Raw genomic sequence first — 72,089 nt, 5'->3', positions numbered from 1 at the left:
TTACCGACATACTTGCATATGAGACGAGTACATATGGGGATGTTGTGTGGTGGTAAGTAGGCGCAGATAGGCATTCAGGTACATCCAAATGCATGTTTGTTTGTATATAATCGTTTGCTGCATGATGTTTCATGTACTGTGTAATCTGATGTACTTACGTGTAAAAAAAGCGTATCCGTAAATAAACTTGCGTCTGTGTTACACATGCAGGTAAATGCTTATGTGTGTGTGTGTGTGTGCTTAATCACAATTTCACCAGCCAACCACAGCGCAGCAGAAGTTCTTCAGGCAGGTGCTTCAAGTAATGATGACTGACGACGACAAGGCGGATATCATTGCCGCCATTTTATCGGCACTAACATTTTATTCTACAGTTTATGGCTGTGTGAAAACCACTTATAAAATGAAAAAAAAAAGACACGAAACGCTTATAATATAATTTTTATTTGTATGTATTTTAATTTTTTGTATTCTTTGCCAGAAGCATGAATGTGCCAAAATGAAAATGTTGGAAAATCGAGTTTCAAAGTTTATTGCTCCCTCAAAATTAGAAGAATTAGTTTCTAATGTAAAAATGTATCTACAGATTATACTCACACTATGCTCTTTCAACTGAGAAAAGTGCTCTGCTATTTTCCGGGATTTAGCACATTCATTTTTCTGGTACAACAAAAAATTTTAAAAACTGATCTAATTTTTTGTTAACACAGCTATACAAAAAAATTAAAAGTAGTCGGATCAGGTAATGCGACTCATGTTTTCAATACATTTAGATGCGCTGAATCCAAATACGCTATAAGAATTGACCCAAATGGTCATGGTATGTCCTTAACCTCAAAACACGTAAAAAAATCACTGCAGATTGATTTTTAAATAATGATAGGGCCAAGCCAAGACCTGCTAGGCCAATTCTGTTGGCGGATTGGGATTCGGAGCATCACAGTAGTTGGGAGGGTTTCGAGGAAACGGTTACTCACTTCCTCTGCGAGTGCCCAGCCCTCGCGAATTGTTGCCGGACTTAAGGGCGGTGTCGAACTGCCGCGTCAAGGACATCAGTAGGTATATTGTTTTAACCAAGTGGTTTGAGTAAAACAATATGCAGGATACATAAGCCTAAAAATGTAATTTTTTCCAGGAGAAAGTGGATCAAAATGGCGCCTAGAGCGCACAGCAACCAACCAACCAACTTGGGAAGACATCTGCGGCTGTGACTTATCGAAAGTTTGCATGTAAATGAAAAAAAGAAAAAATAAATAAACCCATTCAATTCAAATTCTTTCTTTTCTTTTCTTATTTTCATCAGAATCAGAATCTTCTGAAATCTTGGGTTCGGGTAAAACGTTGCCCTCTGCATTTTTATAATAAGAACGATATTCTTGGTAAAATCAGTTTTTCATACATTTTGTCTTTTAGTTTTGATCCGGCAAGAGGCAACGGCTTCGAATAAACCGGTTTACCTTCAATTAAACAACGACCTTTTCTCGGATATTCAGCCATTAAAAATTCTTCATCGGTATAATTTTTTTTGAGGAATACATTACAAAGCTCATCTTTTGTTTATCTCAACTAGCATATATATCGCATGGGCAATTTTATAACTCCCTGTGTAAAATAATTATAAATAAAAAAATCATCATACAATTGTATGTGAACCTCGAAAAGTTTTGGGGAGTTACGAGCTCCTCTAATAATTTGTGCCCAACCTTCAGGCACGTATACCGGAACATTCGAATATACGAATGTGTGCTGTCTTACTTTTTTTTTTCAAAAATTGTTGAGCCATATCAACGAATATGTCATACAAACAGGAAAATCATTACCTTGTTGCCAGCCAGAAACATGAATGTGCTAGGGAGTTGTGTGGGGAGTTGTTTAAATTTCTCCCAAATTATTAAATATGCTTTTTTTCTTTAAAAACGGCGGCCACCGTGGTGTGATGGTAGCGTGCTCCGCCTATCACACCGTATGTCCTGGGTTCAACTCCCGGGCAAAGCAACATCAAAATTTTAGAAATAAGATTTTTCAATTAGAAGAAAATTTTTCTAAGCGGGGTCGCCCCTTGGCAGTGTCAGGTAAGCGCTCCGATTGTATTTCTGCCATGAAAAGCTCTCAGTGAAAACTCATCTGCCTTGCAGATGCCGTTCGGAGTCGGCATAAAACATGTAGGTCCCGTCCGGCCAATTTGTAGGGAAAAATCAAGAGGAGCACGACGCAAATTGGAAGAGAAGCTCGGCCTTAGATCTCTTCGGAGGTTATCACGCCCTACATTTTTTTTTTTTATCTTTTAAAAATAATATTATTGCGAAAATACACTGATTATTATTTTTTCGTGTACGCTATCAGTTTTTCTGCTAGTCGTCCTTGCGAAGAACTTAACAATGGTTCTTCCATGGGACCGAAGACACACCAATTCCGTAATTAATACCATGTCTATAACATTCATATAACTTTGTACAAATCTCGATATTTCGTCACAGAAATCTAATTTCAAATCACCATAGGTCTACGATTCAATCACAAGAGGTTTGCTCAACAGACAAATTTTTTGACAATTGCAGCCATTTTGCTCCCAAATCGGACTGACATCCGTTAACTGTGTTGTTTCTTTGCGATTTTTCGAAAAATATTAGTAGTAGAAACAGGAAGCTTTTTGTTTTTTGTTTTGTTTTGTTTTGTTTTGGAACCAGCATCAACACTAGCAACAACATCAGCACTGAAATCCAGCGAAGAATCAATCTTGCCAATAAATGCTACTTTGGACTAGGTAGGCAATTGAAAAATAAAGTCCCCTCTCGGCGAACGAAAATCATACTCTACAAGTCCAATTGGCGCTGGTTGGCGGAGCGAAGGAGCGACTGGCGCGCCTTGTTGGACGGCCATAACCGTTTAGACGGTTAAGCGCCAATTTAGTAAGTAAGCACTTTGGTAAACTTATGAACATACGAAACCTATACCAATTCAAAATTCATCGTTCAACGTCAAAAAATCGAGTAGTAAATCGATTCACGTAAAAATGTAATTAGTAAGTTATAGAGATGTCATAACGAAAGGTACTCATTGAGGATGTTAACTTTTTCATTCCGTATGTTCGGAACATTCCTCTCCATTTAAGAATTTGAGGAATCGGTTTATATTTGAAGTATTATGTATACACTTATTTGATATTTTCGGACCTCGTGAGCTAGTATCAAACGAAGGTGTTCCGAATATTCTAAATTAACGGTTTATCCGGAATACTTCGATAAATACTTAACGGAAAAGAGCTTTCCGAAATTACAGAATAAAAAGGTGAATACTCCCTGTGTAGCGGGACTGCACAAAAGTTTAACTCTTCTGTCAAAGTCAAGGCCGGAATATAAAGTTCTAAGACAATAAGCATGTTTCTTTTATTTTGTTGGTCCGTTCATTGCGGCTGCTGAGTAGAGTATCACCCAACGTCGACTGCCTGTTCAAAATCGTCCTATCTCAAAATATTTTTCAAAAATTTTTCATTTCAGGATTTGTCACAAAAAAGCCCTAAATTATAATTAGATTGAAGAACGCCTTATATCAGAACGCTTTTCATTAACTCCCTCTTATGTCAAAATGCATTGAACTTATGCTCATATAAGGAGTTTTTGAAACAAATTTTGAGATAGTGAATTTTTGAATAAAATTCTAACGTATGGCATTCTTCAAACAAATTCTGAAAGAATAACCAAACCAACATAGATCTTTATCAATTCACAAAATATTTAGTAGAAAATAAATTATTTCCCCTAAAACATGTTGGCATTTACAAATTTATGATCGCTACTAATATACTACTAAAGGTACTTTTCTACTACAATTTTCACTGAAGGAGATTGAATTATTCCCCGTTTTCCTTACTTCGAAAAGCAACCCGCAAGATTTTTTAATTTGGGAGTGTCAAAGCTCTGTCATCATTGGAGAACAAATCTGTAGTGATTGAATCATGCCATAGGTCTAAGTTCTGACCTTTGTTTATATTTTTAAGAACAATTCTATAAAATCTTTCTTAGAGTTCCAGAACTTTATTGCGATTTTTAGCCGACCTTATACAGACACTTTGTTAGACTTAAGATCGCGAGCTCTAAAGCTGCACTTTCGGAATTTGGATTCAAAGTACAAAATGAATTTAAAAAGCGTTAAATTTTTTTTTTTTTTGGATTTTTCGAAAAAGTTTAAAACGCACTCACAAAGATATTGAAATAAAAACGAGACTTTTACACAGGGTAACTGACGCCAATCGGTAGCCCCAAAGTAGGCCAGGTTTTCCTCCACTTGCTTCTTCCAACTCAGTGAAGGTCTCCCCTTCCTCTGCTTGCAAACTGTGGTGTCCATTGAAATACTTTCCTGGCCCAAAGCCCCTCCGTCTATTCATATAACATGACCTAAACAGCGAAGACTTTGGCTTTTCATACGCTGCACTATCGTCATGTATGCGTAAATCTCATATAGCTCATAATTATACCTCCCTCTATACTCGCCGTCGGCATTACGGACAGGACCATAAATCTTTCGGCAATTTTTCTCTCGAACACTCCAAAAGCCATCCCATCTTTCCGAACTATACATCAGGACAGGTATGACGAGTGACTTGTAGTGCGTGATTTTTATTGGTCGAGAGAGGACTTTAATTTTCAATCACCTACTTAGTCCAAAATAGCCCTTGCTGGCAAGAGTTACTCTTCGTTTGATTTATAAGCTGATTTTGTCATTTGGTGATAGTGATAGTCATATTCAAAGGATCCTATATAACAAAAGTTAAATGGCGAGCCCATATTAAAATATAGCAATTGAAATACGGCGTAAAACATGATATCCATATTGCCATAATTGAATTCAGTTTTTTCTTTTTTCTATATTTTAGTTAGATTGCAACCTCTTAGAAACATCATATGCTGTCCCGTCTGTTGTGCTGCTATGAAAGGTGTAAGAATGTACTGTCTAAACAAACTTTCATTGAAATGTGTCAAGTCGTTTTCGAAATAACAGTAGATGTACCGAAAAATTATGTAACAGGAGTAGGGGGTTACAGTAAGTGGTAACCCCACGAATAAATAAATGTATCACTTCCTAAGAAACCTTTAGATCGATAGCAATATCGACATAGCTCTAACACAACCGCAGTAACAAAGCCTAATTGGAATTCAATATGCCTTGCACTCTTTTGGCTTTCGCCTCTGTTAATTCCTTTTTTTCTCCCCTTCTCTATCTTTATAGCTACCCTCTCAATGTTCGGCTTTTTGCCATTTTTACTTGCCCGTTCTATTTCTCTTCATCTTGCTTTCGGCCTTTTTTGCAGTGGAGGCACAAGTGCAAATAAACGCTGATGTTACTCAAATTTACACCGACGGAAGTAAGCTTGACACTGGTGAATGTGGATCAGCATTTGTAATTCGATACCCAAATATTCAATGGGAAAATTAGACGTTAAAACTTCACGAGAGTTGTAGAGTATTTAAAGCGGAGTCGCTAGCAATAGACAGGGGGCTAGAGTGGGTGGAACTGGCTTTAATCGCAACCCATGTTCACTTATACTCTGACAGTATGTCCTGTTTGGAAGCCATTAAAACCCGAAGCAAAGAGATGCCACTTATAGCTTCCATACATGAGCGTCTTCACCGACTCTCTGAACGTAGCATTATTGAGTTCTGCTGGATCAAGGTTTATGTTGGAATAAAAGGCAACGAGTTAGCCGATTATTATGCCAAACAAGCAGCAACAAACCCAGGAGAAATCCAAACACTGAGATTTTCCAATGAGCTATGCGAAACGTCAGAATCCGTTTAGAAACAGAAGCCTTGTGGCAAAGTGAAATGAAGAAGCAAGTTCAGGTAGTATAACCAAGGTACATTTTAAATCCCCGACGGAAGCAAAAACATATGCGAAAGTCTTTGGTATAACATTTGAGATTACCCAACTGCCCACGGGTCATGGCTACCATAAAGAATACTTGAAGCATTTCAAAATCATCGAAAGCGACAGTTGCCCTAAGATTAGGAGACGATACAAACGTTAAACCAACTGCTACAGGATTGTCCGCGATATGCTAGAAAAAGGCACCGGCATATCATATTGTACGAAGAAACCCAGGTACCTCCATTTAATCTTATGGCAATTAGCACCGATAAACATCTCGTGGAGTCATTGAAAAAACTAGTTTTTGATACTATTTGTACCTTAATAGGTTTCAAAAATATGCTTAATTACATTATAATATTTATCTAAAAAGAAAAAAAAAAATTACTATTCACGTTTAACATTGCATCCTGTATACATTCGCAGGCCTTATTATCATTCAAACTATAAACTTGTATGTAGAGCTTCCAATAATCGTCTTATTCAGTAGAAAAAAACTTTTGTTTTATGCGTAATTGTACTCAGATTTAAATATTGTTAAGATGTGAACATGATAATGAATTTCCCCAAAGCGTAGTTAATGCCTATGGACCAAAGGAAAAAACGTATTCCTCTTCCACTGCCCCTCATTTTCTTTTTAAGTTTAGGTTTAACGGATCTATCGGTGAGATCCTCACATAGACTGAAAGTGTTTATAGTGCTACCAAAAGTTTGCCCGACAACCAAATTGAAAGACCGACATCAAAAACCCGATAAAACAACACCATCCTCTTGGAAAATATCAGAAGATTTTTAGGACTGTACGCATCTTCAGTGGCTGATAGAAAGAGACGCAGGATGAGACCAAGATTGTATTTTGTAAATCATGTGATGGTATACTTACATCAGTTATTTCGAAGTCTATGCTTAAGATGTCACACTTGTCTTATCACATGGGTTACTTCTGGCATTCTTCCATTATAAGCTATTTCTGTGCAATTTTCGCCATCTGGTTTAGGCTTTCTAAATGACTTGGTCTTGTATAGATGGCATGAACAATTCGCTTTCAGCGTAAACTCCAGAGTAACATAACAAATAATTGAATGCAGAGTTTTTTTCCTTTATTCCACCTCATTTTCTATCGTTCCAACCTGTTTCGATTTACATTTCCTACTTATTAAAATTCATCATATTTTCACATGTTTCTAAGTTATCTCTTCCGCTTCTTTTCTCTGTAACCCCTAAACAATAGCGCACCACATACAATCACATAAACATTTATTTTACTAATTCCGTTACTTCAACTTATTTGTATATTTCCTACGTAACCATCAATATCACTTTTCACATGGTAATGAGCTTTTACAAATGCAAACAAATTACATGTAAACAATAAACATAAAACTGCTTCATCTTCTGCACATAATGCAGACTTAAACCGTTGAGCTTAGCATTTGTTTGGTAAACTCAATCGGACGCACGCACCTCGGATTGGTAACGCGCATGTGGAATTTTTGACGAAATAAACCGGAAAGGTTGAAGAATTCGTAATTTTAGTAACTTCTCTTCTCAGTGAGGGGAATAAGTGTGCATTATAAACAATCAATCATAATCTGTTGTGAGTGTTTTAGTACAAAAGAATAAATTTTAAATTTACGTTTTTAAGTAGCGACTTTAAGTGGAAAGTGAAAAATTAACTTTACATTTTTGGTAATCTATTCAAATTAAGATAAGCGGTATGCGACCTCAAAATAAATGCGAAGATTTAAAGCCCTTGAATTTGTTTTGTTGTAAAACGAGTGTGGAACGTATTGCCAGTATCAGCGTGGGAGGGGTTAGTACAGAGACTACTTCATGGCCGAACTTGTTTTTGCATTATCAAAAATTTGAAGGAGAGATGCAGAGTATGTAGATAGAGGAGGGTGATCTACCTTACAATAACCACATATATTATTTCTAAATGCTGTTTTTATGTACGGTTCCCTTTTTCCCTCTTATTTAGAATCCAAATCTATAAATAAAGTTTTGGTTGTAAAGATGGTGATTCGAGCTATTAGCGAGCTTTGGGCAAGTTTGGTCGTATTGCTTTTCTTTAGCTATATTTTATTAAAATAATTTGTTAAAAATAAACGATTGTGAGCACACAAAGAAATCTATTTGTACTATGGCACTATTGTGAAAATTTGCACTGCATTACCGACAGTTGCTATCATACGCCAGATGACAGCGCAAGATGTAAGTTTTAACAGCTGATTTCTGTTGATATTTGATAAGAGACTTTTATATTGGTTGCGCAAGATAGCACGGATCGGATAGGGAGTTTAAGTCTCGAATGTATAAAATAGCTAAAGCGAATCTAAATGGCAAAAACCAAATCAAAGCCATGAATAAATTTGCAATACCTGTCCCTTTGTACAGTTTTGGTATTATCAAATGGACAGCAACTGATATTCAATCGCTACAAAGAAGGATCACAACTATACTTACATCCTATAAATCCCATCATCCCAAATCATGCTGTGAAAGAATGGTAATGTCGAGAAGAGATGGAGGACGAGGGGTTGTTGATCTCCAAACACTACATGATAATCAAATAGAATCTCTTCGATGGTACTTCCAGCTAAAATCTGAACGATCTCGTCTGATAAAAAATAATAACTGAAGCGAATACAAACTTAACACCACTAAATCTGAAGGGAAGCTTTACCCGACACGGAGAAGAGAAAACTTTAAGGAAATAAAAGTGGTCAATAAAACCTATACATAGTCGGTTCTACAGATCCATTAACGCTGAAAATGTTGACAAATTGATGTCAAAGAAATGGTTATTGAATGGAAACTTGTTTGCAGGGACCGAGGCTTTTATGATTGCTATACAAGATCAAGTAATCTCAACAAGAAACTACATAAATACTGTAATAAATGATCACCTAGCCTAAAGTGAGCACACACGAAGGCACAACAACGTCGCAAAAATTCTCCACAAGAATGTGCTTAACAAATACAACATCCATGTAGGTGAAGTGTCCTACTACAGATACAACCCACAACCAGTTATGGAAAATGTAGACGTGAAGATCTACTATGACAGAGCAATATACTCAGACCACACGAGACTCCATAACCGCCCCATATCTCGATCCTCGATAAAAGAGAAAGTAGAGGGTTCTTCATTGATGTTGCAGTTCCGGCCACAAGATATATGACTCGTATATATGTATGCCGAAAAAAACAGTAGGTGTGCCGAGTTAGCCGTTGAAACAGAGAGGAACTGGAACCTTACAGAAATAAAAATTATGCCAGTGGTGATAAGCGCTGCAAACGTTCGAAAGGCTAAACTGTTGAATAAATAACTCCAATATTCAATAATGCAAAATGGTCTTTATTAGACTACTTACTTCACAACCAACAGCGTGCTTAAATCAAAAGTGATTACTGACGTAAAAGCTGAGTTTTTGCTGCTTTTATACTCTCCGTTGCTTCATTCGCTTATTTCTACTAAGGTCTAGTAATTTCGTGAACTTTATGCTTGGTTACCAGCCATCTACGCACATGTATATTTGTAGTTTATAGTCTCTCGCATAGCCATATGCGTGTGTATATGTGAGTACTACTTCGGCTGATGATTACATGTGTTTATGAGTTTCTCTCCGTTGCCTTGTATGTATGTGGGTAAATGATGATTAATGTGTTTATGTAGCTAGAGTGGCAGCTTGCTTTATAGTTGTTGTGCCTTTATTTAATAACCGCCTAGTGATGTGAGTATCACTTATTGATACTAATATTCGTCACAATATATATAAATATAAAAATTGTTAACTTAGTACATTTTGTTTTAGGTGAAGGCCTCCAAAGTGTATGATTTATACCCAATAAGGAGATACTCAAAAATTAATTCAACAATAATAATAATAATAATAATTTTGTACACACCGTTTGACCGATTTGGATGAAATATACATTAGCCTGTATAGGAAATGGAGCTCCTCAGGGCATAGAGAGTAATTTGGTACGTAGGGGCGTGACATTTGATACATATAGCAACATATGAAAACACAATTATCTCTGAGGAGGGCAATGATACCTGCCAGGCAGATGCCCAGCATCTATAGGGTATCAGAGCTGAAAAGTGGATGGAATTGAGAAGTGGGTGTGACATGCGCGGGTCCAGGGGGGAAGAGGGGGGGGGGACTTTTTTTGTATTGACTGTATTGAAGTATATAATACAAATCTACATAGTAGTTTCTTATCACACAACGGATTTTTACTCATTTTTAATTTTTCTTGCTTTTTTACTTTATTATTATATATATTTAAAAAAAAAAGTTCCCCCCCTAGAACGTAAAAAGGCAAGAAAAATTAAAAATTAGTAAAAATCCGTTGTGTGGTAAGAAACTACTATGTAGATTTGTATTATATACTTCATTACAGTCAATACGAAAACAAAGTTCCGGCGAGACATATGCTACAAAGTCAAATTTTCGTTTCACACATACTCATTACTTATGCAGCTATATCACTGTAATGTGATACCGATGCCTATAAGGTTGAATGTGATTCTATTAAATGGTTCCCGATACGGTCTGGCGAATACCTTAATGCTTCTTGTCAGCAGAACATACTGTATCTATATTCGGCAAAGGACCATCAACATCGATAACTCTCCCAAAACCCTTCGGCGAGTGCTTTTATTGCTACAACTACAATTCAAATGAGAGTTAGAATCATGACGCAAACACAGAAAAGATTCATTTAATTTAAAATTAGTTCTACATTGCCTCAAAATAAAAGATGCTGAGGGACGCTGAAGTTTGCTTCATTCAAAGGAATCGGACTTGAAATCAATTCATTCGTTGCAACAGCTGGAAGATTGATAAGCTTCAACCGACTTTGTAGAGTTAAATATAAAGGTCTGTTTGCATAGTTTTATCGCAATCTGTTCAGTAATGTTCGAAATTACCTTTTTTGAAAATTTATACCTCCTTTATATTAGATTCCCGATTTCCATAAAAAATTGGAGAACCTTGCAATCTGTTTTTGAATCACTTTCCCAAGAGGTAGAGCCTTGAAAATTTTAACACACAGTGTAACCCGATGACAATTTAGCATGAGGGAAAACTTTGCTCAGTGGTTCAGGAATCGTGAAAATACGAAACAAACGTTCGAACTTGGAAATTTTGCTTTCGAGTTTTAAGGAATTTCCCGTCAACTCAGAGTTCTGAAACTTTGAATGCATATTTGGGTTTTAGGTTGCATTATTTAGGATAAGAGAGTTTTCTAGATTAGGCAAGGAATGAGATATTTAGAAATATTAAGAAAGTCCATTTACAAAATGTGGAATCTTGCGACCGCTATTCGAGTAACTTCCCGTAAAGCTAGACTTTTGAAACTAAGAACGATGGCAAAGCAACAAGGGGGAAAAAAATTTCGCTAGGTGGTCCAGAGATCGTGAAAATTAGAAAAAATTCGTCTGGGCTTGGAAGTTTTGCTTTCGAGTTTTAAGGAACCCAGATACCTGCAATATTGAACAAAACTTCGGGTGTTTATTAGGTTGTAATATTAAGGATAAAAGAGCTTTTCAGATGATAGTTAGGGATCAAGATATTTGAGGTATTAAAAAGTTCATTTCGAATTCCGAAGTGTTTCGATCGATTTTTAAGTAACTACTCATTGGGCTAGAAACATGAAATCTTTCATATAGTTAAGTTCCACTTGACAATGCAACAAGAGGAGAAAATAAGAAGATGAAAAATATTTCAGTACTTCCTATATATACATAACAGGATCAAAAGAAGTGAAAAATGTTTCTTTCGTCGAGCATTTTTCCTTTCTAGTTCCATCACGAGCATTTGAAGAAAGTGTCTTTAGCATCATCTTCGTTCGCATCGCCGTAAAGGCACCTAGGATCTTCGGCCTCTTTTATTCCTTGCAGGTGTATTTTGAAAAACACATGTGCAGAGAGAATTTAAGTAACGCAGTTATTAAACTCATCAAAGCTTCTGGTGCTCCATGCTTCAACATCTGTATATTGTTTAGCTACTCATATGCCTCGTTGTTATTTTCCCATGATTCTTGCTGCATCGTGAACGTTTCTTCTCAACTCTCCTTGCTAAACACTTTCAAGCTCTCTTGATCTGTCTGCTTTTTTTCTTCCCATAAGCTTCTTGTTTCCAGTGTGATCCACCTACCGCACCAAAGCCTGGGTTCAAGTCCTAGGTATATCAAAATCGAAAATTTTAAAACAAGTTTTTTCAGTTAGAAAATAGTTTTTTTGAATGCGAACACTTCGAGTGTATAACTGCCATGGAAAGCTTTTCAGTGAAAACATATCTGCCTTGCAGATGCCGCTCGGAGTCGGCATAAAACATGTAGGTCATGTCCCGCCTATTTGTAGAACAAATTAAAAAGAAACGCTACGCAAATTGAGTGTGAAGCTCTGTCTAAATCTCTTCGGAAGCATATCATTATAAGTATTTATATTTCTCTTGTCCGCCATTTGGACTTCCCGATATCGAAACCCCATTAGTTATAAGTTTTATACATAAATATTTTTGCCGTAGTTCGCACGTACTATACTTTAAGAATATTTTGCTTCAGTAAAACTTTCAACGGTCTACCCTTTTCATTGGTGTACCTTGCCAACGCCAAATACAGAAAAGCAAACAAATTGCACGTAAAGCCATTACAGGGTATAACTTCATTAGAAACCCGCCTAGGCATTGTTAGAAAATGACACGTCAGCAGAAGCATGCATTTATTCAAGTTCAGACATAAAAATCATTCACACTCTTACACAATATGATCACAAACACAGGCACAAATATGTACAAATACTAAAAGAATAATATTTCACTGGCATTTTGAAAAACCTTAAACGCATAAGCGACGATTTTTATGCGCACAAAAGGAGCAAACTACTTTAGGAGCTAAATAAAAAAAAGGAGCTTCAAACAACGCCTGGCATTGTGCTTTAGACTGACTAATTTCGGTACGAACCAACGACTTAAGCAGCTTCTATGATTTAGGTTGGTTGGTGGTTCGGTGATATATGTAATCAGTGTATGTGTGTATTGTTGTTGCTTTAGATTCTTGGCTGCTGTCTGTGGCTTAATTCATAAGCTCAACAATGTTGCCGCAGCTGTGGCAATGGCCGTTAAAACTTGGCTTAAATTATTAGTATTATGACAAAGAAAGAGTTTGGGTATTGGTGAACGCGACAGAGTTGTGCGTAGCCGGTGTGGCGCGCCGTCGTAAAATCATAACGCGTATGCTTTGTTGTTATTTTATATTAGTTGATGCGTGTGTATATGCACATTCATAAGTATGTAATAGCCAGGGTTTGCAAATTACTGTTTTTTATCAAAATTGACGCATAAATAACATAAATATAGTTTAAAATAAAATAATTTAAAACAGATTTTAAGTAAACGGTTTTATTGAAAACAATACTTACATGAAGTAGTAATAATACTGTGATGAATATTAGCATCACTAAGCTGATACTAAACAGTCAGTCGTATGTACGTTAACAAATCAATCACCATTTACACATATACATACAAGGCAACGGAGAGATACTCACAAACATACGTAATCATCAGCCGAAGTAGCACTCTCATATACATACGCATATGGCTACAAACTACAAATATATATGTATGTATATAGCTGGTAACCAAGCATGAAGTTCGCGAAATTACTAGACCTTAGGAGAAATGGGTGAACGAGGAAACCGAGAGTATAAAAGCAGCGCAAGCTGCGGCATGACTAATCAGTTTTGATTTAAGCAGCCTATTGGTTGTTAAGTATAAGTGTTATTGTGAAGTACTCTCAAAATAGTCTAATAAAGACCATTTTGCATTATTGAATATTGGAGTTATTCATTCAACAGTTTAGCGATTCGAACGTTGGCAGAAGGTTTGGAATAAGCGGAGTTTCCCAAAATTCGTTACAATACGTTGGACAGCGTTGTAAGACCAACTGAACCTTAATCAGGTTATGCTACGCCTGACATTTTTAGAAATTTCACGCGCCCAACGGGTTTATTTAAATATTTGGCCAACGCCCTATATTGATCGGGAGTGTGATGACTAGTACCTAGGACCTACCTAATTATTTTCTAGCTTTTAGCATTATTATTACTTCATGTAAGTATTGTTTTCAATAAAACCGTTTAACTTAAAATTTTTTTAATTATTTTATTTTCAAGCTTTTAGTCTTTATTTTATTGCCTATTATTTCTCATTCTATTTAGTTCATTTAGTTACTCATTATTACACGGACTCCTTCCTGACAATTTGTAACAATCGAAGTCCTCAATACATAATCCTTCCAAAGATTTTACTCGACTCTGTGCCACGTATGCTTGTCCCTCCTCGAACTCCTAAATATTATGATGCACCTCTACCCGGACTGTATGTAACATTTTTCCCAAATATGAGCCAAATCGGACCACAAATACTATTTTTTGAAATATTAAGATCCATGCGCCACCTGTCGGAATTTTCTTTCTTATTATTGCATTGTCATCGGGTTCTGAACTATGTTCCAAGTTTCAAGCTTGTAGCTTATAGGGAAGTTACTTAAATTTCAATTTAAAAATTCGTTCACAACGGCCTGCCAAGTCAAGCTAAAAGAAAACCGTTTAAAAACTAAACAGCACGCCGTAGCACAGAGGCTTGTGTTTCCGCTATTTAGCACAACTCGTTTTGTAGCGATACTTGGATAATCATCGTTAGGTAAGCTTTTAGGTATAAACCCAAATAGTTCCGCTGAGCGCTTAAAGTCAACAACGGGCTACAAGTACCGCTACGTATGCCTGGATGTTGTGCGAAGCTAGCACGACATCCATATGTTCATAAGAAAAGAGCAAGTTTCCAGCCGAATTCCCCAGTCTTCACTGGCAGACACGTTAAGTTCGGCAGTGCCTGTCCGTAGCAAGTGATTAGCCTGACAGTTGTCAATTATATTCTTATGCCCTGACACACATATAGTTTTACTAAAAAGTGGTTAGATGCCCTTGCAACTGAGGTCAGTTGCAAAGATTACCGCGTTGATAGCCGTCCAACTATCTGAGTAAATATTAAATTCTCTACCAGTAACAGCGGGGAATGGCATTCCATTTACCACATTCTTTATAGCGGCCTTTACGCCTGGAAGACGTTGCAATGATCAGGCAGCCTAAATAGGACGGCAGAATACTCCACCCTCAACCTACATTCATTCTTGAAGAGGGTAACAAGACTTCCATCCCATATTAATTTCCCACGCCGTTCCTCCCATATTACCATATTTTTCCCACGATGTCAATGTAGGTATTCTACGAAAGGCCCCGCTTATTCCAACCATCGCCAATCGCTGCCTTACTTTCCAGCTTTTGACTTTGGAAGAAGTGTTTAGAACAGAATGGACCTGCCAACATACCTTGCACCCAATGTACCTAGCTTGTAACAGCCTCCAGTGTTTGCCAATTGCGGTATAAGACAACCGAAGCCTTTCTAGCCTGGTAGCTTTGACAGCTTGCTGCCTCACCCTGTCAGACAGCACTAGCGGTCTTGAGGAATCTTGTACTTCCGCGTTAAGAAAACGGGGTGCTTTTTACTAATCTGCATTATTCCGAAAACATAGTAGTGACGACACCCAAGTAACCCTCTTGTTATCAGTGTATTCTGAAATATACCTTTAACAAACATTGACAGGTCATTGGCTTCAGCCACCACTTGGCAGCTCCTATCATCAAGGTCCTGAAACAGGTCGTTCAGTAGCACATCCTTGCGGCGTCCCCTTCTCAACTTTCTGTAAGCCATCGCTGCCCTCATTTTGCGCTGCAGTTCTACCACTCAATTATCTGCTGATGAATTCTAACATATTCGATTATCACCCCAGTATTAAAAAGGCCCTTTGAATTTCCGCTGGTAAGAGATTGTTGACAACTCCTTCTACGTTAAGAGATGTAGACGGACCCCTTCCGGCCGAACAACCGATTACACGCAGTACATAGGGAACAAATGTTCTGTATTACACAGACTATAGATGAGTAAATGGATTCGATGAATCGAAATAAAAAGCTCAAGATTTAACTGTTATTTTCAGGATATAATAATTGTTTTCCCAGCGCAATAAAAACTCAAAATATAACTGTTCTTTTCTGGGGGAAATGGAAATTAAAAAATTTATATATTTCCAGCGAAAAATAAAATATTAAAACTAAGCAATTTTTATAAGAAAAATGTTATAACTGCTACGATCCCTGGTAATAATTTATGAGAATTCATGCAAAATATATGCATAATAGTTGGAACATATATATATGTAAATGTCGATATATATAAAAGTATATGGAGAACGAGTAGTGCATTTGGCCAGTAATGGGTGAGCTGCAATTGCTACCACCAACAAAAGTCGAAGGCAGTCAAGTTTTGCAACGGCAAAGGACATTATGGAAATTATGCCCGACGGCGATGAAGCCATTACTCAGTTCAACTGCAGTGGCTACGCCCAATCGATCAATGTTTGCGATACAAGCAACTGGTGGTGCTGCATCAATTGCCGCATCTCCGCGCCTGTTGCTGTTGGAGCCGCTTATGCTTACACATTCGCAACCATAATCACTTCCGCCCGCCATTGCAGCTACCATCATTCTAGCACAACTGATTTTTGTTGTTGTTTGGCAAGCATCTAGCTGGCAAGAAGAGAAGAGTTTAGACTAAAATCGATAGGTATTCGGAAAAAATAGTTTTGCAAATTGAAAATAAGTAACTGAACGCTTCCGCTGTGCTGCTGCCGCTTTGTATGTCTGCTGCGTTCACTGACACTGCCTGACTGAAGCAAATTCATTTCTATATGAGCAATAAGATGTGGGAGACCACCGCAGTTATGACACATTATTTATTTTGACAATATTGCAATAATTACTTTAGTATGAATTGTTGCATTGAATGCCGCACGCAGAGCAAACGCTATTTGCAACACACACCCAATTTCCATATGCGTAAGGCATGCTGCCCGCTCGGCTATTGCACCCAAGCGCATGCATACTAGGGTGGGTCGATTTGTATGGACGAAAGTTAACCGATATCGCGCCATCGATTTTGCGATAGGATTTGGGGTAGGAAAAAAAGTTACACGACGCATGCCCAAAAAATAATTTTCGTTTCTGCGAAATTTCATTTCTTTGACTTTTTTCGACTTTGATTTTTAAGGTTTTTTTCGTGACCTACTAAAAAATTTCATATGTATACCCTGTCCGACCCAAAAATGTCCGCTAAAAACGTTGTCGATAACAGTTTTTTGAAAAAAAAAATATTAGCGAACATTTTTGGGTCGGACAGGGTATACATGAAAATTTTACAATCAAATCAAAATTTATTTGGTAGGTCATGAAAAAAACATTAAAAATCAAAGTAAAAAAAATGTAATTTCGTAGGCTCGTAAATTATTTTTTTGGGTATGCGTAGTAAACTTTTTTTCCTGAGCCCAAATCCCATCGAAAAATTGATGGTGCGATATCAGTTAATAAATCGACCCAGTCTAATGCATACCGACCAGAATAAATAAATGTAAGGCGCTATTACTTCCGAGGAAGTTTTAGGCCGAGCTTCTCTTCCTATTTGTGTCGTGCTCCTTTTAATTTTTCCTACAAATTGGTGGGACGAGACCTAATTGTTTTATGTCGACTCCGAACGGCATCTGCAAGGTAGATAGATGAGTTTTCTCGGAGAGCTTTTCATGACAGAAATATGCTCGGAGTGCTTGCCAAACACTACCGAAAGACGAGCCGCCTTAGAAACAATGTCTTCAAATTGAAGAAACTGGTTTCAAAAATTTTGATATTGCCTTGACCGGTGCGTGAACCCAGGATCTTTGGTGTGCTAGGCAGAGCACGCTTTCATCACACCACGGCGGCCGCCGACTCGAATGCAAGTGTTTATACGGGTGTGTGTATGGTTGCGTATGTTTGAAGTATGAGCGTGCTGAAAGTACGATATAGATGATTGTGATCTTTAAAACCAAACTATTTTGCATTGCTTGGAGGGATTTGTCAGAGCAGCAGCAGCAGCTGGAGCACCAGCAATCAAAACAATGGCAGCTGCCGTTGCTGCCAATATTGCTGCTGCTACAGCAGTAAGGACAAATCATGGTGGTGCTGAAGAAGCAGCACAATTATTTACATACATATAAACTATATACGCACGCACGCCCATATAAGTAATTATTCACACAAACATACGTATTATATACATACATTGTAAAGGGTCTTTCAATTGTTGCTGATACATTTTTCAATTAAAACAAAGCTATGTACATCTAAATCGAAATCTAGTTTCGTGGTGGGAAAGAAATTGTGTAGCCAACTACTAGCCTTAAAGCCTGTGAGCCGTGATCCTCATCAAAACGAGGACATCCAACCTGCTGTAAATCTGCGCCTAAGCTCAGGGAGAGATAACGGACGATGTGGATTAGGACTCCTGCTATGATGAACTCAAAATTCGTCTACTCAAAAGTTGTCGCCGCCGCAATAACTTCGCTTTAAAACTTCACAACTTTGACTAGAAGCCACACGGTTGAAATTTGGGGTTAAGTTTTAAACTTTTTGGTCTTGGCTTGCAAACCTTGCAAAGTTTAAAACAATGAATTAAAACATTTTGGTTTAAATTTTAGTCCAGAAAACTATCATTTTTCAAAAATATAAACTAAAATCCTCTCATAGTTTATAATATAGACCAAAAATTAAAATATTGCTTTACGGAAAGAACTTTTTAGTTTAAATTTTAAACTTTTCATCGATAATTGTATTTTTCAAGTGTCTGGACTAAAATTAAAACCAAGTTATTATAGAAGTTGCTTAAAATCAGCGGTAAACTTTGCTGGGTTCAAAAAATCAACTACAATTTTTGACCGTGCACCGGAATAGGTTAACTGGCTTTGCCACGAGTCGAATCATAGTAATCTGAAAAAGTAATGTTGCAAGCCGATGGCGAAAAATTGCTACCCCAACTATATTATTACATAGATAGCTTTATACTGGAAGCGAGGAGAAATGTACGCATTTGTAAAGCAGGAAAACTGAACCACTTAGAGGATAAAGACCATAGAGCAGTAATCGCGTATTCCTTTATCCTGAAAACACTGTACGATTTATTTACCGGCTTATAAGGGAGCAGGCTGACTTCCGCCGGATGGACGCAGCTTAACGTGCATAGCGGAAAGGCGAATGGTTAAAAGCGCCCTTTATGAGGTGGCTGGAGTCATCTAGCAATCTCTGAACTGGAAGAAGTTCACAATAACAAGTGTGCTTCAATAACGATAAGACAGCATCTATCTGCAGGGTACTTATACGACATGGAACCCCAGGTTCTATAGTTGTATAGGTTGATTCAATGCTTAAGAGTGGAGTCGTCAACACAACTACAAATGTCGGCATGACACCCCTCAGGGAGGCCTCTCTAAACAATACTCGAAGTTAAGAAAATTCTGGAAACCTTTAAAGCCATGCAAGGGATTTCCAATTTTCAACCTCACCTACACGTGACAAATTCTGTTTATCTAACAGGCGAGACTCTGGTGACCCAAGGCTCCACACGGAAAGAAGGGGTTGCATAGCCTAGAAGGTTCAAATTGATTACATCAAATCGTTCTAGAAATGGTCGGGCTAATACTTTAATGGTGCAACTGTCAGATCGCCACTGGGAGTTCTCATGAGAAAACGCCTTTATGGCCATGTTTGGATAGAAAGAGAGCAAACTTCCATTTCAAACTTAAAAAATGTGCCGTCATCACAGGACATTTGCTATTGCCCCGATGGTTCGACGATCGAGCATACCAGCAAGATCCCACTGCAGAAGCTGTATGGGCAAGGAATAAAAGGAGTTAGAAGTCAGCCCAGATTTTTTAACACACGTATTTTTTGCAATGGTTTTTCCGAGATTAGGGCAGTGAGTCTTTCGTCTCTACTTAAGTGAAATATTTCGATATATAATTGCTCTTTAGCCAGACGCTTCACCAGGGTTTCATCGGAACTATATATTCTTCGACGTATTTCGTCATAACTATCGCTCATATTCATAGCCCCTCTATAAAAATTCATACGTATATAAGCATATCAACATACTGCAAATCTTGCGTACGTTCTTCTGTGCAGTATGTTTGTTTGTAAATAAGTTAGCGCTTCTACTTGTCCTCTAGCAAAAAAAAACCTATAGAAAGCAACCAGAACTAAGTTGAGTTAAGCACTGCCGCAGAACTGAAGAGCAATTTATGAATGACATTTACGGCGAAGATTTTATTTCACCAATATAAAATACAACAACGAGCCCAAGCTAGCTAAGTTGGCAAGCAAACAACCAATCACCAACAATAATAACAACAAATAACACTGATAGGGTGGTAGTGGTGGTGACTGGTGGTTAGTGCATTCATACAAAAAACAGGATTGACGACAACACTAAAAACTAAATTCAATTGTACATTGCACATAGAGTCATGCCATGCTGTGCCATACGATCCAATGCGATGCGGTCAAAGCAATGCGGCAGCCGCTTTAGATGGCAGATGAAAGCTCGAACATAACATACAATTCGACAGACAATAACTACAGCGAGCGCCACGCCTAGTTTTTACACTATCAGTCATAAAAAGGAGAAATTTATGCAAATAGCAGACGATACCAACCGTGCGAACATTGTATGTATTATGTAGTATTGTATTGGAAATGCGTAAAATTGTATGTTAGTAGATATGTGGAAACAGGGATTGCAAATAAATACATAACTGTAATTAGGCAAAATTTAAACCAGAAACAGTCATATTGAAGGGGCAAGCTTCCCTTATATGAAGTGGGCCAAATTTTCCTTATTTCATAGATTGTCCAAAAATGGATTAATTTTTGATATTTTGGGTGGTTTCAACTTCCCTCATTTTTGTGTTTTATTTTTATTTCTCTAGGCAATTAATGGATATTTTTCTAGCTTCATATTTCTGTCGGAAAATACTAGTTATTCGTAAGAGTTTTTAATTTCGCTCGCAAAATACCAGTTATTTTTATACCCAGCTGTACTTGTACACAGGGTATTATAACTTTGATTAGATAACGGTTGGTTGTACAGGTATAAAGGAATCGATATAGATATAGAATTTCATATATCAAAATCATCCGTATGGAAACAAACTGATTGAGTCATGTCCGTCTGTCCGTTAACACGATAACGTGAGTAAATATTGAGATATCTTCACCAAATTTAGTACACGAGCTTATCTGGACCCAGAATAGATTTTTATTAAAATGAGCGAAATCGGATGATAACCACGCCCACTTTTTATATATATAACATTTTGGAAAACACAAAAAACCTGACTATTTAGTAAGTAATACACCTAGAATGTTGAAATTTGACGTGTAAACTGATATTCAGACTCTTGATAAAAATTTGAAAAAAAAATTACAATGGGCATGGCACCGCCCACTTGTGGTAAAATCAATTTTAAAATATTATTAATCATAAATCAAAAATCGTTAAACTTATCGTAACAAAATTCGGCAGAGAGGTTGTCTTTACTATAAGGAATGCTTTGAAGGAAAATTAACGAAATCGGCTAAGGACCAAGCCCACTTTTATATAAAATATTTTCAAAAGGGTCGTGGACGAATAAAATTAGTTAAATCTTAGCGAAAAATAGCTTTATATTAATGGTATTTCATTTCCCAAGTGGATTTATAACAAAAAATGGGAAAAAATTCAAATCTTGAAAAATGGACGCGGCACTTCCCCTTTCTTACAATGCCTTTCCCAATGTTTCTGTAGCCATAACTCGACGAAAAATTTGGTGCACATGTATGCCTTTTAACAGGAAATATTTTCAGTAAAAATGGACTAAATCGGTTAAGTCGCCCTTTTTTATATAAAAGACATAAAAAGTAGTCACAAAATTATTCCCAAAATAATATCCAAGTCATCCTAAACTTGTTCAAATTCGGTCCTGAAATAGCTTCGAAATAATTCCGAAAAAATCCCTTAAATGTTTCTCTAACTCTGGCGAAATGGTTTCGAAATTCCAGACATTTTCCAAAATGTTCTTTTAATCGATTCTAAATGACCCCAACAACAGTTCTGAAATATTCTTAAAGTCATTCCGAAATATTTACGAAACAGTTCCGAAATAGTCTCCTAAATATTTCAAGAATATGCGTCACCTTTAAAATTTGATCAAAGTCCTCATGGACAAAGGTTGCGCTGAGCTCCATATGAGTCGACATGCATGCGCGTGATAAAAGAAAAAAACCGAGTAAAACAATAATTAAAAAACATTTTATAACAAAACTTACAACTGATACGATCCCTGCATAGAACGTGGCGATGTGGTGTGCGAAGTTACAAAAAACGGGAAAAAGCTTAGCAGATACTCGCACTTCTTACGTAAGATTTTCATGTAAATACATATTCAATAAATCTGCTAGTACGTTTGAATCGGTGCGTGCATTGCACCTCATTGTGATTTGCCGTGTTTGGCCGTCCTCCTGTATAGATGACTATGCGCTCCCAGTGCGTTGAAATTTTGGTGGCTAGGCACACATCGATATAATGTTTTAATGCATTTATCTTAACTAAAATGTAATCGGTGTAATTAGTTATCTCGGTATCTTGGATCGTTTTGAAAGTTGTCTCATGTATGTACTGACCCTAGTTTCCGACTGCTTGGATGGTCAAAATTGAAGACTCAAAATTGTTCCAATAAACATACTACATTAACTCATCTCAGCTCATTCAGAGATTCAACATCACAGTTTTCATGGAAGCGTCTCAAATGGCTTTTGGATTGGATTTTCACAATTGTGGAGGTTCGTAAATTGATACTGAATACGTACATATAATACCGGTTAAGGGGTAACCATATTTTTAGATAGCCAGGCTGCTCCTTGCGCTCTTCGGTCTACAGCGATAACATCAATTCTGGCTGATGAGTATAGAAGGGAGCATGAATCTGGCGATACGCCCTTTATTTGGATGCTGCAGCATCCGAATAAACAGGGAAATATCGCCTATTACATTTCATGAGAAAGAACTACCGCTAATCTGATTGTATAGAGAAATCAACCGTCGAAGCAAAGTTCAACGTAATCTACCTGCATACATAAGTATCACAGATGAAAAAAAAATCTGATCAAAATCTATAAATACAAACCAATTTGGATGTCGAATGTTTTACGAAAATTAAAAACAAAAAATTTGCCTTGTAATGTCAGTTATTGACTTGCTCTGACGTTGTGACAGATAAGTATAACATACATGAGTAGATATATAAGTGAATGAATTACCTGTATATAGTATATGTATGTATGTATATTTAACTACTAATATGTATGTATGTACAAGTAAGTGAATAAGTACCGTCGTAAGGTATACATAGGTTCGTCTTAATAGAAAATATTTAATCCTATTAAAATTTATTTTATGGGATTTAGAGCAAATATTCGTTGGCATTGCTCAATCACGGCACAAAAACCTAATCATCCGCAAACAAGGTGTGTCGAAAAGAAGCTTTTTCAGCCATACATATTACTGAAGTTAAGTCGATACAAAAATAACATAAGATTTTGTGCTGACATTTCACATTTGTTTGCCTAATAAATGTTATAAAATGGAGAGTATATTTGTGTGGTTAGCTGAGACAGGTAGAATTCAGTAATTTTAGTCGTGTGACATTTTTTGTGTGTTTGTTGATTTGATTTGTTTATTCTTTTGTGTTTACTTGTTGATTATTGTTGTTCCTTTTCATTATTATTATTTTTTTTGTTTTCTATGATTTCTTCTGAGTTTGGTTGATAGTGTTTTTTTATATCCGCTTTTGTTATAATTTGCTCCAAGTTCTCCCTTATATGCTTCTTGTGTAAGAGGTGGTATTTCAACCCTATGTACCAAGTCTCTTAATGTTGCATTTTTATGTTGTGGGTGGTTCGAGGTGCTATGTATTAATGTGTCGGCGGCCGTTGGTTTTCTATATATGTCGTAGTTAAATCTGTTGACTATATGATCAGTACTTTTCGTGAGGTCTAAATAGTTGATTCCTCCTGATATATCGTTTTTCATTGTAATCTTAATGTTCCTGTGCTGCTTGTTGAGGTACTACAGTATTAGCTCTTCATTATTCGAAGATTTAAGAAACAATGACGCACGAATTTTGTGTTATCAAACCGATTTGGTTGATTTCAATGCGCAGAAGATCAAAGTTTAAAGCATTTACACCTGTATTTCAAAAAAAAAAAAAAAAAAAGTTTCTACCAACAATCCGGCGGATGGCAGAAAGTCTCAAGACTGGAGCGGATTCCTGCAGGAACGATAATGGCAAAATGGTAACTAGCGTACAGAGCGTGCTTAAGTTGTGGATGGAACACTTCTTCACTTTGCTAGCTAGCGAGGAAGAAGACGAAACACGATACCCCAATCGCCCATGAAGGAAAACACGTCCCGGCAACCGACTATGACGAAGTGAGATCGGTAATATCCCACCTAAAAAATCACAAGGCACCAGGTAATGACGGAATACCCCCCCGAGCTTTGCAAATACGGCTGCGAAGAGTTTGTAAAGAGCATGCATCAGCTCTTATGCAAAATATGGTCGGATGACCGCATGCCTTCAGATTGGAATTTAAGTGTATCCTGCTTAATCCACAAGAAAGGCGATCCCGCAAACCGCGCCAACTACCACGGTATCAGCTTGCTTAATATCACGTATAATGTTTTATATAGCGTACCGTCCGAAATATTGAAGCCTATAGTCAACAAACTGATTGGACCTTATCAGTGCGGCATAAAACCTGGTAAATCTGCTATCGTCAAAATCTTCACGATGTGCCAAACCCAGGAGAAGACTCACAGCAGCATTCGACAGCGCTGCTATGTATGCTGCTATGTCTGAATTTAACATAATGCTGGAGAAGGTAATTCTAGCAGCAGAACTAAACTGTGATGGTACAATCTATTATAAGAGCGTACAATTACCGGCATATGCTGATGATATCCATTATTATTGGCCTAAACAGACACGCTCTGAGTTCTGTCTTCTCGGGACTATATAAGCAAGCAAGAGAAAATGGGTCCTGTGGTAAATGAGGACAAGGGCGAAGTACTTACTGTCATCCAAGAAAGAATCAGCGTATTGGCAGACACGTCACTGTTGACGGATATAAATTCGAGATTGTGAAAGATTTCGTCTATTTGGGAGTCAGCATGAACAGCAAAAACAATGTCATATTAGAAATCAAACCCAGAATAACTCTTGCGAAAGATGGTGTAGCGAATAAAAATTCAAAGACTACGCTGGCTAGGTCATGTTATGCGAATGGACGAAGACGCTCCGGTCAACAAAGTATTTCAGTCGACACCGCAGCTTAGAGGCAAAAGAAGCGAGAGACCTCCACTGAGTTGTGCGAAGCAGGTAGAGGAAGACTTGATCACCCTTGGTGCTCCCAGTTGCCGTCAGTTAATGCGAAACGGTGACAGCTGGCGTAACTTGTTCCGAAATGGCCAAAATTGCTTGGCCGGCTACAGGCCAATTAATGATGATGATGTAGAAAAAATATTAGTATATTGATACGTAAACAAATTCGGTGTTTGATGCACCCGAAAAAACAACTTATGGATCATCCCGAAATTATCCCAAAAACAATCCCAAAGTAACCGCAAAACTGTTTCAAAATTGAATCGAAACAGTTTAGAAATTATTCTTAAAATAATAATGAAGTGTACCTTGTGTCATCCCGAAATGTTAACGAAGTAGTCCCAAAATGGCCCAAGAATATACGATACAATTCCATCAAGGTCTGTCAATCCGTTACCTTATGTTTCCATTCTGGATTCACCCCTACCTTGAGCTAAAATGTTTACTCACCAAAAACTTCCGAGATACTCGCAACTTAAAATTTTGTGTCGATTTTTGCAACTTTTTCAAAACCAGTATAATGTATACCCGTATGTATGCACATACAAAGAAATAAATTGCTTTCCTTACAAAGTATCGAATTTGATACTTACTGACATTTCAATTCCACTGTAATATATAACTTATTAATGCCAGTAATATTACTTCTTACCTAACTTAAGCTATGCCGCTGTTACGTCATATAATGTGGGACCGAAACGGTTGTGATTTTTATAAGAAAGTTAAATAGTTAACAGTAAACTCGGTCAACTTAAACCTCGGCCCTTCGGTATTTCTTATGTTAATAGTTTTAATTTCAATAAATAACAAGTAAGGAAGGCTAAGTTCGGGTGTAACCGAACATTACATACTCAGCTGAGAGCTTTGGAGACAAAATAAGGGAAAATCATCATGTAGGAAAATTAACCTAGGGTAACCCTGGAATGTGTTTGTATGACATGGGTATCAAATGGAAGGTATTAAAGAGTATTTTAAAAGGGTTCCATAGTTCTATAGGTGGACGCCTTTTCGAGATATCGCGCTGAAGGTGGGCCAGGGGTGATTATATAATGTGTTTGTACTATATGGGTATCAAATAAAAGGTACTAATGAGGGGTTTAAAAGGAAGTGGTCCTTAGTAGTATATGTGAAGGCGTTTTCGAGATATCGACCAAAATGTGAAGCAGGGTGATCCAGAACGTTTTTATAATCAATAGAGTTTGCCTTTCATATAGATCAATATTATATTATATATATCTCACTTCAGAGCTATTATGGTACTATTTTGGGATATTTCGTGACTGATTTGGCCTGGACTTATTTATAATAAATTTCAGGATAATATCGGAACTTTTTTCAGAGTTATTTGTCCCATTTCGTGACCATTTCTATACAATTTCCACACTTTATCGAAATCGTTTCGCCACTATCTTTCGACCAATTCGAGTTTTTTTTTCGAGACTGTTTTCGATTTATTCTTAAGCATTTTTCGGCATTATTTAGAGTTTGTTTTCAGGATTATTTCGGAACCGTTTTTTTCTATTTGGAATTATTTCGGTATTGTTTCCTGTATTATTTTGGTACTATTTTGGGGACGCTTCCGGATCACTTCGAGGTTAGTTCGAGATTCTTGGAGGATTAACTGGGGTTACTGTGCCACAATGTCTGTGGATAACCTCAGAATTGTTTCTGGGATTATTTCGGAACCCTTTCGTGGTCATTCTGTATTTCAAATCATTTTGGCAGGATTTTCAAAGATGAAGATGAGTTTAAGATTATTTGGGGGACATTTCGGATTTATTTTGGAATAAATACAGGAATATTAAAGACTCATTTCCGGGCTCTTCTTAGAATCATTAAGACTATCTCCGGAATGTTTTGATATTGTTTTCGCGTGTTATTTTTTCGTTTAAAAAACATTCTAGAAATTCAAATTGATAAACTATTTAAGATTTGCACTTTCTGATATACGTTATTTTACAATAAAAGGATTCGGTTATATATCAAATAGTTTTGGATCGAATGAACATCATCATCATCAGAGCATCAGAACCACAACTTATAGCTTTATTTGTTTTATTATTGTCTAGCAAATCTCTAAGCAATCACAACTTTATGTGTCGCACAACCTCATGGTCAATTCGTTGATTTCAAGCATTTTACCTCCAATACTGGCACTTTTTATCGGCTCATGGTCGGATCGTTTTGGACGACGTCCGATTCTTTTTGTTTCATTAATTGGTGGGTAAAAATATTTGGAGTAATGCCTAATGTGTTTTCGATTTATAATACAGTAATCTTTTTCATTAGGTTTACTCACTGGCTATGTTATCAGCATGATTAAAAAAAAAAATAAATGTAAGGCGCGATAACCTCCGAAGAGATCTAAGGCCGAGCTTCTCTTCCAATTTGCGTCGTGCTCCTCTTGATTTTCCCTACAAATTGGCCTGACGGGACCTACATGTTTTATGCCGACTCCGAACGGCATCTGCAAAGCAGATGAGTTTTCACTGAGAGCTTTTCATGGCAGAAATACACCCGGAGTGCTTGCCAAACACTGCCGAGGGGCGACCCCGCTTAGAAAAATTTTCTTCTAATTGAAAAATCTTATTTCTAAAATTTTGATGTTGCTTTGCCGGGAGTTGAACCCAGAGCATACGGTGTGATAGGCGGAGCACGCTACCATCACACCACGGTGGCCGCAGCATGATTGTGTATTTAATATCCGCGAATACCCCCACTAACCCCTGGCTCTATGTTATAGCACAAATTCCGGCAGCGCTGACAGGGTCCTCATGCGCTTTCTCCATTGTTAGTTATTGTTATATAGTCGATGTTGCGCCACCAAATTTAAAGGGTTTAAAGTGAGTATAGTCAATTCTATTATTTAAGTTATTTCTTACTCATTCAATTAAAAGCATTTTCTTTGTAGAATGGTTCTGAATGAAGCTGCTATTGAGGTTGGTTCAGTCGCCGGTACACAGGCTGGTAGTGTTCTCCTTGCTAAAACTAGTATACAAGTTGTATTTGTAACTTCGGCAGTGGCTTTGTTTTTAGCAGTGATGTATATTGCAATTGTGAATGAGGAGAGTTTGAGCGTTGTTCACACAACATTGTCGGTAAGTGCCATTGTCGGTAAGTGCCAGGGATAACGAACACATTTAATCGCTGCTGGGGCAATTGCTATAAAACGTACTCTCAACATATTTTAAGCTTAACATAATTTTAATCTCAGGACCTGCAAATAACTAAAGCCAAGGAAATCACACATAATCATTCTGGGGACCATGCAACTAGGCATGTGCCGATTAGCAAACTCGTTAAGGCTAAACTTATTGCTTCCGGAAAAATATTTAAGGCACACCCTGTGTCTTAGAATGCCAACATTGTATATTCTTTAAGGTGAAGTGACTTAATAGTGACAGATACCAAAAAGCATGCGAACGAAGCGTTGGGCCATTGATATTCCAGAAGTCTTTCTACAGCTCTAACCAAAAAAGGAGATAAGCTCGCCAATGTATTGTAGTTGAGCCGAGAAAATATCGACCTATACCAGTGACCTAAATATTGGTTAGGCCCAATTTAGCTTCCTTTTCGGTAATTTCCCTCTCCAGCTGGATTGAGAGTGCCAGCCCACTGATTTCTGACCAAGGCAAGTTAATGTATGCTGAATAGTGTTCACCTTAAATGAAGTTCATAATGTCTGTGCTAGAATTAGTCAGAAAGATACGTTCGGCTGTTGAACACAATTATTTGATGTTGTAGATCAAGCAAGTGGCAGCAGATTTCGATGCATTCTCACTACCGAAAGTGACGAATTCAGATTAGTTTTATGAGATTAGTTAAATTTAAAATCTCTTCTACAAGTTTTCGTAATAATAAAGGCTCTGAAGTAATCAGTTATAACAGCGATGTCAAGTTCCTCTTCTCTATGTAATGAAGTCGAGATTGCTGTTATTTTTGTTGTAACGATAAAGGCCCTTCCCACAGGTCCTTTGCCGAATATAGGTCAGGCGCGTTCCGGTAACTAAAAGCATTAAAGAACTAGCTCGTAACCCGTATCGCGCATGATTTTTATATGACCACGTTGATCGTTCCAGGTTATTCCACGAACGTCCTACAGAGAATAATAAAGTGACTCTTGTTGCTCACTTGTGTCAGAGCACAAGGGGTATGGTCGGAATTTGCGTCGCCTCCGTTTTCGAGACTATTGGGCACTCTTTAAGGGATAATTTTTGGCGTATATCGGAACAGATCTTTCATAACTTTGCCACGGGGCTTTTCTGGGATAGCTTCAAGACTATTCCTACTGATTTTAGGACTCATCCGGGATTTTTTTCAAGCTTTAAGCTCTTAAAATTGTTTTGAAAACGGCCACAATGTGATAACAAAATAATCCCGAAATGGAGACCCTGCAAAATCACAAAGATTAATTGTTTGTCTATGTAATAAATTATGATTTCACCTCAAACCACCACCACTACTCAGTTCCGGAAAACCTCTTTTTCATCCAGCAATAATCCGCAACTTATCTCATTCTCTTTTCACAAAGGTCAAGTACCTCGGCGTCGAAATAGATAGCAATCACAACTGGGAACTTAATATTGAAATACACGTATAGAAGGTTCACATTATAGCATATGATGTGTAAATTTTATCCTCGAGCAACTACCACTTAACTTCTGCATACGTATATAGGCTCAGTCATTAGAGCAGTATAGTGGGATCGGTATCCTTACGGTATTAGATTAGAAATCTTCTCCTAAGAATTAACAGTCGCACTTTCAACCGGTCTCCAAAATACAAGGCAAACAACTAGTTTTAGGAGCAGAGCCACTATCAGGCGGTATGTTTCATTCGAAAGGGTCGTCATCTAAATGGAGAATAGCGAGGACTCGTATTGGGAATGGCTTTCCGCTGGACGCTTCTGCTTTCAGATTTACACGCTATATCGTCCATTGTATGATCCACGGGTTGAGAGATAGTGCACCTTAAAGGTGCATGGGTAGCTCACTATAATCACCTTATAATCAACGACTGGAGACAGGACTTAAAAGAAAGCCCCCTAAAGGCCCAATCAGAGTCAGCAGCCTTACCACTCAGCTAGCTGTTAGGCACCCTTTTCCGCTGGGAGTGTTATGGATGTGTTTGCTACGTTTTACGATTTATATTAACAATGCTTTCCTAATATATTCACAGTACAAGCTCGACCAGTTCTTCAGTATTAGCCATCTCCTTAATTTGTTTCGTACCTGCGTTGCAATGCGTGCCAATCACATCCGAAATTTTATGTGACTTTTCATGCTTGCTTCAATTTTAACAAGTTTTACCACAGGTAATTATGCAGATTTTGTCGTAGAACTACTGTAAAGAGAAATTTTAAGCACACAAGTTAACATTACAATAATCTTAAGTTGTCATAAGATTTTCAGTACGACTTCAACCTAGAGTTAAGCTTAGGTTGATCTTGTTAAACTCTAGTCTATTTTAATTGCAGTAAAGCTGTTGGCGCATCTCTACGTGGAGGAGAGAGTTATGAAATCCTCGACGGCACTTTAGGTATGTAGAAGAACGTGGGGTTTATCGCCCTCTCTGGGCGATTTTAAAGCGATTGTAAAACCAATCCTATACTATGGAGTTCTTGTTTGGTGTACAGTCACACAAAAACAACCCAGATGGCTGCACTGAATGCCATTCTGCACATTCCACCTGTAGACCTTGTGGCAAAGAGCATAAAGTTAACAACTGCTCGGCACCTCGGTGCAGCTTGAGCGCAGACCATACGACCATAGTAGTATAATGTATGAACTACAGGACGAACATACTACCTGATTCCCTATTTGCGCTTCGAGGAGGCTCTTAAGGCCACAATGGTTAGCGCAAGGGTGCTCAAATGGCGGACGGTGCGATACATGTGTATACAGATGTTTCCAAAGTAGTGGAAAGAGTAGGGTCTGCGGTATACTGTGCTGATCCGGAAATAAAAAAATCCTACAAGCTGGCAGATCAGGAAGTATTAGCCGTAACCAAAGCAGTAGAAACACTGGAAGAATATCTCAAACTGTAGCCTTGTTAACTTTTATATTGACAGCCAAACAGCAATTAAGGCAATAATCTCGCATAGCACAGCATCTAAAAGTGTGTTAGAGTGTAAGCAATCCCTGGAACGAATCGGGACTGGGAACAGCATACATCTATATCTGGGACACCCAGTGCAAATGGGAATAGATGGGAATGAAAAAGCGGATGAACTAGCAAAAAAGGGCGCATCCCTTGAAGCTTGCTCCGTAGACGTCCCAATTAGAATGGGCATGATTAAGAAAAGGCGAGAAATGCACATGGTCGACCAAGCGGGAAAGGCGCGGGTCCAAAGGCGGGGCTGTAAAGTATCGAAGGTTATGTGCAGGTCTTACAATCTTAGACTAACAAAATGTCTTCTATCATTAAAAAGAGAGGACTATACGTATGAGGACATGACGTGTATTCTGACTGGATACTGGATTCTAGCGTCACATGCGTTTAAATTAGGCTTGGTCAGTGATAGCAGATGTAGGAAGTGCAGAAGAAAACGATAGAGTACGTTTTGTGTCAGATCTAGAAGCAGCAAATGGCAAGGTCCTAGAAAGCTTTTAGCGTTTGTCAAGAGGACGGAGTTATTTTATAACATAGTTTGTTTTTATGGTTTTTCTTTTCTCTTTCTCTTTTATTTTGCGAGTCTCCATAGGGTAGTCTGAATTTCTACCCCCCTGCGACACGCCTTAGGCTTTTCCAATCATAACCAAATTTTGCACGTGATATCTGCGACCATAGTGCTATCTATTTCGGGTATTAGATAAAAAGAAAAATCACTTTTATTTTGCGAGTCTTCATAGGGTAGTCTGAACTTCAACCCCACTGCGACACCCCTTAGGCGTTTCCAATCGGGACCAGAAAATCTGATGATAAAATTTTCCCCATACGAATAAGGACCACCCTAATGTACATATATATATAATATGATAAGTATCTAAGCTGATAACGAAAACAAAGCCTATAGGCATAGCAATTGATAAGGAAACTAAATTACTACTTATTTTTTATTTTTCCATGTACAAGGTGGGTCTTTAATGTCTCTGCGCAGATGTGATTAGTAATCACTGATTGTTATCTATGTTAATTAAGTTTGTGGATTAGTGTAGACGTAAAAATTAGTGAAACCACCAGCAATAAGAACGTCATTCGGAAATGAATCATTTCGAAATAGGTAAATTAGTTTGCCTGTAAGATTAATCCGATCAGATATGTTTGTATGAATTTTTGAAGGCCCAAGTATTTCTGCAAATTGTTAAATCACAATGTACCTGGAGTACAGCACCGCATTTGACGTCTGCCATAGTAGTATATAAAATTAACTAGCTGATCAGACAGATGTTGTCTTGTCTCACTTTTTGAGCCGTCTTTTGTGCGTTGATGTTTTTAGCCCGGCATGGCTGACAGAAAAGGATAGGGAGTGAGAGAGGGAAATACAGAGGGAGAGAGAGAGGCAAAGGCAGATGCAGATAGCGCACGGGTCGAGGGTTTTATAAAAACAGTAAATGTGTTGTTTAACAGAGAGATAATGTTAATGTACTTTGGTTTTGAAATTTTTATAATTCATAGACGTTCAATATCTTGCTGCGAAGTTTCCAAACTGGATGGACTTTAAGTAACTGCTCACCTAAATTCGGTAATTGCGCTATTCCTTTATATTTTAAGCTGTGTAAAATAGCTTTTGTTAAAATATCAAAATCAAAATTCAACAACATTAAGTCTGTGTTTATGTAAAGCAAATTTTTTTAAAATTTTGTTATTTTATTTATATTTATAATAATTAAATTGCATGGTATTGAAATTGGTTCTAATAAAAAGTACATATTTCTATAGATATCCACGCCGACATCTGTAAATCTATCAGTTGTACAACTCACAAAACACTTTAGATTTAGATTGCTCTGTCAACGACGATGGAACGGTTTTCTAAAAAGTACCTGCTTATTGTGAGTCAACTCGAGTGCGAATGTATTTTCAGTTAGTGATGCAGATACCGTAGCACTACTTCTTATACCACGATGCCGCTGCAAGTAATCTCGCATTATTTTATTATTTCAAATTAGAGCTCGTGGCGCCTAAATTAAGGACGTAGAGCGGCTTTTTAAAATCATATTTAAAGGTTTACTTATAACAGCACTCATTTCAAGCTAGGCTTTGCACGCAAACATCAAACTCCGCCGCTCCTACTCTTGACCTTTACGTCAAGTTATGTAGATTTTTTCAAAACGATTTAGTTTGCTCACATGTATCTTCACAGTTATCTCAAACTAAAAAGAGCGCAGTAACTCACATAGTTGGAAACATAACAGGGCATATGACAGGGCTTTTTGGAAACAGGAAATCTATATACTGACCCTGACTCAAAGGTCTGGTTCACGAATGGATCTAAAGTTGAATAAGGAAAATCGGGAGCGGGCCGATCTTAAAGAAATCGATACCAATCGGATGCTAATCCATTATTTTTTGGGCAGAAATCTATGCAATTGATGTTTTCGGTAGAGAATGTCTACGAAGGGGCTTATCCTGGAGGAGTATTCTTATTATGTCAGATATCCATGCAGCCTGACATGCCTTGCAGTCTTACAAAATTACATCTTAGTAATTTAGTGGATGAATGCTTTGGAGTCCTAAATGATATTTGAACCAAAGACAAGATTTAATTTGAACGGCTTATCGAGCATCAAGAACATGAACCATAACTAACTACCAAACTCATTAATCTAAGCAGAGATGGCATATAAATTCTCATTAGGTACTATGATGGACCCTGTAGACTACGATATCACCTAAAAATAAAATAAAGGCAAGGCGCCATAACCTACGAAGAGATTTTAGGCCGAGCTTATCTGCCAAATTGCGTAGTGGTTCTTTTAGTTTTTCCTACACTCAAAAAAAAAAACGCCGTTCTAAAATCCAGCACCACCGGACTCATTTCAAGCTTTTCATGTTCTTACTTTTTTGTTCTTGAAAAACGAACGACCTGTTCTTAAAACAACAACCTTGTTCTTGAACTGACACCATTTTCTTGAAAAGAGAACGGCTGGTCTTAAAATATGAGCAAATGTTCTATTAATGAGAACGATGTTCTTAAATTAAGCCCAAGAAAAAAAACGGTACAATTCGTGTGCACTATAATGTTAAATACAACATTTAGCACAAGCTACCAAGCAGTTGTAGTGGCCCAGCGCCTATGATGTTGCGCTTGCTATTGTGTGGCGCGAGTTCGATCAGCGGCAAAATCTAAATTTTTTTAAAACAATTTTTTTATGTTCTATTTTTTTTAACTCTTATTTTTCGTTCAGTTCCATTCAAATATGCACAGGTAATTCTCAAACTTGTTATGAAATGTTTTAAGTATATATACAGATTACATCTTCAAATAATACATACATACATACATAATTTCTCAATAAGAGAAATGTATGAGAAAATGCTTATTATGTATTTTTTCTTAAACTTTTGAATTTTAGTAACAATTTTTTTGTTATAAATATTTTTTATTTATGACAAAAAAAATATTATTAATAAAAAATAAATAAATATATTTAAAAAAATACTTTCCCCTCCCACCAAAGATCAAGCACGAACCGTTCTTGAATTGAGACCGGAAAATTTTAAATCGACCCCAAATCGTTCTCGAAGCGTGAGAACGAAAAATCTTAAATCAAGCCCAAGAGATAGATCTTCACAGAGAAGCTTTTCATGGCAGAAATACAAACAGAATATTTGCTAAATCTCTGCCGACGGCCGACCCCGCTTAGAAAAACCTTTCTCCAATTGAAACACTTGTTTTTAAATTTTTTATGTTGTTTTACCCGCAACTTAAACCCAGGGTCTTCGGTGTGTTAGGCAGAGCACGCTACCACCACAGCACGGTGTCCGCCGATATCGATATCACCTAAGTAAGTTCAATCTTTGTGTAAACTGATGGATGGCAAGGCAGAGACTTAGCCATCTAGGTGTTGTAATTTTTAATCCCTTTCAGATGTGGATAAGCTGAAAAAGTAAAGAGAGATATATTAAGAGCCTCTACAAACAGTAATAGGATGAAAAATATCTAAATAAATGTCGCTGTGCATCGAGGCCTAATAATAATATCTATATATTAATTCTTTTGTTCTTTGTTTTTTCTTCCTTTATATTAGGTCGGTTGAATGTTTGTCCGATTTTCATACAAATCTTGCAATCGATTTTTCAGTAATTTCTCATTTAGCTACAAACGTGAAACTTTACACATAGGTTAGAACACCGTGACAATGCAACAAAAGGAAAAAATCCGTTAGATTGCGCACGGATCGATGTAATTAGATAAGAATTTGAAATTTTTCAAACCAGCTTTTAAGTAACTTCTCTATGAGCTAGAGACTTGAAATTTCAGACTTAATTCAGAGGTTGATGACAGCCGATGACACGATACAAAAAGATTCGCTAGGGGGCGCACGGGATGAGATATTTAGAAAAATCGTACGAAACGGAGGGAATTTTGGGATTGATTGTTGTGTAAGTTCTCATTGAGCTACAACTGTAAAATTTCACAGATAGGATAAACGCCGAGAAAATGTAAGAAAAGGAGAAAAAAATCCGTTAGATGGCGCACGGATCGAAATATTTAGACAAGAGTTTGGATATTTGGAGTTTTGAGATCGATTTTTAAGTAACTTCTCATTGAGCTACACGCATGAAACTTCACAGATAGGTTAAGACACCGTGACATAGGAACAAAAGGAGAAAATAAAAATTAAATAAAAAAATTTTAAGTGTACAAAAATCTACGAAAAATGTCTCCTTATATAAAGACATATTCTTGCAAAATTTTGATTTTTAAATTTTGACATAGAAATTGCAAAAATGTTTATGAGAATTAAAAATATAAAGGTGGAGCGCAATTGATTGACTAATATTATCTCCTTTCCTACCAACTTTCCAATCCAAGTAATGTGCGCTCCACTTTATGTTTTTACTTTTCATAAATATTTTTGCAATTTCTATGTCAAAACTTAACAATCATGTTTAAAATTTTTTTATTTTATTTTTATTTTGTCTCTCATCAGTAAAATTAAAAAAAAAAAGCTGGAAAGTATTGTTGGCGTTAATAATTTAGTGAAGCTTAGAAGGAATTAAATTAAACTTAATTTAAAAGAAGCTAATTGTAATTCGAAACTTTTTGCTCTAGAATTTATAAAAACCTTAAGTTTTAGTTTTAAACCTTTAAGTTTAACAACGAAAACCAAGCTCAACGTTCTATTGTTCTCAAATTGAGTTGGATTTCTGGATTCTTCAAGCGAGTTGTTCTTAAATTTTTCTGTAAGCTTTATACAACCCCTTATACATGTACTTATGTACATATATAAAAAAATACCAATTTCTAAATACAAAAAGCAATTATGACTCTTATCTGGCTTTGTACAAGCCCTCCGTTTTATAAATCCCGAGACTATGAGATTATTGACCATGTCAAAAATTATCATCTCTAAGAAACCAGGTGTGATAATTGTAATTATGTTTACCATGCTTAAATATGCCGGTCATATCTCATTGTATTTTTTGAAGAGAGAAAAATCAACTAACCCTTATTAGCTACTTGTATATTAACGGAAATGATAACTAAAGTATTATAGTCATGTTTCAGATGCGACGCTGACCGGTATTTACAACAAACTTAAATATTTACAAAAAAAAATTAATGATCTTATAAAAAATATATTTAAAAAAAATAGTTAGCTATAAAAAATGGGTCTCTCCCACGAAAATGCAACTCCAACACATGGAACGTATAAACCATCTCCTGTGGAAGGCGAGTCCAAAGAAAAAATGTTTCCAGTGAATGAAACGGAACCAACTACAGCCATCACAGATGCAAGTGCTAATGCATCTGCGGAAATAGAAGTAACAGTGAAAGGGGTGAAAGGCACAATTCTTGAACCAGCGGTATTTTTGGTGTTTTTCGCAACGTACTTTACCTGTAAGCTAATTTTTGTGTGTCTACTTTTTATTTTATTTTTTAAATTCCAATCATATTTTTAATTTTATTCATTAAAGCTGCCGTTTTACAAAATCAAGAACTCTATCAAGCTTGTGTCAGCGTTTTTAATTACAGCGAGGAAGCTTGTGAGCCGCTACTAGGTGTTAAACCAAAAAATGACGAAGCACAGGTGAGTATTTATTTTGCCGTGGTTTTTTAGTAGCATTAAATATTTCTTTTGGTATAACACAAATTGTTGTAACTTAACTATTGCGCCAAAAATCACATTTTGTAACTTATTTGGAGTTTATAGGATAAAATTTAAATTTTCCTTACCGTTTTACGTGTGTAAACAGTTTCGTGGCTTCTTCAGGAAAAACACACAAAACAACCAACCATTTTAAAACTTCTAAGTATTTTTGCTTTTTTTTTTTGTCTGATTTCATGTTTGTTCTCAAATTTGAACACAAAAATGGGGAATCTTGTAATTCATTTTTCAGTAACTTTCAATAATCCGAATACAATGAGCGATAAAACAAGTTTTTGCTAGGTGACGCAGGGTTCGTTATATTTGAAAAACTAATCCGAATCAAGAAATTTTGTGATCGAGTTTTAAATAACTTTCCTATAACCTAGAGACCAAAATCGAGTTTTGCGTAAATTCCAACATGAGGGAAAAACTTTCGGTACGTGGCGCACGGGTTGAGATAATTGAAATCTTGAGATCAGATAACCTAGGGAACTGAAACTTCGAACATAGCGCAGAACCCTATTACATTGTTAAATTCAGCTTAAACAAGTAAGGAAGGCTAAGTTCGGGTGTAACCGAACATTACATACTCAGTTGAGAGCTATGGAGACAAAATAAGGAAAATCACCAGGTAGGAAAATGAACCTAGGGTAACCCTGGAATGTGGTTGTATGACATGTGTATCAAATGGAAGGTATTAAATAGTATTTTAAGAGAGAGTAGGCCATAGTTCTATGGATGGACGCCATTTAGGGATATCGCCATAAAGGTGGACCAGGGCTGACTCTAGAATTTGTTTGTACGATATGGGTATCAAATGAAAGGTGTTACTGAGCATTTTAAGAGGGAGTGGGCATTAGGCCTATAGTTGGACGCCTTTTCGAGATGTCGCCATTAGGGTGGGCCAGGGGTGACTCTTGAATGTTTGTACGATATGGGTATCAAATGAAAGGTGGTAATGAGTATTTTAAAAGGGAATGGGCTTTAGTTCTATAGGTGAACGCCTTTTCGAGAAATCGCCATAAAGGTGGACCAGGGCTGACTCTAGAATTTGTTTGTACGATATGGCTATCAAATGAAAAGTGTTACTGAGCATTTTAAGAGGGAGCGGGCCTTAGGTCTATCGGTGGACGCCTTTTCGAGATATGGCCATTAAGGTGGGCCAGGGGTGACTCTAGAATGTGTTTGTACGATATGGGTATCAAATGAAAGGTGTTAATGAGTATTTTCAAAGGGAGTGATCCTTAGTTCCATAGGTGGACGCCGTTTCGAGATATCGCCATAAAGGTGGACCAGGGGTGACTCCAGAATGTGTTTGTACGATATGGGAATCAAATGAAAGGTGATACTGAGCATTTTAAGAGGGAGTGGGCATTAGGTCTATATTTGGACGCCTTTTCGAGATGTCGCCATTAGGGTGGGCCAGGGGTGACTCTAGAATGTGTTTGTACGATATGGGTATCAAATGAAAGGTGTTAATGAGTATTTTCAAAGTGAGTGATCCTTAGTTCCATAGGTGGACGCCGTTTCGAGATATCGCCATAAAGGTGGACCAGGGGTGACTCCAGAATGTGTTTGTACGATATGGGAATCAAATGAAAGGTGTTACTGAGCATTTTAAGAGGGAGTGGGCATTAGGTCTATAGTTGGACGCCTTTTCGAGATGTCGCCATTAGGGTGGGCCAGGGGTGACTCTAGAATGTTTGTACGATATGGGTATCAAACGAAAGGTGTTACTGAGCATTTTAAAAGGGAGTGGGCATTAGGTCTATAGGTGGACGCCTTTTCGAAATATCGCCATTAGGGTGGGCCAGGGGTGACTCTATAATGTGTTTTTACGATATGGGTATCAAATGAAAGGTGGTAATGAGTATTTTAAAAGGGAGTAATCCTTAGTTCTATAGGTGGAAGCCTTTTCGAGATATCGCCATAAAGGTGGACCAGGGGTGACTCTAGAATGTTTGTACGATATGGATATCAAACGAAAGGTGTTACTGAGCATTTTAAGAGGGAGTGGACATTAGGTCCTATGGGTGGACGCCTTTTCGAGATATCGCCATTAGGGTGGGCCAGGGGTGACTCTAGAATGTGTTTGTACGATATGGGTATCAAACGAAAGGTGTTACTGAGCATTTTAAGAGGGAGTGGGCATTAGGTCTATAGGTGGACGCCTTTTCGAGATATCGCCATTAGGGTGGGCCAGGGGTGACTCTAGAATGTTTGTACGATATGGGTATCAAACGAAAGGTGTTACTGAGCATTTTAAGAGGGAGTAGGCATTAGGTCTATAGGTGGATACCTTTTCGAGATATCGCCATTAGGGTGGGCCAGGGGTGACTCTAGAATGTTTGTACGATATGGGTATCAAACGAAAGGTGTTACTGAGCATTTTAAAGAGGGAGTGGGCACTAGGTCTATAGGTGGACGCCTTTTTGAGATATCGCCATTAGGGTGGGCCAGGGGTGACTCTAGAATGTTTGTACGATATGGGTAAATAACGAAAGGTGTTACTGAGCATTTTAAGAGGGAGTGGGCATTAGGTCTATAGGTGGACGCCTTTTCGAGATATCGCCATTAGGGTGGGCCAGGGGTAACTCTAGAATGTGTTTGTACGATATGGATATCAAATTAAAGGTATTAATGAGGGTTTTAAAAGCGAGTGGCCCTTAGATGTATATGTGAAGGCGTTTTCCCGATATCGACCAAAATGTGGACCAGGTGATCCAGAAAATCATCTGTCGGGTACTGCTAATTTATTTATATATGCAATACCACTAACAGTATTCCTGCCAAGATTCCAAACGCTGTTGATTTCGCCTTGTAGAACTTTTTCATTTTCTTCTACTTAATATGGTAGGTGTCACACCCATTTTACAAAGTTTTTTCCAAGGTTATATTTTGCGTCAATAAGCCAATCCAATTACCATGTTTCATCCCTTTTTTCGTATTTGGTATAGAATTATGGCATTTTTTTCATTTTTCGTAATTTTCGATATCGATAAATTGGGCGTGGTTATGGTCGGATTTCGGCCATTTTTTGTACCAAGATAAAGTGAGTTCAGATAAGTACGTGGACTAAGTTTAGTAAAGATATATCGGTTTTTGCTCAAGTTATTGTGTTAACGGCCGAGAGGAAGGCCAGACGGTGGACTGTGTATAAAAACTGGGCGTGGCTTCCACCGATTTCGCCCATTTTCACAGAAAACAATTGCCGTCATAGAATCTATGCCCCCACCAAATTTAAGAAGGATTGGTAAATTTTTGTTCGACTTATGGCAATAAAATTATTCTAGACAAACTAAATGAAAATGGGCGGAGCCACGCCCATTTTGAAATTTTCTTTTATTTTTGTATTTTGTTGCATCATATCATTACTGGAGTTGAATTTTGACTTAATTTACTTATATACAGTAAAGATATTAAATTTTTTGTTAAAATTTGAATTTAAAAAAATTTTTTTTTAAAAAGTGGGCGTGTTCTTCATACAATTTTGCTAATTTTTATTTAGCACATATATAGTAATAGTAGTAACGTTCCTGCCAAATTTCATCATTATATCTTCAACGACTGTCAAATTACAGCTTGCAAAACTTTTAAATTACCTTCTTGTAAAAGTGGGCGGTGCCACGCCCATTGTCCAAATCTTACTAATTTTCTATTCTGCGTCATAACGTCAACCCATCTACCAAGTTTCATCGCTTTATCCGCCTTTGGTAATGAATTATCGCATTTTTTCTGTTTTTCGAAATTTTCGATATCGAAAAAATGGGCGTGGTTATAGTCCGATATCGTTCATTTTAAATAGCGAACTGAGATGAGTGCCCAGGAATCTACATACCAAATTTCATCAAGATACCTCAAAATTTACTCAAGTTATCGTGTTAACGGGCAGACGGACGGACGGACGGACGGACGGACATGGCTCAATCAAATTTTTTTTCGATACTGATGATTTTGATATATGGAAGTCTATATCTATCTCGATTCCTTTATACCTGTACAACCAACCGTTATCCAATCAAAGTTAATATACTCTGTGAGCTCTGCTCAACTGAGTATAAAAATTGTTAGATGGTACAGGGATCGAGATATTTAGAAAATCCAATGAGCTAGATATTTTAAACCTGCAACTGAATTCCGAGCACCATGATAATGCGAATAAAGCAGAAAAAATTTAGAATCTGTAGAGATAATAAGAAAATTTATAGAAGATTTTAAACCTTGGGAACAATTTTTTAATAACTCCCCAGTGGGGCTTAGAACTTTGAACACAGTTTTATAGAGTTTTGTTAAAATGCAACAATAACAGACACAAATTTCCAAGATGAACCAGGGATCGAAATATTTGGTGACGTTTAGAAAGTCTATACAGATAATGTGAAATTTTACAATTGATTTTTAAGAAACTTCTTATTGAGCTTGAAAATGAAACCTTACACTTATTTCAGAAATAATTAGAACACTTATACGAGACTCTGAATCTTGTGATCTGTTTTAGGTTAAATTCCCGGTTACAAAGAGACGTGAATTTTAAATTTACTTCAAAGTTCAACGCCGGCTTTACATGAATGCAAAAAGTTTCGCTAGGTGTCGCACGGAGTCACTCGATGGCAATTCATTAAAAAGGGAGATAATCGCGATAGATGCCGTCCAGACAAAATATTTAGAAATTCCATATCAAACGGCGAAATTTTGCGAACAAATTTTAAGAAACCTTATACTATGTTCAAACAGAAAAATAAATTGAGGAAATTTCGATTTGAATTGAGTGCTGTTCATACAACTCGATTTAGCTTAAACAATAGTAATTTGATAGCTGGTTGGCTCATCTCTACAGCAAGAACATACCTTTGTTCAGACTGTCAAAATGAACACGCACATTATTAGGCGAATGAAATGGAATGAAAACATAAAACTTTGAAATTTTTGTGTGTTGTAAGAAAATGTGTTCAATGTTTTGGTTTCATTTTGAGTTTGCCATCTTCTTTTGACAATCCCTACTCCAGTGAAATGAAAGACATAAAATCAGCTGATGAGATGAGCCAACCACACAGTTAAGCCATGAGTAACTGACGTTAAAATATACTCAATAAACACACTTTACAATGTTGCATTTGCAGTTTGAAACAATTTATTACGTAATTTTTTTTAAATTGGAAATTTATTATTACAATTTATTATATGACAAATTGCGTAATAAATTGCCCAAATAGTATAAATTGATAATTTGGTGTGTGTTTGAACCTAGTATTATACTATGTACAAACACACACCAAATTGGCAATTTATACCATTTGGGAAATTTATTACGCAATTTATCATATAATAAATTGTAATAATATATTGCCAATTTAAAAAAATATTGCGTTATAAATTGTTTCAAACTGCAAATGCAACCTTGTAAAGTGTGTTTATTGAGTAGATTTAAACGTCAATTACGCATGGCTCAACTATGTGGTTGGCTCATCTCATCAGTGATTTGATTTTTTTCATTTCACTGGAGTAGGGATTGTCAAAAGAAGATGGCAACCCATAAAATGAAACCAAAACATTGAAAACATTTTCGTACAACACACAAAAATTTCAAAGCTTTAAGTTTTCATTCCATTCCATTCGCCTAATACCAAAACGCACGTTTTGAAAGTTTGATCAAAGGTACGATGTTGCTGTAGAGATAAGCAAACCAGCTATCAAATTACTATTGTGTAAGCTAAATTGAGTTGCATGAACACCACTCAATTTAAATCGAAATTTCCTCAATTTAGTTTTTGTTTGACCATAGTATTAATATTGATACAAAAACTTTAAACCTCACATAAAGTTCAGATGACCAAAACTATGCAGCAAAATTGGAAGTAATCCGATAGGCAGTGCGCGGACTGGAAAATAAAATTTTTTTTCTAAGCTTTGGAATCGTTCCATCAATTTTATAAATAAATAAAGTGAAACACAAGTAAGGAAGTCTAAGTTCGGGTGTAGCCGAACATTACAAACTCAGCTGAGAGCTCTGTGAGCTCTGCTCATCTAAGTATAATTATAGCCGCGCTGGTTTAGGAGGGTTTCGTAGATGGTTTATAAGTGGTTTTTAATTCCACATCACATACGTTTTGGAAATATCGACCAAATTGTAGACCAAGGGTGACGTTTTTTGGAACGATTATCCTTCATCCTTTGTCAAATAAGGGAAAATCACGATGAAGGAAAATGAATGGGTATCAAATGAAAGGTATTAAAGAGTATTTTACAAGGGAGTGGGTCTTAGTTCTATAGGACGCCTTTTTGAGATATCGCCATAAAGGTGGATCAGGGGTGACTCTAGAATGTGTTTGTACGATATGGGTATCAAATTAAAGGTATTAAAGAGGGCTTTAAAAGGGAATAGTTTTAGTTGTATATGTGAAGGCGTTTTCCAGCTATCGACCAAAATGTGGACCAGATTGACCAAGAACTTCATCTGTCGGGTACCGCTAATTTATTTTTGTAATACCAAGAACAGGAATCTGCCATGATTCCAAGGGTTTTTGATTTGGCCCTGCAGAACTTTTTTATTTTCTTCTACTTAATATGGTAGGTGTCACACCCATTTTACAAAGTTTTTTCTAAAGTTATATTTCGGGCCAAATGTTTCATCCATTTTTTCGTATTTGGTATAGAATTATGGATTTTTTTCATTTTTCGAAATTTTCGATATCGAAAAAATGGTTGGATTTCGCCCATTTTTAATACCAAGATAAAGTGAGTTCAGATAAGTACGTGAACTAAGTTTAGTAAAGATATATCGATTTTTGCTCAAGTTATCGGGTTAACGGCCAAGACGGTCGATTGTGTATAAAAACTGGGCGTCGCTTCAACCGATTTCGCTCATTTTAACAGAAAGCAGTTACCGGCGTAGAAGCTATGCCCTTACCAAATTTCACACAGATTGATAAATTTTTTTTCGACTTATGGCACTAAAAGTATTCCAGACAAATTATATGAAAAAGGGCGGACCCACGCCCATTTTGAAATTTTCTTTTATTTTTGTATTTTGTTGCACCATATCATTACTGTAGTTGAATGTTGGCATAGTTTACTTATATATTGTAAAGACATTCAATGTAAAGATATTCAATTTGTTATAATTTGACTTTTAAAATTTTTTTTTAAGTGTACGTGTTCACCTTTCGATTTTGCTAATTTTAATTTAGAACACATATAGTAATAGGAGTAACGTTCCTGCCAAATTTCATCATGATATCTTCGACGACTGCGAAATTACGGCTTCTTTTAAAAGTGGGCGGTGCCACGCCCATTGTCCAAAATTTTACTAATTTTGGTAATGAATTATCGCAATTTTTCGGTTTTTCGAAATTTTCGATATCGAAAAAGTGGGCGTGGTTATAGACCGATCTCGTTCATTTTAAATAGCGATCTGAGATGAGTGCCCAGGAACTTACATACCAAATTTCATTAAGATACCTCAAAATTTACTCAGGTTATCGTGTTTAGGAACAGACAGACGGACGAACGGACATGGTTAAATGAATTTCTTTTTTCGCCCAGATCACTTTGGTATATAGAAGTCGATATCTATCTCGATTAGTTTATGCCGTTACGGGGTACCGTTATGCGAAGAAAATTAATGTACTCTGTGAGTTCTGCTCAGCTTAGTATAAAAAATCAATTAAGCAAGAATTAACTTAGAAGAGATAGTGATGTTTCGATACTTTCGTTTTTATAAAATAAAATGTCTCCCTTAATTATTATACACATGACCCCAAAATGCAGACACAACGACTAATAAACAATAAAAATATTGGCTATTGTTTAGAGTTTTAATCGCTGGTAATAATTTGTTGATAAGAAAAGTGACTCAATAAGACATATGGGCCTTTATTTAAATTAAATTTACTAATTTATATACCATACACAGCACAGGAACGCGTTTTGGAATTGTATTTGTTTATTAAGTAGGATTTTCTTTCTTAATAAGAAATTTAGTTTGAATGTTAGTGTGTAGCCACAATTTTTTGCAAACTCGTCCGTTGTTTCCGCCGAGATAATCACAAACTTTCAATATTTAATTTAAATGTAATTTTAAATTAAAAATATTCTCTTAATACCAATTTTCAAGTACTTGTTTGGTATGAATTAATGACATACATATTTACATGCACAATTTAGCTGATAAGCATTAAATTATTTTCAAACGTTGGTGTGCACATTTTGACAATTTAGTTGTTGTCTTATATCGTACGTAGCACACGCCATGTCGCACAGCTGAAAAAAAAAATATTTCATCTCAAAAAATTTTTTTTTATTTAAGTAAAGTAGCTTTTTTGCATAAATGTAGCATTTTAAAAGCTAACTACATAGTATAAACAATATAAGAAAAATAATTGTAAATAAAAAAGTGTACCAACAACAACAAATAACATGCCACCACAACACAAAGATGAAGTTAGACAAATTTTATACTCGTCAGAAAATGATTTGAATGATGACAATTTATGTAATACAACCGTTTTAACCCCACCAGCGCCAACGTTACAAAAGCATTTATTTTATGGACGTACGACAATTATAGAACCAGCGCTCTTCTTAATACTCGTCTCTTTTATATCTGGCAGTGAGTTACTCTTTAATATGAACACGATAAACTTTTGAACCTACATAAAATATATATCATAAATAAATAATGAAATTATCAATTACAAAAAAGGTGCCGTTTTACAAAATCAGATTCTTTTTCAAACATGTACTGTCATATATAAGCATAACGACACTGAATGTCAACCAATGTTGGGCATTATTCCGGAGACAAAGCAGTCGAAAGTAAGTCAAATATGCTAATCCAATATATATTGAACTTATATCTGTAACGGCGATGTACTATTTAAGCATATTAAATTTTGCAGCCGACAAGTTTCATCATTTTTACAATATTTGTTTATTCATAGTGTAATTTATTCCTATATTCGAAATATTCGAAATAGAAAAACTAAGCGTTTGTTATCTGATTTCGACCAATTTAAGTCTAATATATTTTGAGTTCAGATAAGCTCGTGTACTTTATTTGGTGCGATATTTAATTTTTTGCTCAAGCTATTGTGTTACGGACGGACGGACCAAATTTCACCAAGATTGGTTGAAGACGAATTTTAGAAATCCTTCATTATTCTGCACCTTATGTTATAGCTCGAAATCAGTATAGCAAAATGTTCTTTATTGACAACACTTCTTTGGTGGTAGTACTTCACAATCAAATGACTCATGTACTTCACTCATAGCGTGTTAAAATCAAACTAACTCATTATTCCTCAGCTTGCGCTGCTTTTATACACTCAGTTTCCTCGTTCACCCATTTCTTCTTGGGCCTAAGTTTTTCGTGAATAGCCGTCTCTAACACTTGCTTGTTTATTTCTCGTTTCTGTATTACAAAGTGTGTCAGTTAACTACGTACAGTAATATCTGTGAGTAATGTCATATTCGCTCTTAGCTGATTGCATGTATGTGAAATATTCTCTTAGCTTTGCTATTTACATGTGCATAAGTAGGTTCCTGAGCACTCATCTCAGATCGCTATTTAAAATGAACGATATCGGACTATAACCACGCCCACTTTTTGATATCGAAAATTTCGAAAAACCGAAAAAGTGCGATAATTCATTACAAAAGACCGATAAAGCGACGAAACTTGGCAGATGAGTTGAACTTATGACGCAAAATAGAAAATTAGTAAAATTTTGGACAATGGGCGTGGCGCCGCCCACTTTTAACAGAAGGTAATTTAAAACTTTTGCAAGCTGTAATTTGGCAGTCGTTGAAGATATCATGATGAAATTTGGCAGGAACGTTACTCTTATTACTATATGTACGCTGAATAAAAATTAGCAAAATCGGAGAAGGACCACGCCCACTTTTAAAAAAAAATTTTTTTAAAGTAAAATTTTAACAAAAAATTTAATATCTTTACAGTATATAAGTAAATTATGTCAAGATTCAACTCCAGTAATGATATGGTGCAACAAAATACAAAAATAAAAGAAAATTTAAAAATGGGCGTGGCTCCGCATTTTTTCACTTAATTTGTCTAGGATACTTTTAACGCCATAAGTCGAACAAAAATTAACCAATCCTTTTGAAAATTGGTAGGGGCATATATTTTATGGCGTTAAATGTTTTCTGTGAAAATGGGCGAAATCGGGTGATGTCACGCCCAGTTTTTATACGCAGTCGTCCGTCTGTCCTTCCGCATGGCCGTTAACACGACATCTTGAGCAAAAATAGATATATCTTTACTAAACTTAGTTCACGTAACTATCTGAACTCACTTTATCTTGGTATGAAAAATGAACGAAATCCGACTATGACCACGCCCACTTTTTCGATATCGAAAATTACGAAAAATGAGAAAAATGCCATAATTCTATACCAAATACGAAAAAAGGGATGAAATATGGTAAGGTAATTGGATTGTTTTATTGACGCGAAATATATCTTTAGAAAAAACTTTATAAAATGGTTGCGAGACCTACCATATTAAGTAGAAGAAAATGAAAAAGTTCTGCAGGGCGAAATAAAAAACCCTTAAAATCTTGGCAGGTATTACATATATAAATAAATTAGCGGTATCCAACAGATGATGTTCTAGGTCACCCTGGTCCACATTTTGGTCGATATCTGGAAAACGCCTTCACATATACAACTACCACCACTCCCTTTTAAAACTCTCATTAATACCTTTAATTTGATACCCATATCGTACAAACTCATTCTAGAGTCACCCTGGTCCACCTTTATGGCGATATTTCGAAAAGGCGAACACCTATAGAACGAAGGCCCACTCCCTTTTAAAAATACTCATTAACACCTTTCATTTGATACCCATATCGTACAAACAAAGTCTAGAGTCACCCCTGGTCCAGAAAGGCCCACTCCCTCTTAAAATACTCATTAATTCCTTTCGTTTGATACCCATATTGCACAAACGAATTCTAGAGTCCCCCTGGCCCACCTTTATGGCGATATCTCGAAACGGCGTCCACCTATGGAACTAAGGATTACTCCCTTTTAAAATACTCATTAACACCTTTCATTTGATACCCATATCGTACAAACGCATTCTAGAGTCACACCTGGTCCATCTTTATGGCGATATCTCGAAAAGGCGTCCACCTATAGAACTAAGGCCCTCTCCCTCTTAAAATACTCATTAACTCCTTTCGTTTGATACCCATATTGCACAAACGAATTCTAGAGTCACCCCTGGTCCACCTTTATTGCGATACCTCGAAAATGCGTCCACCTATAGAACTAAGGCCCACTCCCTCTTAAAATACTCATTAACTCCTTTCGTTTGATACCCATAACGTACAAACAAAGTCTAGAGTCACCCCTGGTCCACCTATTGCGATACCTCGAAAATGCGTCCACCTATAGAACTAAGGCCCACTCCCTCTTAAAATACTCATTAACTCCTTTCATTTGATACCCATATTGCACAAACGAATTCTAGAGTCACCCCTGGTCCACCTTTATTGCGATACCTCGAAAATGCGTCCACCTATAGAACTAAGGCCCACTCCCTTTTAAAAATACTCATTAACACCTTTCATTTGATACCCATATCGTACAAACAAAGTCTAGAGTCACCCCTCGTCCACCTTTATTGCGATACCTCGAAAATGCGTCCACCTATAGAACTAAGGCCCACTCCCTCTTAAAATACTCATTAACTCCTTTCATTTGATACCCATATTGCACAAACGAATTCTAGAATCACCCTTGGCCCACCTTTATGGCGATATCTCGAGACGGCGTCCACCTATAGAACTATGGCCCACTCCCTTTTAAAATACTCATTAACACCTTTCGTTTGATGCCCATATTGTGCAAACAAATTCTAGGGTCACCCCAGGTCCACCTTTATGGCGATATCTAGAAACGGCGTCCACCTATGGAACTTTTCCTTTGATACCCATATCGTACAAACGCATTCTAGAGTCACCCCTGGTCCATCTTTACGGCGATATCTCGAAAAGGCGTCCATCTATAGAACTTAGGTCCACGCCCTTTTAAAATACTCATTAATACCTTTCATTTGATACCCGTATCGTACAAACGCATTCTAGAGTCAACCCTGATCCACCTTTATGGCTATATCCCTAAATGGCGTCCACCTATAGAACTATGGCTCACTCCCTCATAAAATACTCTTTAATGCCTTTCATTTGATACACATGTCATACAAACACATTCCAGGGTTTCCCTCGGTTCATTTTCCTACATGGTTATTTTCCCTTATGTTGTCACCATAGCTCTCAACTGAGTATGTAATGTTCGGTTACACCCGAACTTAACCTTCCTTACTTGTTTCGTTTTAAATTTTTTCTTCGAATATTTTGTTTTATTTTGACCAGCGGTCCTCATTTAGTGGCGCCACTTCACACGTATTATTATTATCTTTCATTTTTATTCGTCTTTAGTTGTCGTTGAAAAATATCGGATGAGGCTATTGTTTATTTGCGCATTTGCGAAAACATATTTACAAACGCTCATGCGCAGAATGTCTTCATGGTTTAATGTTAGCAATTGATTTTGTATTAATTTTTTTTTAGACTCAAGCAATAAAGTAGAATTTGTATGGCATATTTACGAATTACTTTTTGTGTGTTAACAAACATGCGTGCATACGTCCTACCTCATTGATTTTTCATCAACAACTAAACCACTACCAATAGTTAGTTTTACTCACACAGCCACAGCTTTGATTTTGGGGACCACTGGTTTTGACAGCAACAGCAAAGCAAGCAACCCTACATACCAAATTTCATCAAGATACCTCAAAATTTACTCAAGTTATCGTGTTAACGGACGGACGGACGGACGGACATGGCTCAATCAATTTTTTTTTCGATCCTGATTATTTTGATATATGGAAGTCTATATCTATCTCGATTCCTTTATATATGTACAACCAACCGTTATCCAATCAAACTTAATATACTCTGTGAGCTCTGCTCAACTGAGTATAAAAAAGTTGTTCACGATCCGTAGCTTTCATTTGCTATAGCAACAACACCAACACCAAATACACAAAATTCTGAATTCCCTTAATGTGTTTTAACTTGGAAATTATCAAATTATTTTCAAAAACGTTTGTACATGGAAGGCAATGGCTGCATTAAGCCACTCCTTGAATTAAGAACTCGTTAGAATTGTAGCTATACTTCCGTTAATGAATGTACGAAATTAGGAATTTATGTTTGTATATATATATATATATATATATTGTGGCGAATATTAGCAGTTCTATACATAACTATGCTGCTACTAAAGAAATGCACAACAACAATAAAGCAAGTAGCAACACCTATTTACACGAGCACATCAATCATAATTTACACACATACACAGAAGGCGACGAAGAATACTTCACGCACATCACCAGCAGCTTAAAGTAAAAAAATATCTCACATACACATATGCAGTCATCAGCTAAGAGTTTTTACTCACACGCATATAACTAAATAACCAAGCAGGAGATACCTACAACTGTTCTAAAAGGTGAAGCTTCTAGACCTTAGGATAAATAGTCGAACGAGGCAACAGAGAGTATAAAAGCAGCGCAAGCTGAGGAATAACCAATCAGTTTGGGTTTAAACATGCTATTAGTTTTAAAATATAATAGTGAAGTACTACTCCCAAGATAGTCTAAATAAAGACCATTTTGCAATATTGAATATTGGAGTTATTTATTCGACAGTTCAGCGATTCGAACGTTAGCAGAAGGTTTAAAATACGCGGCATTTCCCATTTATAATATTGAAATTATTCATTGAAATGAGCACTATCATTTAAGAAAGCCTAAGCAAACTATTTATAAAAAGCTTTTTTTACAATGTTTTATAAGTTTACATTTACAAGCTTTTTGGCAACGAGCTGTTTTGTTTATTTGACGTTTCTAAACAATTTGTAAACAAGAAATCAACGTTTTTTAAGCTTAGTGTTTATTTGAGAAAACTTTTTATCAACTAACATTACGTTTACGTTGGTTTTTGGGGGGAGTATTCGATAATGTTCCCACGTACTCGATACCTAAGATGGTACTTGTACGAGGTAGTTCACTACGAAAAATACTCGGTACAACACTAGTTTGAGCTTTAAGCAGTAAACATTCCACGCGTTAATTGTATGCTCAAAATTTGTGCACCACTTTCCTTATACACACATACTACTACATAAAATGTTGCATTTGTATTTGAAGCTGTGCTGGCTTGCTGCACCACTCATCTAGGGCGGCAAACGATATATTGATGTTTCCGAAACGTCGATGTCTTGTTAGAAACTGACATTTCTCCCAAACATATATTCCTCTAAATTATGTTTTAAAGTTATTTGCTTTGACAACACATACATGCCAAGTTTTGGTTTCCGAATATCCATCCATCCATATATCTATCTCGAATCCTTTATATCATTACAAACAACCATTATCCCATCAAAGTTATGTTCAAGTTGGGCATACAAATACATACATAATTCTGTGTGTGTTCGCAACTTCATAGAAAGCATGAATATAATGTTACGAATTTCGCTGAACTGTCGAAGAAATAACTTCAATAATCAGTACTGCAAAATGGGCTTTATTTATACTGCTTTGGGAGTAGTACTTCACAATTATACTTCACAACTAATAGCATGTTTAAATCAAACTGTTTAGTTATTCCCCAGCTTTCGGTGCTTTTATACTCTCTGTTGACTCGTTCGCATATTTCTCTTGAGGTCTAGACTTTTCATGGATATGCAGGTACAGTTGTACCTCATACTTGGTTATTTAGCAACGAAGAATATTCTACACACATAACCCTTGAAGCAAAGAGTAGTCATCAGCTAAGAGCAGAAGTTGTTACTCATACATAGACAACAAACTAATTAGTACTAATATTGGCCACAATACGATGAGCTCAGATTGAACAAATAAGATCTTACTGAGTTCTACCAATTTTGAAAATTCGTTGAGAAAGGTTGTTGTAATCTTTATTTTAGCTGGGAGGCACTTTGTGTTCATCAAACAGTCCAACTTTTCTGGCAACCTTGGTATTTTTAAGAAAATTCACTTCGATCAGTACATCTGAATATACTTATAGTTCACCACGTCTGAGTAATTTTTTTATTTCCACTTTAAGATGAATGGGTCACAAGAAGCCTTTGGCCAAGTTCAAACAAATCTGAAAGAGTTATCTTTTTGCCGCCCAAGAAAATATTTTTCCTTATCAAAGCTTAACATTTAATACTAACATTTCAACTCTTAACCGTGAGTCCTTCCATAGTTTCTTAAAATAATAATAATAATAATAATACCCCCAGAACCACGCCCTGAGAAAGGACAAAGGACACCACCTGGGCAAGCCAAGAAGGCAAAAAGAAAAGGCAAGCCCAGAAACAGACGGGCCGCACCGCCGAAGAAGTTGCCCAGGCTGTTAGGAAAGCTGCTGGCGGGGAAATAACGGGGCAGGTCCGTGTGTCTATTTTCTCGGCAAACCAGCGTGAACAGAAGATGGCAGCATTTAAAGTGGACGAAGCTGTTGGCGTCCTTTTACTAGCCAAGGACAAGAACTGTATCGGCTGGCTGCAATGCAGGCTTAGACAGAGGGTAAACGTGCAGCGATGCTTCAGGTGTCTAGGCTACGGACACCAAAAAGCAGACTGCAAAGGCCCTGATAGAAGCAGTGCTTGCTGGAAATGCGGACAGAGTGGCCACCAGGCCTCGGCCTGCACGGAAACTCCAAAGTGCTTTTTATGCCAGTCAGAGAAGGTCGACCACCTTCCCGGGTCTGGAGCATGCAGCACCTTCAGGGAGGCACTCGCTGCCGCAAAGGCCAAACAGGCGCGCAAGTGACCAGGTTCATCCAAGGCAACCTGAACCGAAGCAGGTTAGCCGATAGTCTGCTGGACCAATTGGTTCTTGAAAGCAGAGCCAGCTATGCCATCATCAGCGAACCTTATAGAGTCAGGAGTGACTGGCACGTAGACTCAACAGGTGCTGCTGCGATCTGGATCCTAGACGCTGGCGTCCACGTACGACGCCGTGTTGTCGGAAACGGCTACGTACGCGTAACAGTGGCGCACACCACACTAGTGAGCTGCTTCCTGTCCCCAAACGATCCAATTCAAGGGTTTAAAGATAAGCTGGAACTACTCGAAGACGATTTCCGTGAGCACACCGGTAACGTGGTCGTCGCTGGAGATTTCAATGCTAGGGCTGTTGAGTGGGGAATGCCCCAGACTAACTCCAGAGGAAGGCTAGTGCTAGAAATGGCTGCCCGACTCGGATTGGTCATTCTGAATACCGGCACGACCCCGACATATCGGCGACCAGGCTTTGGACACTCTATCCCTGATATTCCATTAGTATCGGAAAACCTGCTGTCAAAGGCGGCTGGATGGAGGGTGATGGAGGATCTCACGGGTAGTGACCATAACTACATCACCTTCCATCTTAATGACTCAGGGCAAAGTCGGACAGAGAGACCGCCCCGTATGAAAACAAAATGGGACGCCTCTAAGGTTGACGCTGCAAAGTTCTCCGCTGTTGTACAAGCGAGCGCACGACAGATAGTCGACAGTGCCGAAGCGGCGAACGCTACGGTAGAAGCCACCATGCGTTGCCCGAATAACGCATGCAAGACCTCAATGCCACGAAAAGGGCCTAGGAGAGGTAAAAAACAAATGCACTGGTGGAGTAACGAAATCGCCGAACTACGCAGGGTATGCCACAGAAAGCGAAGGCTGGCAACCCACGCACGCAGCAGGCCTGACGCGCTAGATCATGCGGAGGCATACAAAAGAGCAAAAAAGGTTCTCTGTGCCGCCATAAAGCAAAGCAAACTTGATAGCTGGAAAAAGCTTTGCAAAGAAGTTGATCGTGATCCTGGGGGACAAGGGTATAAAATAGTAATGGGAAAATTCCGCCCACCGAACCAAACGATGGATGAGGGAAAGATGCGAAGTATAGTAGATGCTCTGTTCCTCACTCGCACAAGCAGAGAGGGTGACCACGTCACCCACGAAGGCCACGACGTGCAGCCGTTCAGTGAAGGTGAGCTAAAAGCGGGCCTACACAGAATGAAGCCTGGTAAAGCGCCAGGACCGGATAGGATACCAGCTGAAGCAATAAGACTGGCTGCTAAGAGCAGTCCTGAGTTGCTGTTGCACATGTATAACAAATGCCTGGAAGCCAGGATCTTTCCTACAAGGTGGAAGACAGCGCACTTCGTGCTAATCCCGAAAGGCAAGGGAGACCCGAACTCCCCGTCGTCTTTTCGACCATTATGCATGCTCTACAGGGCCGGGAAAATGATGAAAAGCCTCCTTAACCAACGGCTGATAGCAGCCATTGACGATGGAGGTGGTCTGTCCCATCGGCAGCATGGGTTCCGGAAAGGTCACTCCACAATAGATGCCATAGCCGAGGTTATAAATGCGGTAAGGAAAGCCGAAACCGCGTGCCACCAAGTTAGGCCGGTTGTCTTACTGGTCACGCTGGACGTGAAAAATGCCTTCAATTCCGTCAGGTGGGACGATATGCTCGATGCGCTGAAACACTCTTTCAAGGTACCTCCTTATCTACTAGCCATATTAGGGGACTACCTAAAAGATCGCTGGCTCACGTACGAAATAAACCAAGGTCAGAGAAAGGTGAGGATAACAGGCGGAGCAGCCCAGGGATCGGTGCTAGGTCCCGACCTCTGGAATGCTTCGTATGACAGCCTCCTTCGTTTGCACATCCCAGAGAGTGCTTTTCTTGTCGCTTTCGCAGACGACGTGGCTGCCGTAATTACAGCACGGAACTGCGAGCTGGCGCAGCTTAAATTAAACCAAGTAATGCGCAGTGTAAATAGATGGATGAGTGACCATGGAATTCAGCTCGCGACAGCGAAAACTGAGATCGTAATCCTCACGAAGAGACGAATTCCCACCATTACGAATATGATGGTTGGAGAACAACAAGTACAAACACGCAGCTCCACGAAATACCTTGGGCTGAGGCTAGATAGCAAACTAACCTTCTCGGAACACTTTCAAGGAGCATGTGAGAAAACGGCACGGACCATAGGATACTTAAGTCGATTAATGGCAAACACAGGCGGGCCAAGGCCATGTATAAGAAAGCTGCTTGCTTCCGCTTCGGATTCTATACTCTTGTACGGTGCAGAAATTTGGGCGGATGCAATGAAATTCCGAAAGTATCGAGCAGCTATTACTTCTGTCCAACGCAGAGGGGCGCTACGAATTGCCTCAGCTTACCGCACGGTAGCCGCAGACGCAGTTCTTGTTATTGCGGGAACCATACCGATACATCTTCTCGCTGAGGAGAGGAAATCAATTTACCACCTCCGAGGAGAAGTACGTAGAGATGTTGCTGCCGCGCAGGCACGAAAAGATTCTATCCGACGCTGGCAACAGAAATGGAGCTGCAGCACTACAGGCAAGTGGACCAGGGAACTGATTCCCGAGCTGGAGCCATGGTTAGAACGGCCACATGGAGAGGTCGACTTCTACCTGACACAGTTTTTAAGTGGTCACGGCTACTTGCGGGAATACCTCCATAGGATGGGCAAGGTTGAAAATCCGAATTGCTTATACTGTGGGCTCATAGACGACGTACGCCACACCTTTTTCGAATGCGATCACTTCGCACAGCAACGAAGAAGAGTGGAAGTAACACTAGGCGACCTATCCCCGGGCAGTGTCATCCGTAAAATGACCTGCGGAAATGACAGATGGGACATGGTCAGCAGATATGCAAGGAATATTCTCCTCGCTAAACGGCAAGATGGTTGCTTAGCCCAATAACGTGAGAGTAGCCAAAGAGCTCAGGTAGCGCGCTTCCGTGCCCGAAGTTATGCTAAACGCGGTCCCAGGTGCGGAAAATGCGCGGGCCGTGGGAGGTTAGGTTTTAGTGGCTAGACCATGAAGAAAAAGAAAGGGAGTCCTACACTCGGAGAGGCTCGCTGCTACAGAGAGTAGCACCGAGGCTTAACAACCAGGTTAGTGCATAAAGCATTTCCTCCTTCCACGTAACAAAAAAAAAAAAACATGTTGCATGAACACGTAGCAACTACCTGGTGTCTTCAGAAAAAATTTAACAGAGTGGTGGAAAGAGAAATTATGGAGTTTCCAAGAGCTGGTTTGAAATGTCACTTATTGTATAAGGACCAATATTCCTTAGGAATATTGCTTACATGGCCAAATGAAGCTTTGGGATGATTTTAACCTATAAATTCAAATAACTAAAAAGCAAACTAGACAGGCAGGTCGATAAGGTTGTTCAGAAAAATGTATATGTGCGATATCACCTTTTAGCAAAATGCCATAGTTACTTTGTTGCGAAATTTTCTGTTGTGCAGTGCAATTAAATTACTTTCATATATCGCTTGAAACCTGAAAAAACAAAGCCTTTTTCTCGACTGCCTTCAATAAAACTAAAAAACGTTTCGAATTTCAAAATTATTAATACCTAATTATGATAAATATAAATAGCGTTATTATTTTTGTTCGAGGTCATTGAAACTGAAATACAACCCTATGTGGCGCGCATTATTATGGCAAATTCTATTACTACCAGTGTTCTTCCAGCATTTCTTAGTTTATTTATTGGACCTTGGTCAGATAGACATGGACGTCGTCCAGTTCTTATAGCAACATTTTCAGGTAATTATAATAATTTATTCCCCCTTTTAGTTATTTGAATAATAATGATATACAAAATAATAATAAAAAAAAATTTTAAATATTTGCATAAATAGCGACCCTCATTGGACATCTTATAACAACAATTTTGGCAAGCATATCAACGGCGACTTCAGTTAATCCATGGTTCTATATAGTATCAAGTGCACCATTAGCATTAACAGGTGGTACGTGTGCATTGGCAACAATGGTCTATTGTTTGGTCTCCGATGTCACTGATGGGGCCAATAGAGCTAGACGGTAAATACCGATTTTGTGTTTGCATTAATTCTTATTGATTTTGTATAATTATTTATAGTTTATTCATTGTTGAAGGCGCAATGGGCATTGCATTGCTTCTTGGCAATTTAATGAGCAGCTATGTCCTCGCCCTAACTGGTACAATTGGTGTATTTGGAATTGCTACAGGCTTAGATTTATTTGCACTAATTTATTTGCTCATATTTGTACGTGAAAGTCTACAACTTGTACACGAACGAAAAAATGTAAGTTTAGTTTGTTACATTTTAGATCTGTCAAGTTTCAATAAAACATATACATACATATATTTGGTTTGTTTTCAAATTAGTCAAGAATACGTGAGTTTTTCAAATTTGATTTGATCAAGGATCTGATTCGCACTTTTGTCAAACGCCGCCCTCATTTTGACCGTGGTATTATTTGGTGTTTGGTGTTCGCATTAGTCGCTACAAGCTTTGTTATGCGTAAGTAAGAGATTATAGTTTTAATACGTACATATGTACATTAGGGTGGCCCTTATTTTCCAAAGTATTCCGATTCTCGATTTGGCCATCCAGAAATATTAAAATAGCCCTAAAATTTGTATGTGCAAAGGGCGAGTTTTAACATTTGCTTGCTCCACCCTTATTCATTTATTGTGGACGAAATTGTCTTTCATTACTTATCAATAACCTCTACAGATTTTGCTTTCAAACGCATTTGATATTTGATCGGCTATGCCGAAGACTTCATACCTTTCTTGGATGGGGCAGAACAATAATCTTATCCCATTAGTAATATCCAAATAATCGGCTGTATAAGATATGACATATATACGGATGTACATACTTAAGCGATTTTTAAGATACATATAAAATAAAAAACAAGTAGGTAGTTTGTGTGAGGATGCAAAGCTTCACGTTGTTTGTGGTCTGCATGAAATAGCTATGACCACGAATCACTTATCTTAACAATATATAACGTAAACGTAAGTATTTGCTTAAGCTTCTAGCTGTTCAAATAGTGTAGAAATTGCAAAAAGTTTCTTATTTGAACAATCGATTGTAGGGGGCATATGCTATATTTACGACCGATCTCTTCGAATTTTTCAGACAACAATATCTGCTATATACGAAAGCATGTGGTGAATACGCAATGTTCCTAATTCACATATTTCGTTAAACCGATTCATCATTTCAGAGCTATTGTTGTTTAAAAAAATGGCATCCGGCCACGGATCGTTTGTCACGATACGGTCCCTATTTTCATTTATATAATATTTTAGTCTGTAGATTTGTTATTAAACAACCGATTTCTAAAATTGTTGTCATTTTAAAAAAAAGGCAAGGAATTCAAAAAAGGAAAATAGCTTTGAGAAGTTGCAAACGATTCTAGGATAAAGGAATATAAACACTTGAAATGTTTAAAATTCGCAATCTTCAAAGACTTCAAGTTTCTTGCGCAACCTCCAAATCTTTATAGATTGGCATAAGACTTTGTATATATTCGTTTTCGCGCTTTCGCATTTTTCTAGGGGGTTAGATCGAAAATCCAAAATTTTTTTTCCATAGATAGAGCAAGCATCAAATATCAACTAACGGAAAATGCTGATTAAGTCAAACTTGTTTATATAATTAATCACAATTGAACATGTTTCGATGAATTATTGATTAGTTCCCCATTAATCGTATTTTGTTTCATCAAAACATTTTTAATTTGATTAATCGGAAATCATTAAAATCAAACATGAAAGAAAAGGGAAAAGTTACATAATCTTTTTGATTGTTAAGAAAAATAAATAACTAATGCGTTAATAGGTTAATTTAGTTTTTATGTAAAGAATTAATCGCATATCTCTAAAAAAATTATGGGAATTTAAAAATTCTGGAAAAGTTTAGTTACATCCTCTGACCACTACCTCCACAAATTAATCCGCCGATATGTTTTTAATGAATGGCTTACTTATCGAATAATAGTTTGGGTTCACTGCGCACCCTAATGTGGCTTTATTTCAAGTTTAGTGTTCGACACTTTGATGTCAGCTAACTGTTCGTTCACTGTCAGTGTAATAAGCGATGAGCAAGAAAATTTATGATATTGGCACAATGCAAGTAAATCTGGGACACATTTCATTCGTGAGGCGAGCGCCTACAGCGAAAGCGCAAACTTCTCAAACAGTTTATAATGGCTTTTATTCTAGTCAATTTACAAATTTGAGCTTGAAAAAGGATCAAAAGCTCGCTTTTCGATATTAACCGATCATCATTAGTTGACGCTTCGTGGCAAGTAGCACTATCTTTGCCTGTCTCCCGACAAAACTTACGACGTCGGCGTAACGGGCAGGAGCATAGATCTTCCGTAGAATTTTTCTATCGGGCACTCTTAATAGCCATCTCGACTTCTCTCGATACCGTCCATAATGTCGTGCCATACATCAGGACAGGCGTGGTCAGCGACTTGTAGAGTGATTTAATTTCTTGAGAGAGGTCTTTGCTTCTAAATTACATATTAATTCCAAAGTAGCACTTGTTGACAATAGTTTGCCGCCGTTTGATTTCTAAGCTAACATCGTTTTCGCTGTCAATGCTAACTCTCAGTCTCAAATTTATATCCGTCGACAAAGCAGCAAGCTGCTTCGTCCCGAGTCCTCCACCCTCTATGAAAAATCCGGTTGGTGTGACTTTGGTGTTGTAGAAGATAATTGTAGCAGTAGATCTAAACGGCAATGGGATAAGCTACTATAAGAGCATACAATTGCTGGCGGATTCCGATAATATTCAAATTATTGGCCCTAACAGGGGCGCCGCAAGTTCTGCCGGGGACTGAGTAGAAAATAAAATGATCTCTTTTATCCGTGTTTCTATCGACGAAACTGAAATAGTTGACGCGCGTACAAAAACACACAATCAACTCCCAGAAGATATATAAATTAGAATCACTGACTTCCACCTGCCAAAGAATCACACACACCCGTATACGAAACCACACTCAACCAACTCGTTTTACGCATACACGCGAACTGACTACCTCCTGCACGCCCCGGGCAAAGCAACATCAAAATTTCAATTAGAACTAAAATTTTTCTAACAGGGTTCGCCCCTCGGCAGTGTACGGCAAGCACAACGCGTGTATTTCTGCCATGAGAAGCTCTCTCTGAAAACTCATCTGCCTTGCAGATGCCGTTCGGTTTCGGCATAAAACAAGTAGGTCCCGTCCCGCCAATTTGTAGTAAAAATTAAAAGGAGCACGACGCAAATTGAAAGAGAAGCTCAGCCTAAAATTTCTTCGGAGGTTATCGCGCCTTAAATTTTTTATTTATTTTATTTTATTTATAAGCTATGACGAAATTTTTTAATTAGTTAATTTTTGTTTTTTGTAGAGGGTGAACAAAATGTGTTTTATTTGTTTACACGAAACAAGTTTAACCTCACTCTGCAGCAATTCACCATATTCAATTCTGCTTCAATTGGGATCAAAATGATTGGCTGCGGCATTATTTTGGTGTTATTACGAGTGGTGAGCTTTGTACAGATGTTTTTGTTTGTCGGCCTATTTTTGAAAAACTGAAATACCTAATAAAAATTTCTATTAACAGTTATTTAAAGCGCCCTTAACTGTGGTTGCAATATTGGGATTGGTCAGCTGTTTCATTGACAGTGTAATACGTTCAGCCGCACAGGAGTTTTGGCAATTATATTTCGCCGCTGTAATGGGTTTTATGGGTGGCATTAATACTCCTATGTTTCAATCAATCCTTGCAAATTTAGTAGAAGCAACTGAAATTGGTGAGTTGTTAGCATACATATCTGGAAAGTGTTTATTACACAATTTTAAATAAATGAAAATTTAAATGTCTAGGTAAAATTTATGCAGTCATTTCTTCACTACAAACAATTTCACCACTTGCATCTGCACCAGTTTACGCTGACATTTACACTGCCACATTGAAAACATATCCGGGTGCATTTTATATGTTGAGCGCTGGTATATATTTGATGTGTTTGCTACTCATTTTGTAAGTTTTTTTTAAACATTTACAAAAGCAAAATAATATTAACAAAAAATCTATTTAAATTCAGAGTCATGTATACCATGCAAGTACTTGGTGCTAGGGCAGCCAGAGCACAAACGGCAGCGAACGCAGCAGAATCAGTGGAATCACAATGAAGCTTTAATTTTAATTTCATATTTTAGTAAATGAGTCCTATATCTACACATATATACAATAAGGCAACTTGCAAATGCCTCGTTACTATGAAAATCTCATAAATAAAGAAAATTGCCATATGAATTGACGATATTTGCAAGGCATTTGCAAGTTTTCATGAGTCGCACATTTGTATTACATATGTGACCTCGAATCATCAGACGACCCTATTTTGCGAAAACAAGTATTCGAGAAAAAGTCGGTTAAAGATTTGAATTATCGTGTAGGGTGGTACCTCAGCTTGTACTTTAAATGCGATTTGTGAAAAATTTAAGAAGGATAGTAAACTGCGGTTTATTCCAATTATCAGTTAAATTTCCTATAAGAATCACTTAAAAAGTGAAAAACGGTATTTTCGCACAAATAGGGTCTTTTGGTGATTCCAGGTCCCATATGTTTTTAGCTTGTAATCAAGCGTGTGTGTTAGGGTGGGTCGATTTATTAACCGATATCGCACCATCGATTTTTCGACAGGATTTGGGATTTTTTTTTTAGTGGACAGCGGGTCATGAAAAAAACCTTAAAAATTAAAGTCGAAAACAAGTCAAAATAATTAAATTTCGCAGGCTCGAAAAATATTTTTTGGGTATGCGTAGAGGAACTTTTTTTCTGAGCCCAAATCGTATCGAAAAATCGATGGCGCGATATCGGTTAACTTTCGTCCATACAAATCGCCCCACCCAAGTGTGTGTATATGGGTGCTACCGCAGAAGTGTCAGCCAAAGCAAAAAAAGGTTAACGTTTGCCTAGGAAAATCTTATAGAAGCCAATCAAAAGCCGCATATGTTATCCTGTACGATACAAAACATTGATCCAGTTATTTGGCTAATATAGAAGATTTTAAAAATTAATCAAATATATTAAGTTACAAATATATATATATATATGTGACCTGGAATCATCAAACGACCCTATTGTGCTAAAAATACCGTTTTTCACTTTTTGAGTGATTCTAATATAAAATTTAACGCTCTTTCAAGTGGAAGAAGCCGCAGTTTTCTAAATTTCTTAGTTTTTTCACAAATCGCATTTAAAGCCAAATCGGACCACAAATACGATTTTTGTGAATATCTCGATCCTTATGCCACCTAGCGGCGATTTTTTTCTTATTATTGCATTGTCATCGAGTTCTGAACTATATTCCAAGTTTCAAGCTTGTAGCTATCGTGAAGTTACCTAAATTTTAATTACAAAATTCGTTTACAACGGCCGGCCGCTACACAGAGTTAAGCTAAACAAAAACTTTAACGCGTTTTTCTCGAAAACTCGTTTTCGCACAATATGGTCGCTTCATGATTCCAGGTCACATATGTATTTTTTATAAGGTATAACAACGTCCATAATATAAATATGAACAAAGTAAAATATTTAGATTATTTAAAAATTTGCTTAAAATGTACCGGTTGAAGCTTGAGACGTTTTCAAAATAATTGATGTTTTGCAAGCGTTCGGACGCGATGGTTTTATCTGCTTATAATGTGCTCTTCGAGAAGCATTAAAGTTGTAACGATGTTGAACGTCCGAATATTTATAGAACATGTCTTCTTAATTCTTTGACCAACAAAAAACAACGCTTTGGAGATATAAGTTTTGCAGTTATAATCCTTGTATATTCCTTTATTTACCACTCCTCCAACATTTTCATGCAGCATAAACCATTTCGTTAAATTCTATGAAGATATGAGGTACGTTTTCGAAAAGTCCGGTCGCTATAAAGTACCTATGTATGTATGTATAGCTTTGGGCAAATATTTGTAAATGGTTTGGATAGAGGTCTAAGGATATCGTTTATATCAAAAGAGAATTTTCTGATCCAATGCCTGCTATAGTTTTTATACTCAAAAAAGTGTGCCAGGATGAAACGTCCGTAACGTTGGAAACACCCATATGTAATATTATGTGATATATGTAATTGTATATATGTAAATATTGATACCAATATGTGTATTACTGTTTTATGTAACAGTTAAAGAATCGAATAAATTGTAAATATTACGAAGAAGTGTGAACCGAATGTTGAACGGAACAAGGAAGAAGAGCAGCCAAGGTTTGTTTTTTGTAATTGGGAAGAGATTTCGTCTCCAAATGCTGTCGTTCACGGCAGTGAATGAGTTTTCACTGGGAAGTGTTTCTAATTGTAAAAGCGTTATTCCAATCTTTCGATATTATTTTGCCCGAGACTTTAACCATGTTATTTGGTGTTATAGGCGGGACAATACCACGGCAGCCATAGTGCAACGTATAAAAGCTCAAAGGCTACATTGGTAAGGTCATGTTATGCGAATGGATGAACACGCTCCGGCTAAGAAAGTATTCCCATCGGCATCCGTATTCGGAAAGAGAGCAAGTGGAGACTCCCACTGAGTTGAGAGAGGCAGGTAGAGTTGAAGGCTTGATCTCAATTTTTGCATGCATTTTTGACATGATTAATGGATACCTCGATATAGTGCAAACGTAGTCGATACCAAAGAAGGTACTTGTACGAGTTAATCGACTACGAAAAATAATCGGTACTTGGGCAAGGTGCTCGAGTATGCCGTCGTAGTTATTCGTATTGGAACAACACTACTGTTACCTCATTTTCAATATTTTCTTAGCCATAAGGATAAGTTACTCATACGCGCCGGTCAACGCACATGCGGGAGGAGTTGTCATTTTTGTGCAAAAAACTCGAAAATTGAAAAAATCTGGCATCGAATTACGTATTCCGTGATTGAATTGGCAATCGTATGAAAAAACACTACGTTAATAATTGTACAAGTCAATTTTGGTATTATGAGATATGCACATTCGGATCGACTCTTTGTTTGTCATAGATTATGCTAGTTTGTCATAGATTTATGCTAGATTGTAATAGAAGCTAAATAAATTTGTAGAAAAATAATGTATAACTTGTGGAAATCTCGAAAAAATTCAATAAAGAGAAGTTTATTTTGACAATTGAGTCAAGTGCCAATCTATATATCATCATTCATTACACAGGCCTGCAAGGCTTTTTTGTTTCGGATCAGGAAGTCATTTCTGACGTATTTCTGCGTGCTGAGTCCGAATCCGTCCTCAGATTTGTTCCAGCATGTCAGGTTTTTGAGATATCCTAACCTATTTTTAGCATTTCTTGAGTTTATATTTTAATAATAGGAAATTTTTTTGTGCAAATATACTCATAGTATCTTTGAGAACAACTCTTTCCCCACAAAACCCATTTTCGAACGCCTTGATTCGATTTTTTCCCCCCGAGATATGGTAAATTCAAATTGGGGTCTGTTTTCGAAGTCACATATCATGAGGTGGCCGCTAACACTTTGGGTCACGTATTTTTCTTGCAATTGGTTTTTCACGACAACTTGTATCTAGAGATTTTCGGTTTTGCTGATTACAAATTCGCTATAAAATTATCAAATTTCAAAATGGCGGAGCCAATATGGCGGACGAAAATTTTGAAAAACTTTCAACTTTCTTCAAAAAAGGGATCTGACTTGCCTTACTATATGTCATCCAGCATGCTGAAACCGAATCCGGAGCTCACATAACCTCATCGCGTCAGGTTTTTCCCAACCTCAAAAAAGAGGCTCAAAATTTTAAATTTCAATATAAATCCAAACAAAACCCCATAATCATATATCCAATCAATCCTTAACCCCATAACCCTAAACCATATACTAATAAATCCAAAACCCATAAACCCAAAACTCAAAACCCATAAACCCAAAACATATATGTTTTGGATTTTTCTGTTTTAACATTTTTTTGTATATTTAAAGATTTTTTTGTGTTAATTGTGTTTTAATTTTTTTTTTCATTTTTTTTCCAGATTTTTTGGGTTTGAATATTTTAGTTTTTAATGTAATTTTTTTTATATGGTTTCTCATTTGTCATTTTTTTCTTGTTTCGTTATTATCTGTGGTATTTTTTTTTTTTTTTGCTGAAAACTGCGAGATTGTGATACACGTTTAAAATTTATTTTTTGATCGCGTTTTAAAGACCAGCAATAGTCGGCTAACATATTTGTATTACATCGTCCTTGATACCTACGCTCAACTTCCTTCAAATCTTGATGGGCACGCTCACCCTGCTCTTCACTCAAATCTCCACAATTCGGAGGAAAGTAATCCAAATGCGAAAATAAAAAGTGAACTTTCAGACTCATATTGCAACCAAGCCTCTTAAAACTCATTAACATGTTATGTACTTTTGCTTCGTAGTCTGCGTCTCGCACGTTTCCTAAAACGACCGTGACAACACTTATAAATTTGATCCAAGCGTCCTTTTCATATTCAGTCATTGTTTTCGCAAAAGTCTCATCATTCATTAATCGTTTTATTTGCGGGCCTTCAAATACTCCTTGTTTTATTTAACTTGAGAGAGCAATGGAAACTTTTTCGCAAGATATTTAAAACATCTTCCTTCTTTATTCAGGGCCTTTACAAACTGCTTCATTAACCCTAACTTTATATGAAGAGGGGGCTGAATGATGTCACTTGGATCTACTAATGGTGAGTTCACTACATTTCGCTCACCTGGTTCTAATGATTTTCTTTTCGGCCAGCTTCTTTGCGACCAATGCAGTTCTCTATTCCGGCTGTCCCATTCACAAATGAAACAAGAAAATTTCATAAAGCCACCTTCTGACCTAGGATCACACCTATAACTTTAAGGTCTCCACAAATTTTCCATTGGTGTTCTTCGTATTTAACTAACTTTAGAAGTAGCTCCAAAATTGCATACGTTTCTTTGTGATGAACCGAATGAGCTATGCGTATAGATGCAAGTTTATTACCGTTGTTCAAAATAACACCTTTCAAACTTCTTTTGCAAGAGTCTATGAAAAATCTCCAATCCTTTGAATTATACTCGATCCCAAATTGTCGAATCAGCCCCGCTACATCATCACAAAATACAAGAGAGCCCTGTTCCGTAAAAAATGGTAAAAATTCAGATTCGCGATGTCTATACGAACTAAAAGTGGTCTCTTGACATAAGAGATTCCTTTCTTTTAGCCTATAACCTGCAAGCTCGGCCTTTTCTTTTGATAAACCTAACTCCCTTACAAAATCATTAAGTGAACTCTGGTCAAATAAGCGAGAAGTAGTATCATCATCAGATACAGGTGGATCATCATTTCTTAGTAGTTCTTCTTCCTCATAAACAACTTCTACATTTCTTTTATTGTCTGATTGTGGTGGATTTGGAGAAACGACAGTAGGATACGACGGGATAGGTTTCGTGACACAAGCGACTTCTGGGTATAACATTATTATTTTTTTGGTTTCTGCGTTATAGACAGAAGTAGCATTCTGTGTTGCTAGATGGTTCCCTCCAGAGCGTAGGAACACTAAATGGTAGGCTCTTGACCTTGCCTTTTTTCCACGACCGTAAAAATTCAAGCCAGGATTTGCAAACAGTATCAGGAGTCCAAGAATTTTTCTCTTTTTTCATGGGCATTTTGAAGTATTCAGAGTAAGTGTTTCTGACAAAATCATTTAGTCTTACTCTTTTCCGAAAAATAAGGTATTTACTACAAATGTAGCAGAACGAATTTGGGTCATTCTTACAATGTCTACCAGACATGATAAACTGCAAAATTTTTGATAATAAAAGCGTGAAAAAGCCAACCGTATTACGCAAGTAAAGAAGAAAATAAACGATATATATTGTAACGAATCTACTGAATTCTGCTTATATGCAACCTTCTGCTAACGTTCGATTCGCTAAACTGTTGAATAAATAACTCCACTATTCAATAATGCAAAATGGCCTTTATAAGACTATTTTGAAAATAACACTACTATTGCTCACCAGATAACGTCTTAAATCAAACTGATTATCGCGTCTCTACTGTTGTTGCTTTTATACTCTGCGGTTTCCTCGTACCCATATACCTAGGCGCTTCCATTTCCAGGACTTACTAGTTAGTTATCAACTATAAAATTATAACTACAGATGCACGTGTATAGCTTCTGATATGCGCGTGAGTTATGAGTCCGAGTACGAATTGAAATAAAATATATATTTACGAGCAAGAGCTCTTTTCAGTTTCGTTTATTTTCAGAACTATCTTCACATTTCAAATCTTACATCTATTTATGCTATTTATATTGTGATAAAGTTGTCCTTGAAAATACTTTATTTGTTACTCTAAACTGTTAACATGTTTCTTTATAATATTTTAATGTTTTATTTTATGCGAAGAACAAAGAATATGCTTGTTTAGGTTATTACCATGCTATCGAGTAAGGTCAAGGGTTTTTGTGTGTGAACAATAATAAGGACATATGTAGGTATGTGTTTACAAAGTACAAAGATTTGTTTTAATTGGTGTTTACCTTAAAATACATTTTACTTGTGTAGCCGTTCTATTTAGGTATTATCTGCATCGTTGCAGTTACACACGCACATATATATATATATACATATATCTATTTGTATGTGTTTTATGTATGGTTTTATATATGTATATACTAAAAAGATAGCAAGTGAGACTATGTCGCTAACTCCCCTCCCTCTTAAAACGGAGCGTCCCCGTTACGCTGCTACTACGTGTTGCTGTTGAAGACGATTCATTTCGATTTCATATAATTCATCGATTTCCTTTTGTCTGTGTAGTATTTTTTTATTTTCGTAGTATTGACAGAGGTGTACCATACCATAAGTGATGACTACCAAGGTTAAGAATCCCATTATGATGAAGAACGTAAACTGTACAGGATTTTCTTCAATAGGTATCAAAAATGTTGAAAGTTCTTGAATGTTGCTGAATTTATAGTTTGAGTTTGAGGAAAGGATACGGAGTACTTCAAGTCTTTCGCTATGTAAATTGTGTATAATTTCTTTGATTTGTTGTTGATGGTTATGGTACGTGATGTTATCGATGCTCGTGGATTCTTTAAAGCTTATCAATTTTGGGCCTGATATAGGCATGTTGTTCCAAGTATGCTGGTAATCTGTCAAGATATGTCCATTCTCTAGGACACGGAGTGGAGCATTATTCTCGTGGATGGTTTCGCATTGTGCTGTTTTATTATTTAATATTTTTATAGTGCAGTTATCGGCGGGTTCAGATTTACAAATAAAGTTACTCATAAAATTTCTACATTTAGATACTCTTTGATAATCGTTACATTTTGCGATCTTAGCGTCTAAATTAATTTTACCATGCTTATGTGCTAAAGGATATATATTAAATAGGCTACATTTATTTTCAAGAACAGGATATTTGTATATTGCTACAATGGCTTGTTGTAGGTAACAGATATGAATGTCGGCATATTCTAGTATATTAATTATTGGAAGGTCCAATTGTTCATGGTTTATTAACTCATATACATCTTTTAAATTTAGTGTGCCAGAATAAAAGTTGTTAGTTTTCGCAAAATTTATCGTGTTGGTTATTCACTGGAGTTCATTAAATATTTCTAATAAAATAATGTTTTCAGTAATTGTGTTGGGATCGAGAGTTTCGAGTATTCTTTCGAATTGTGAATTAATTTTTTTTTGAGTATTATTATTTTCTATCAGCATATTAAGAGACATTTTGATTTCTATAAGGTCATCGTGGTATGGTGTGCCAGTGATGAATTTTAACATAGAGCCAAGGAAATTAAGAGATATTTTGGGTCTATAGATATTTGGTATGAGTTTCAATTTTGTTCACTAAAATTTGAGTCTCGGGCTAGTTTTCTAAATTGTATGAAGATTTCATTATGCTTTCGTATGGCGCGAGTATTTTTAATAAATTAGATACATGATACAGGAAAGCTGTATCCCGATAAATGTAAACAGGATCTGTTTCTACTAGTATGTACTTCCTATTAGCTATATCTATTATGTTGTCGCAGAGTGCGACAGAGAAAAGTAATGTAAATACTATTCCGTACATGCTTTTACCCTAATATTATCCTTATGTATAATTACCCCTTTGTTGGTTTGTGAGGCAAATTTCGCAGTCTTGTACTTCTTTTTTACAAGCATCGTGTATGTTCGGCCATTAGTACCTGAGTGAAATTTCCTGTGCATTGTTTTTGTAGTTTCTATCAGCACGTCTGTTTGTGTCTTGTATAATTTGTATTTGTTGTTCGATTTCGGTGATATCGTCTACCATTTTTTGAGCTAGCACAATTAATACATTTGGAAATGTGCTGATAATGTCACTTTCGACGTAAAATAATATTTTCTCGTCTATTTGAAGAGCGTTAGTGACCTTTGACATGATTATATTTTTTAATCTATCTAATAATTCAGTTTTGGTGTTAAAGAAAAGTGTATGTCGGCTGTTGGTAAATATATTTTTGGAGGATATTTCGACGAGGTTCTGATCTGACTTATTTATAATAATTTGATTTCTAAAGCTGTTTAATGGTTGCTTTACTCGTTTGTGTTTTTGTGTTGGGGAGCTTTGTGCTGAATGTTGGGAGTCGGAATTTGATGTGTTATTTATTTGCTGGCGATAAAGGGCATCAGCGACAACATTCTGGTGTCCGGGTTTATAGACGACTTTTGCACCATATTCCTCAATGAAATTTTTCCATCTTTTTAGTTTCGTGTTGGGGTTTTTTTCTGATATGGAGAAGATTAAAGACTGGTGTTCAGTGTAGATTGTTAAATCAGCTATACCATACAAGTAATTACGTAATTTTTGTAGTGACCACACAATCGCGAGTAACTCTTTCTCATTCGTGGAGTAATTCTGTTGTGTTTCGCTGAGCGTTCGTGAAATAAATGATATGGGTTTTTGGTTTTGAGATAGTACTGCTCCTATAGCGTAATTGCTAGCATCTGTGGTCAATTCAAAAGGTTTGTTAAAATTTGGTTGGAAAAGTTCAATTTGCGCTTGTAGTTCTTCTTTTATTTTTCTCAGTGCTTCTAGTGCAGGTTTGTCTAAGGTAATTTTTATTTTTGCGCTTTGATTCTTTGATATACCACCATTCTCTCCTCTGAGGAATGTAGTGAGTGGCTTGACGATAGCTGTAAAGTTCTGTATAAATTTTCTATAATAACTTGCAAGACCTAGGAAGGACCTGAGTTCCTTCAGTGTTGTAGGAATAGGAAAGTTTTTAATAGTCTGTACTTTTTCGGGGTCAACTGTGATCCTGTTGTATTTAATTATATGCCCTAAGTACTCCACACAGTCCTGGAAAAAGTGAGATTTCTCATTGGAGATTTTCATGTTGGCCTGGTGAAGGGCGTTTATAATTATGCGGATGTGCTCGATATGTTCTTCAGGTGAGGAAGAGTAATATAGAACATCGTCTATATAAACGTATGCGAACTTGCCGATATATGATCTAAGGATGTCATCTACACATCTTTGAAAAATGGATGGAGCATTTTTCAGACCGAAAGGCATTCGAAGAAACTCGTATTTAGCTCCATTTACACTAAAGGTTGTTTTTCCACTATCATATTCTTTAATGAGGATCTGATGGAAGCCAGATTCTAAGTCTAGAGTTGTAAATACTTTCGCATTGCCTAAATTCTGTATAGTCATAGCTACGTCGGGAATAGGGTATCTATCTCTGATAGTTTGGGCGTTCAGCTTCTGAAAGTCTACAACCATTCTGCCCTTAGGTTTCCCTTGTTCATCGGTACCTTTTTTAGCGACTGTCCAAATGGGTGAATTGTATGGACTTTTGCTGGGTTGGATTATTCCATTATCTAGAAGTTTACTAATTTCTATATTAATGAATTCATTATCTGAAATAGGGTAGGGATATTGTTTGGTCCAAATAGGATCTTCAGATTTTGTCCTAATGGTAGCTTCTACTGTGGTTGTATAGGGTAGTACTGCGTTAGTGTTTTCAATTTTTTGCATAATATTTGCATTGCTAAGCGTATAATTAATTTTTTGTTCTACTTTTGACGCTTTCTTTTTTTGATATTTTAGACTATAATCAAATAAACTAATTTCTGCCTTTATTTGGTGTAATCCCTGCTCTCCGAGTATCATGTCAAAGTCTTTTAATTCTTTAATTTCAAAGAAGGTTAAATGATGCCCGTACATCGTTATTATTATTTTTTAGAGTTTATAATTGAACAACCATGTAATGTTTTGGTTTTAAATGGTTTCATTTTAATTGATTTCCATATGTTACAATTTATATTTATGTAATTGTTAGTGGAACCAGTGTCGACTAATAAGGTAACGGGCGTGCCGGTTAGGCCGCATTTTGTTTGTAAGCAAGGCAGCCCGTTTACTCGCCTAAAAAGTACTACCTGTTTCATATTGTTCTTCATAATTTGATATTTCTACTGACTCTAGATCTTCTTTATTTAATTGGTTTAGTCTCTGGAATTTCCTATCTTGCTGATTATTCGCATTATTGTAGTTAGAAGACCTATCTCTCTTATATATATTGTTTGGTGTATAATTATTTCGACTTACGACATTATGT

The 72,089-nt window shown here is 37.0% G+C and overlaps 1 protein-coding gene across 6 annotated transcripts; it reads left to right on the top strand.

Moving 5' to 3' along the window:
- The first annotated feature begins 27,996 nt into the window (after positions 1 to 27,996).
- LOC137244838 (probable peptidoglycan muropeptide transporter SLC46) lies at positions 27,997 to 63,703 on the top strand. 6 transcript variants are annotated; one of them, XM_067774438.1, is made up of 12 exons: positions 27,997 to 28,121; positions 28,190 to 28,376; positions 36,956 to 37,288; positions 37,366 to 37,478; positions 57,086 to 57,236; positions 57,332 to 57,515; positions 57,574 to 57,760; positions 57,844 to 57,979; positions 60,874 to 61,010; positions 61,090 to 61,279; positions 61,353 to 61,509; positions 61,574 to 63,703. In XM_067774438.1, exons 3-12 carry the CDS (start codon positions 37,057 to 37,059, stop codon positions 61,659 to 61,661), a joined length of 1,575 nt encoding a protein of 524 aa, XP_067630539.1. In that variant the 5' UTR covers positions 27,997 to 28,121; positions 28,190 to 28,376; positions 36,956 to 37,056; the 3' UTR covers positions 61,662 to 63,703. The 6 variants fall into 6 exon arrangements, with proteins under 6 accessions (XP_067630539.1, XP_067630541.1, XP_067630540.1 ...); XM_067774440.1 differs by having other exon boundaries at positions 36,945 to 37,288; XM_067774439.1 differs by lacking the exon at positions 27,997 to 28,121 and having other exon boundaries at positions 28,176 to 28,376.
- The last annotated feature ends 8,386 nt before the right edge of the window (positions 63,704 to 72,089 follow it).

The sequence above is a fragment of the Eurosta solidaginis genome, chromosome 3 (assembly GCF_040869045.1).
Source record: "Eurosta solidaginis isolate ZX-2024a chromosome 3, ASM4086904v1, whole genome shotgun sequence".
In the NCBI taxonomy this organism is placed as follows: domain Eukaryota; kingdom Metazoa; phylum Arthropoda; class Insecta; order Diptera; family Tephritidae; genus Eurosta; species Eurosta solidaginis.
This window is presented reverse-complemented; position numbering and strand designations above follow the sequence as displayed.

Bases quoted from the DNA above. Each gene is read 5' to 3' on its own strand.
- LOC137244838 (XM_067774438.1), top strand. From the start codon at position 37,057: ATGGGTCTCTCCCACGAAAATGCAACTCCAACACATGGAACGTATAAA. The intron at 57,980-60,873 runs GTAAGTAAGAGA...TGTTTTTTGTAG, and splicing joins CGCTACAAGCTTTGTTATGC to AGGGTGAACAAAATGTGTTT. The intron at 61,510-61,573 runs GTAAGTTTTTTT...ATTTAAATTCAG, and splicing joins ATGTGTTTGCTACTCATTTT to AGTCATGTATACCATGCAAG.